Raw genomic sequence first — 72,089 nt, forward strand, 5'->3', positions numbered from 1 at the left:
CCCGGAAGCTAACGGTTGGTTTAGATGTGCAGTGTGATTAAATGATACGCTTAAACCAATGGAAACATTATTTTGTTTTCCTTTTTATAACCTTTCAACGTTTGCATTCCAAGAATCAAAAGCACCTTTTCATCGATTTGCTGGATACTGCATATCTGCATGTGACAGAAACTTCCCCGTGCAGCAGGAAGAGAACAGCTTTGTCCTTTGTATGTAGCTATATGGACGCCACCGCACAATGAGCGATGCTGAACATTCTATGGTCTGTACAGATGTAATATTTGATACATTCGTGATTGAGTTTACTTATTAAGTTATAAGCTCTATGTGAAGAACACTGTGGCATCGCTTACTGGAATAAATAAATAACGAGGTTGCACCAGCTAGGCTTGGATTCTGCCGGTGCCTGAATACGCTGAGTAAGGCAGGGGAGCTCTGAGCAACGGTTCGGTGCCCAGGAACTGCGCCTGAAAATGAGAGTCTCTTTCGCATTTGCCATCTCTCTGGTTTCCTGCCCGCAAGAAATAACTACCCGGAAGTCGTGAAACTGAATTAGGTGTACCCGGAAGTCCTGAAATAGATTTCTGTGTAAAATGACACGTATGACAAACAGATCCGGATCGAAAGAAGAACAGGCGTATTTGTTTTCAGATGTGACTCGATCTAAGTTGAACTGAATTTTAATTTAAAAAAATCACTCAAGCGAAAGCGAAAGTGGTCGATGATCAATAGTTAGCTTCCTACGGAAAAAAAATCTGTGATGGTTTTGTTTGTAAAGTTTAATTGATGGCTTTTGCTGTGTATGATAATGGCGAGAAAAATGCTAGCATGGGCTTCAAGCTTCCAGGGAACTCAGAAACTGAGTTACCAGCCAACAGGATTCGCTCCAATGGGACGTACTGGTCAAAGTAAGTAAGGTACTTACGTAGCTGAAAACTAAATGTTTATTTATTCGGAAAGTTATCGGTAAGTAGCAGGTAATGCCTATTCTGCTGATTGGCCAATGTGTTATAAGTCTCAAGAAGACGCCATTGCCTGAGTCTGATCCTCGTACAATGCGAAGGATTATAGGGTTATGAAATGTAAAATGAAAGGTTGGCGAGGTTTGTACCTGAACCAAGAATATACTATATACCCATCAGGAGAAGCTGAGCTGGTGAGACTGTGGCAAAAAGCGTCTTGAGGAGTGACTTGATAGAGATCTTCAGAATTAAAGGGTTCTGAAGGTCAGATGTGGACTGATATCCAGGTCATAAAAATGAATCAGATACCATCAAATCCATTGCCAAGTTCGGGAGAAACTATTAGATCAAGAGTGGTAAGAGTGTGGAACTCAGTAGACTAGGGAGCTGTTGGAAGTGAATACGTTTGAGCTACATAAAGGAGAAAGGGATCGATACAATGGAGTGGGAGATATTTGTGAAGAGCCATGTTTGTGGTGTGGATGTACAGTATTGATCTGAAAAGGCTGTTTCATTAATGAAAGTTCTGTTTGACTCAAATGGAAAACATGTCAAATCTAGGTTAACAGTTTTCTTGTTTGTTTATTGTTTCTGAATCTTGGCTTTGTCATTTACATAGAATAGTACAACACAGTACTGACCCTTTAGCCCACAATATTGTGACAACTTTTAACGTTTTCTAAGATCAATCTAACCCTTCCCTCCTATGGAGCCCGCCATCCTTCCATCCTTCATGTGTGAGTTTCTTAAATACTCCTAATGTATCTGCCTTTACCACCACTCCTGGCTGGGCATTCCACACACCCACACTCTCTGTATAAAAAAAACCTCCGACATCCCTCCCCCCCCCCCATGCTTTCCTCCAATCATCTTTAGATTATGCGTATTATATTTGCAATTTATGCCCCGGGAAAAAGGTCTTTACTATCTTTTTGTGCACCTCCACCAAGTCACCTTATCTTCCCTTGCTCCAAGGAGAAAAGTGCTAGCCCACTCAACCTATCCTCATAAGACTAAGTTTGTTCAATTTTTAATCCATAAAGTGGGGTTTAAACTCCATTTACTTTTCATGACTCAACTTACTAGAATGTCTATATTTTACTCAATTCCTTTAATAATTAAATTGAACTGTTTGTTCAGTCATGGATGAGGAATTTTAGCATCTGACAATAGTTACCTTTTTTAAGTAGTTGAAATAACATTTTAGAATTTTTGAAAATTAAACTAAACCATGATGATAATAAATAGTTATTTCCTTAAAATCTAGAGGACCAGATATAGATAGCAAATATTAGGGAATATTTTGGGAACGAGAGGACTCTTTAAGAAGGGAGGGAGGCAGAAGAAAGAAAATTATAGGTCTATTGTTAAGGCTCAGGTTTCGTGGTACTCGGAGGCACATGATAATGTAGGCCAAAGTCAACAAAGTTTCCTTAATGGGAAATCTTGCCTGACAAGTCTGTTGGAATTCTTCTAGGAAATAACAGTTGTTGTTTATTTGGATTTTCAGAAGGCTTTTGACAGGGTGCCACACATGAAGCTGCTTAACAAGATAAGAGCCTGTGGTATTACAAGAAACATACTAGAATGGATAGAGCATTGGCTGATTGGCAGGAGGCAAAGAGTGGGAATAAAGAGAGCCTTTTCTGGTTGACTGCCAGTGACTAGTGGTGTTCTGCAGACATTGGTGTTAGGACTGCTTCTTTTCATGTTATATGTCAATGATTTGGATGATGGAAGTGCTGGCTTTGTAACCAAGTTTGGTTGAAGAGCAGTTATTATTAAGGAAGCAGGTAATCTGCAGAAAGACATAGGTTGCGAGAATGAGGGAAGAAGTGGCAGATGGAATATTGTGTAGGGACTTGTATGATCATGCACTTTGGTAGAAGGACTAAAGGTGTAGACTTTTCTAAATGGGAGCAAACTCAGAAATTGGAGATGCAAAGGGAATCTTGCACAAGGGAGTCTTTCTGCAGGATTCGTGCAGGTTGAGTCAATGGTAAGGAAGGCAGCTGCAATGTTAACATTCATTTTGAGAGGACTAGAATGTAAGAGCAAGGATATAATGCAGAGGCTTTATATAGCTTTGGTCAGACTACACTTTGAGTGTTGTAAGCAGTTTTGAGCTCTTATCAAGGAAAGGATGTACTAGCGTTGAAGAGGGTCCAGAGGAAGTCACGAGAATGATTCTGGGAACAAAAGGGTTAATGTATGAAGAGCGTTGGATGGCTCTGGGGCTGTACTTGCTGGAGTTTATAAGAATAAGGGGTGATCCAATTGAAACCTATGGAATATTGAAAGGCCTCGATAGAGTGGATGTGTATGGGATGTTCCCTGTAATGGAGGAGTCTAGGACCAGAGGGAACAGACTCAGAATAGAGGGATTTAGAACAGAGATGATGAGGAACTTACTTAGCAGGAGGGTAGTGAATCTGTGGGAACAGATGATTTTGGAGGCCTGGTCATTGGGTATATTTAGTAGCGGCTGATAAGTTCTTGATTAGTCAGGCTGTCAAAGATTACTGGGAGAAGGTGGGAAAATGGGGTTGGGAGGGATAATAAATCAGCCATGATGGAGTGGTGGAGCAGACTCGATGGACTGAATGGCCTAATTCCACTTCTATGTCTTATGACCTAATGGTCTAAAACTCTGACCTTGGATTCTCTGTGAATTGGGATCGGAATGGAACTGTTTCAGAAGCTCACTTACCAAAACCTACTTTCACCAACAGTTCTAATCCAGAACTTTGATCATGCAAAGGCAGTAAGCTTACTCAGTGTCTCTACTACTTCTCACAAAGCAACATCTCCTAATCTTAACTTTGCAATAGATATTCTAAACTATTTTCTGAGTTCATATTTTAGAGAACCGCCAATACCCTTGAAAGGAAAATGGCCCAGTCCATTTTGGGTAAAGCCTTCCCCACCATTGAACACATCTACATGGAGCAGGCTCACAGGAAAGCAGCATCCATCATCAGGGACCCCCATAGTGCTGTCATCGGGAAGAAGGTACAGGCACCTCAGGACTCACACCACCAGGTTCAGGAACATAACTTTACTCAGCTTCACTTGCTCCAGCACTGAAATGTTCTCATAACCAATGGAGTCACTTTCAAGGACATCTCATGTTCTTAATATTTATTGCTTACTTGCTTGCTTATTTATTCATTCATTCATTCATTCATACATACATTCTTTCTCGTGTTCGTATCTGCACCTTGGCTTTTGTCCGCCCTGTTGGGTGCAGTCTTTCATTGATTCTATTATGCTTCCTGGATTAACCAAGTATGTCCACTTGAAAATGAATATCAGGTTTGTATATGGTGACATATATGTACTTTGATAATAAATTTACGTTGAACTTTGAGATACACAGCCACAGAAACTAGTGCTTTGGCCCACTGTGCCTATCAGTCATATTTTCATGAAATGAAAAATGGTGTAAATCACATTTCCTTCCTGGTGCACTCATTTGTAACCTGCCTTTCTCACCCTTCCTGTATAGCAACTTACCGAGATCCTTAAAAGTAAAGCCACCTTTATAGGCATTCTGTAAGAAGCATCCGATTAGTGTTTCAGTAAAGTCCTTTTTTTCTCTCCTTGTTTGTTTCACTAAGAATCTTCAGTGCGTGTGGTCTTTATTCGTTCATAAATTTTAGGCTTTAATCATCCCTTTATGAGCTGCTTCACTTCTGCTGCTGTTCACACTGCCCACATTGATGGTGTTTCAGTATAGAAAAAGTTCGCCTGTATCCTCAGTGCATTGCATAGTACCCTCCAACTACCCAATACGAGAACTCAGTGCTTCAACTAATAAAAGCAATCACCTTTACCACCTTATCAACCCCTGCAGTCACTTTCAAAGAGCTATGGAGTTGGACCCCTAGATTCCACTGTATATCAGTACTGGTAAGGATCTTGCCTTTAACAGTATACTGTACATTTACATTTGATTCCCCAAAGTGCAACAATTCACATTTGGCCAGACGAAGTTTCATTTGCCATTACTCCAACCATATTTGCAACTGATCTAAATCCTGCTGCTGTTTGGTTTACAATCTTCTACGTCATCCAGCCCACCACCAATCTTTGTATTGCCTGCAAACTTACCAACCCACCCATCCCCATATCCATCCAGGTCATTTACATATATCGGAAAAGCAGAGGTTCCAGTTCAGATCCCTGAAGAACAACTTCAGCAAGAATTAATCCCATTACTTCTGCCCTCTGTTTTAATTATAAATTGAAACAGCTAAGTCACCATGGATTGAATGCATCTTAATCTTCTTGATAAATTTGCCACATTCTTGTCAAACACCTTACTAAAATCTATGTAGACAACATCCACAGCTGTAACTTTATCAATCAAGTATACCACTGTCGCCAGGTCAAGATCCTGGTACTCTCTCCTTAACAGCATTGTGCCCACATCTCAAGGACTGCAGCATTTCATGAGGGCAGCTCACAATGATCTTCTCAAGGGCAGTGAGGGATGGTCCATTAAACTTGGACCAGGCTGCAAAGTGCAGATCGCTTGAAGGAATTTGAAATAAAAAGATGACATTGAATTGAACACCACCCTGTGGAAATTAAAGTGGGAGTAGGGAAAATGGAAGCAGTGTGACTGTTATGAGTACAGACTGGAAGGTTTTTCCCTTGAGATGTTACTGTATTTGCCACTCTATAGCATCAACAATGTCAGTTCTATTTTCAGAATAAATCCACTTAATTTCTCCTGATGAAGGGTTTCGGCCTGAAACGTCGTTATTACCTCCTCCCATAGATGTTGTCTGGCCTGCTGAGTTCTGCCAGCATTTTGTGTTTTTTAAAATTTATTTCCAGCATCTGCAGATTCACTCGTGTTCCACTTAATTTCTCACAAGTTAACTGTTCATGGTTGTGTTCTTTGCAACACAATTGATATAGCTTGCACAATTTTGCTCATTGCAGTTTGTGGGACCTCTGCCATAGAGAAATCACATGGTTTTTCTTAATTCCTACAGGTTAGATGCCAAGTCATGGATTCCCTTTCTGTTCTGTGGCACATGCCTCCTCTACTGTGCCAGAGTAACACTGCCCATCTGTGTATCTGCCATGGCGGAACAATTCGACTGGGACAAGAAACAGTCTGGAATTGTACTTGGAAGTTTCTTTTGGGGCTACTGTCTGACACAAATATTAGGTGGCTACATCAGTGACAGGTGAGATGGAAATTTTAAATAGCACATATTTGAATATTTACCACTATCTGTTGCTTAAGGTTTTGTTGAACCTTGTTTGAGCAGGTGTTACTCTTCATTGGAACTGCAGAGCCACAAGCAATTAAATTGCGGAAGGAAAAAATGGGTTGAACACAGTCAAGCAAGATCTGAGCATAGCATTTCATCCTGCTTTGGATCCCTGCATGCTTGGCTTTAGAGAATGAGACAAAGATGTACATACTATGGGTCATTAATTACAAAACTTTAATTTCTAAATGTAGTTGACAACAACTACATGGCTTGAACTTGTTGTTCTACATGTAGTGAAAAGTTTTAGAATTCAAACAGATATGATGAATAAGGTATTCTTTTCTGGTCTGGCCATCTGTTGGTACTTGTTTTTAATAGTCAGTCTATTTTTCTCTAAGTTCATAGACACTTTTTACACATATGTTTATTGATTCTATACATTTCATTTTGAATTTTAATGCAATTCCTTTATATTTATTAATAGAAGAAATCTAAGGATATTTATAAAAATGGTATTACATATATGTGAATAGTAGATATGTCATCTGCTGGGATTTGGTGGAGAAGGAATGAATGGGAAGCTTAATTAAATAATCAATAAGTACATATTAGAAAAGTATTTCATTTTAATTATGTGTTCTATAACTTTCTAAGATGTATTCAGTGCCTTTTTAATATGATTTTATTGCTTTCCTTCATCAAATATATATATTTACTTCCCTTTACACTACTGGTGCTTAGGTCAGCAATGAAAGTCCTCCCTCTCTGTCTGTCCATGCTGTCACACACAGATATAGAAGGATTCTTCATTGCTGTTTCTGTAATAATTTTTTGACCACTCAGGGTTGTAGGCCATGAGCTGAACAACTGAACCTGGAGGACCAGTGGACGTTAGTCTGGCCTCTACCCATGGATCTGTTTGGCATGAGTGACCCTACCAAAAGTTAAAGCACAAGGTCCTGACTCTATCCAACGTGGCTCACTTGGTCAGTGAGGCACACAATCCTCCATACCCTACGACAAGTTTGTGGCCCTCTTGGAGGGTGAAAAACACACACACACACACACACACACACACACACACACACACACACACACACACACACACACACACACACACACACACACACACACACACACACACACACACACACACACACACACACACACACACACCAGCTCTTTCTTAGTTGTATAGCACATTGCTAAACGATGCTCTACGCTGGAGCTATACAAGCTCTTATGATTGTAAAAGTAGAGGCACTGAGCAGAATGATGTCTTTGAACATAAACGTACTGCATATTTGCTTTCCAGAAATCCTATACAATCTACCACATCACAGAATGCATATTTCCTAGGCACCAGTGAAGTTTTTTCTAGTAATTATGGTGGTGTGTACATTGACATGTGGAAGCAGCTAGCACCAAACAATAAAAATTCATTGCATTCATTTAAAGCAGCTGATTGCAGAATTGGCTGTTTAACAACTTCCTCATTTTCATAATGCATTTTTAATGAGAAAGAACTTACTACTGTTACTGTAAGAGTTAAAGTTAAAGTTACTTTTATGTTACACATAATTATATCCCCTTTTATAATGTATTACATAAACAATAAAGATGACTAATAAAAGTGCAAATTGCTTTTTCAGTGAAACTCTGATATTTAAACATATTTAATGTGAATTTCTACTTAGACCTATCCATTTTTTAAAAACAGATTAGGTGGAGACAAAATTCTTATGCTTTCAACTTGTGCCTGGGGATCAGTAATCTTGTTGACTCCACTTCTCGTGTACAGGAGCTCTGCACCGATTGTTCTTTTGACAGCATCCAGATTCCTTATGGGCTTGTTACAGGGTGAGTTTCAACAGTGGTGGAAAGGGAGTGTCTTTCTTTTTGTTGTTGCAGAGTTTGTAGTAGCAGCAGCAGGTGATTGTTGACACTTCCCTGTAAAACTACCCCAGCAACTTCTATCTTTTATACATTTGAGGTTCATGAGTTGGTTTCATGACTCTCTGCTTATCCATACGTTAGGCTGGCTGACAGGGGATTGCACATTAGCATAGGAGGTAGTGTAATGCTATTAGAGTGCCAACGGCCGGGATTCAATTGCCTCTGCTCTCTGTAAAGAGTTCATATGCTCCCACCGTGATCATGTGGGTTTCCTTCCTTTCTCCCACATTCCAAAGACGCACAGGTTAGAAGGTTAATTGTTTACAAGAGTGTAATTATGTGGCATGGGCTTATTGGTCTGGAAGGGCCTGTTGCCGTGCTTCCTCTCTAAACAACATTAAACTTTATATAGATATGGTCTAGGATTTTGCAAACTCTTCTCACTCTAAATAAACATTGAAAGTGCTCGGTTGTGGAATGATGTGAACTTGAGCTTTTAATAGCAAAGTAACCCAGAATTATCGCTATGGGATGTGACAACTTAATTATTCCTTCCATTTTGTGATTAACTGTTACATAGTTTCTAATAGTTTATAAAATTTTATCTTATCAGCCACACCTGTGTGTTCGGTTTTTCTTTTGCTGGTTAAATAATACCTCTGTTATTTTTATTTCCTGATTTGCTCTCTCTGAGAATTCTTCAGCCAGGTTGATGGAACTTTTTGTTGAGTCCTGTAGATGTGGAGTGAGTGGTGCCTAATTGTAGATCACTTTGGAAAGTGGCAAATCAGCCTCTTGTCTTAACCTTTTCTATGCAGGTTCCTGGAGATGAGCAGATCATTCCTTTGCAATGATCACTTGATTTGGTCAAATTATTTAAAGCATATTGAAACAGACTACTGCTTGGTTTCTCTTCCTGAAACTTCAACTTTAATGTACTTATCTATGGACATACAATGTAACCATAAATTAGAAGTCGTAGTTACTGTTTTTCATCACAAAGAAGTCTTAGTTACTGTTTTTTATCACTCTTAAGATATTTTGTCTTCATACCCATTTATGTAAAAAAGATCTTCAAAGAAAGCTTTTAAAACAATATTGGTAAGTGTAGAAGTGGCAGTCCAATTCTCGGGATCTGACACTAGTAGTTCAGAGGAAGGAGCTGCAATGTTTGGATGAAATGTATGAACTAGACTGGTGGCAAAGTCTGAGTGAAGATATAGATAGAAATGTGAAACAGGTTTTAAACATCCACAGTTCCGGAGGTATGGGACAAACACAAAGGTACATTAAGAATAAGCAAAGAAAGCTGCTTTCACAGTGTAGAATACCAGAAGAGAGAGAAAGAATGTTTCTATAATTCCTTACTACATAGAAGGAGGCCATTCAGTTTACTTGTCCATGCTGGGTCTCACAGCAAACCCATCAATCCCATTCCCCCACTTCCTTCACAGAAACACTCTCTCACATTGCCATGCCATCAGCACTCATGATGCTTCTGATCATTTACAGCAGCCAGTTATCTTACCAACCGGCATGTCTGTGGGGTGTGAGTGGAAATTGAAACCCACAGGCAGATTCTACACAAATAGCTCCCAAGATCAGGAACTGTTAAATTAACAATAATTAAATACCTTCCAAAGATCAGGCAGGATTATTGAAGCATTATTGTCTATCAAATAACTTATAGAATTTTAGCAACAGAACATGGGAATTGAAGTCAATAATTAGAGATGAAGAAATGGGTGAAATGGGATTTGTAGAAATCCTAAAAATTCAGCCGCAAATCTACGCTGCCTCTTTTTTGTTGAACAGTTGCAGATCTTTTCCTTCAGTAGCCCATCAAAGTCCTACTCCAGGTAACTATTACATGCAGTATGAAACTTCTTAACAACAAACCTGAGCTTGTCTTTTACCAAGGCACTGCTGGTATTTTGCTCGTGATGGATCCTCCAATTTGAATTAAGCTCTCTTAAACTTACAACATTTAATGTGTGCAAAAATTATAAATAAATAAAACACTGATGTTAGTAAGGATTCTTTTCATTTAATTTTATTTGTTATGTGAGTGTCATAGTTACTTCAGTGTTAAACAACTCTCTTGTTACAGTGTCTGAAGATATATGGTAAGAATGAATGAAATTGACAATATGATCGCATGGTAAAATGTCTTAATGGAATGTTGTAAAAGATAGTAGAAGAGTAGATTCTGATAAGGATTGATGATTAACCTGGTTAGATATAGTCAAGGGTCTTACTGGACAGGGGAAATGTTTACTAGTTGCTAGATGATCCATTCTGATTTCAAATTGATTCTGTGTGACAGCACTTTTCTGAAGTGCAGTCAGGTTTATTCAAAGCCTTTGGCAAAAGCACACTTATTCGAGAGTATTAAATTAAAATTAGATACAATATTGCCAGATCCATTTAGAAGGTCCCATTCATATTCTTCTCATGCCACATCAGGAAAGGCAAACTGAAAGCATTTGTCTCTCAGAAGTATCAAGTTCATGTGTGTGTCCGTTAGGGTCACTTACTCATTTTGCTTGTTTGCTTAAATGCTATTCTTGTGTTTCCTGTCTTTCTGTCTGTCATCACAAAAGTATTAAGCCAATATTATTTTTTCTACAGGTCAGGAATTGATCGTGATTTGTGGAATGTCGATTCATTGTGCATGCTTCCAGTTAATTAACTACTTCATTTATCTTAAACTGATCTTTGGCAAACTTTGCTTGTTTGACCTTTCAACTTCACTTTTTCATTACACATTTCATTCTGCAAGCATGATTCCAAGCTTCTATTTGCTTATAACTTGAATCATTCATCTAACTTCCACTCTGACCTCTCTGTCCTTAGCCACACACGCCGTTCTAGTGAAGCTTGATGATCAGACCCGCATCTTCCATCTAGGCACATTGCAACCTTCTAGTCAACATGAATTCAACAGTTTCTGACAATTGGCATTCTAAACGCAAAATTCCAGCACACTCCACACACCTCTATAAATTTGAATAAATATTCTGTATTTATATATTATACAACAAACCTTGTATTCGCAAACAAAACCATGTATTATCATTGTGTGTCATTTAATCGGCTAGCTTTCGGCCTTTCACAGACTTCGCTTTTGTTCTTTCCTTTTGCATTTATTTGCATTTAAAAATTTGCCTTTTTTTCTGGTTCTGATCTATCAGACTATGAAACTTTAACTCCATTTCTTGTTTTCTCATATAGAAACAATGATAGAAGTAGGCCTCTAGCCCTTTGAGTCTTGCCATTCATCAAGATACTGACTTATCTTCAAACTCTGTGCCATTTTCCTGTCTTATTGCCATAACCTCTGATTCTAGTTAGAAATGCTTCAACATTAGTTTGAATGAACTGAGTCTACACAGCCACCTAAGGTAGAGATCTCCAGAAATTTGCCACACTTTTGAGTGAAGAATTGCTTTCTCATCTCAATACTAAATGGCCTATCCTGCACTCTCCAACTTTAAGTCCTTATCGTCTAATTTCTCAGTCGGGGAAACATCCTTCCTCCAGTGAACTTGGAAGATATAGTCAGCACTTTACAACTTTCAATGGGATCTCCTCCTCTTTATTTTTGATGATTACTTATTTCTTTCTCCATAGCTGCCTAACTGTCTTCATATTTCCAACATCCACAGTCCTTACTTAATATTTTCAGTATTCACGGTAATTTGCTATTGCAACCATATTTCACAACTAAGGATAGTGTCCTTTGTGGGAATTCTATTAGTTGCAGATTGCCTTGTTCAAAAGCTTGAAAATATCAGTGACTGTGTGAAGTAAAGGCTGCTTTTTAAAATACCATATGCTGGAGCTTTATTTTGTATAAATAGACTATGTAATATAAAACAAGATAGTAACTGTTCAGAAAATGCACCAACAAATAATTAGGTTTCATAGTTTAAATCTATTATGGTCTAATTAAAGGTGGAGTTTGATAGGTTTTGATAAGTTTATATTCTGTTCATTTTGAACAGAATATAAACTTACTTTTAAATTACATTATCCTAAGGTCTAGTAACATAATGCAAGGTGCATACTTCTACTGAGTAATTGGAGAACTGCTTGTGGTGAACTACATATACCTGTCTGGACTGCTCCTGTGGCTCCTCCCACAGACCCCTGTATAAAGGCGATTGAGGCCTGATGCCCGGCCTCATTCTCCAGGATGTAGTGTTGTTCATTCTTCCAGTCAATAAAAGCCGATATCTCACTTCTTACGTCTCAGAGTGAGTTATTGATGGTGCATCACTGCTTTTGCATCTAGCATTTATTTATTTTCTAATAATTAAAAAATCTGCATTTGTCAGTATTTTGCAAAGCTGCTGTTAGTATTGTACTAATGTCCTCCTTGTTTTGGTTCTATTTTTTATTCTCCATTTTAACATCTTGATGGCAGGCCCCTCCCATACTTCAGAACCCAGCTGTAGCTGCAACAGAGAACTAATGTGAATTATCACCTTATGGGGCATTTAATCACTTTCTATATGCACATTATTAAAATAAAATTTTGTTTTTTTCCCCAAAAAGAAAAAAACTTTTTCCAAAATGTGGAAAAAGAGCAGAGTAATGGAATGTTTAAAAGGACAAATAGATTATGACATGGTGTATATTTTGCTTGTGGATATTAACAAGATCCTGGTTTGCCACAGAAATGACAAATCTCAGATCACAGAAAGAACTTATTTTAAATGACAGCCACAGTATTCTTCGTGGGTGTAGTGTTTCACAATATCCTCTTGTCAAAATACCACAATTTGATATTTTAGAGCACAAAACTTTAAATCAAATTTGAAGTACCTTTAAAGCTGAGAACAGTTTTAACCCCTTCAAAGTGGTAATTGCTTTCAGGTAAATAAAATAACAATAGACAATAACATCTCTCTTTTTCTGTGTGGATTCTAGGTGTATATTATCCATCCCTTACAAGTTTATTCTCCAATAAAGTGCGAGAATGTGATCGAGCATTTACCTCCAGTACTGTCTGCACAGGTGCTCAAGTTGGGTGAGTTGCAACGTACAGGCGAACTGCAAGAAGTTGGGACCAAGATAAAAATACTTTGTCATACTAATTGTTGACAATACTATGTGTATTACCAGCAACTGAGAATACAAGGCATAAACTTAGCAGACATGTGTTCTAAACATTTGCAGGCTTGAAATTACTGTGGCTAACATTTATGAAAGTATTGTTTCATTTTTGTTTTGTTTGAGGAATCTTGACATTAGAATTGGTAATGAACAATAAATGCGGATGGGCTACATTTATTGTGCATTCTCAATTGTCTATTGAACTGAAAATTCTGTTTGGTGATTTCTCTTAATGACTTTGTTGTAAATGGAGATAAGTATGGTTCCTTACTAGATCTACCAACATAATAAATAAAGTAACAGGCAAATTCCCACTACTGTTCCCTTAACTGTGTTGTTGACGCAATTCAGTCTTAATTTCTACAACTTTTGATCGACAAACTTGAGTTTGCATCCTTAATTGTTGTGTTACATTTGTACTAAACCTATTTATTTTTAAGATATGGCCCAGGAAGGTTACATTTGATTTGTATTGAATATAGTTTAGAGTATTTCTGCTGGATAAAATTTTCAGGTTAATAGTGAGCTGCAAGGAAACCATATTTTTAACTGATTCAGCCTCAGGTTCATATTTATTCATTCATCACGTGTGCATCGAAACATATAGTCAAGTCAAGTCAAGTCAAGTCACTTTTTATTGTCATTTTGACCGTAACTGCTGGTATAGTACACAGTAAAAACGAGACAATGTTTTTCAGGACCATGGTGCTACATGAAACAGTACAAAAACTACAATGAACTATGTAAAAATAACACAGGAAAAAAACTACACTAGACTACAGACCTACCCAGGACTGCATAAAGTGCACAAAACAGTGCAGGCATTACAATAAATTATAAACAAGACAATAGGCACAGTAGAGGGCAGTAAGTTGGTGTCAGTCCAGGCTCTGGGTATTGAGAAGTCTGATGTCTTGGGGGAGGAAACTGTTACATAGTCTGGTCGTGAGAGCCCAAATGCTTCAGTGCCTTTTCCCAGATGGCAGGAGGGAGAAGAGTTTGTATGAGTGGTGTGTGGGGTCCTTCATAATGCTGTCTGCTTTGCGGATGCAGCGTGTAATGTAAATGTCTGTAATGGCAGGAAAGAGACCCCAATGATCTTCTCAGCTGACCTCACTATCTGCTGCAGGGTTTTGCGATCCGAGGTGGTGCAATTTCCGAACCAGGCAGTGATGCAGCTGCTCAGGATGCTCTCAATACAACCCCTGTAGAATGTGATGAGGATGGGGGGTGGGAGATGGACATTCCTCAGCCTTTGCTGAGAAAACCTCCAGTCCTCCCGGAGGGTTTTGGCCCAAAACGTCGACTGTATCTTTCTTCCATAGATGCTGCCTGGTTTGCTGAGTTCCTCCAGCATTTTCTGTCTGATGCTCAGATTTCCAACATTAACAGATTTTCTCTTGTTTGTGATAGAGTGAAATGTGCCATTTGTGTTAACAAAATTGTAAGAAATACATTGCTCAAGTGGGAAAAAAATCTATGATTGATAATTATTTACAAAGCATTACTTACTTATTATATTGCATGGTCTATTGAATAGGGTGCAGTGTTCAGACAGCAGATGAGATCTTTTTTGTATTATATGTGATTGATTGACGATGTAATCTAATGAACTCTGAAACGTTTTTATTTCTATAGAACATTATTAATCGGAGCTGCAGGATCGATATTATTACACAGATATAGCTGGGAGACTGTTTTCTACTTCGCTGGACTTCCTTCCATATTATGGGCCTATTGCATGTGGAAATATTTCCTTAAAGGGGAAGGTAAATATACATTAATTATTACTGTTCTCAATTTTTCTCCTCAGTGAGATTTACTATTCCTTTATGCAATTATATTTATTTCATTTAGACCAGATAATATAACAACAATTTATGTCATGTAGACCAGATAATATCTTTGGAAAGTTTGGGCAACAGACTAGTGAATTCAAAGAACAATAAAGTGCCATGGAGAAAATTACTTAGAAGTGCTCCTGTCTGGTAAGTAACTGCAGAAATCTTTATAGAGGTTTAAGAAAGAGAGAATTTTATGTTGCTCCTTTAATTACTTGAGAACATCAGAAGTTCTCCCCTGCTCTTCTTTAAGTAGTGTCTTGGATTCTTTTATGTCTGCCTAAAAGATTGGATGATATTAAAAGTCATAGTTCACCATCTGCAAAAGAACTCGCCCTCATTTCCTCACTGAGGTATCAACCTGGATTGTACGGTCTTCCCTTGGAATGGAGGTTGAACCCAAATTTGCCACATATATAACTTGTGCAACAAGAGCCGGAAGCACCTAAAATGCATTTTATAAAATATGATTTTCTTTTCTTATTAGGTTTTATCGTTTTGGAATTGTTTTAGGAAAAGTTAGTTTAGTGACAATGGTTGCTCTGTTGTCAGGGAAAATGTAATTGGTTTTAAACAGTGTAAAGACTTGCCTTGAGACATTTTTAGACATGAAAGTAACTTGTTTATAAAAATGAAAACTACTTAATGCATATCGATGATCCTTGCCCTGTGTCACAAGTGTTTTATTAATCAACTCTTTTGTGGCAGAGAGCAAAGCAAATGATAGAATTCAGAAATAAAATTAGAAAATGAAGGAAATAACCAGTCAGTAAGGCAGCAACCATAGAGAGATAAACAAAGTTAGCAGTTCAGGTAAACGATCTTGAGATGTGTTCAGAATCTCGAAATAGTGCTAATTTGGACTAATTCATATCAAGAGAATAATTAGAATAAGAATTAAATCTAACCATTACTTTCTAAGGATGGCAGCAATAAGTGGTGAAGCTTTGTGTTCAGCTCCGATGGGAATCATCAAATATTCCCCTTTAGGACCACTACAGCTGAAACCCAGTCGCAGTAGTGGGTTCTTAAGTTCAAAAATATTTATTGATACTCAAAGTCAGTGGATCCTGGTTAGCAGACTCGGTTTGGAAGTGCAGTTCCCCTTTAAAAAAGGGAAGCACTCTGGACTACAGATACGATTGAAACGCAGGGCCTTTAGACCTCCACTCCTAACTATCCTGTCAGGAAAGTAAAAGTGAAGGCCTCAGAACAAGATTGCAGTACCAAGAGGGACATCAAGGACTGCTGTGTACTTTGCTTCATGGAAACATGGCTCTTTGGTGCCATTTCCAGTGTAGCACTGCAGCCTGATGACTTCACCATTCACCATAAAGACAGGTCAGTTGTGTCTTTTAAAAGCAGAGGAGGTGGAGTATGCTTTATGATGAACTCTTTGTGGTGCACAGACATGGCATTTCTGTCTCAGTCCTGATCACCTGACCTGGAACATCTAGCAGTCAAATATTATCCTTTTTTTTATCTGCCAAGGGAGTATTTCACCATCACTCTGTTAGCAGTGTACATTCCACCTTGGGCCAGCATCAGGCAGGCACTGGAGGAGGGATGAGAAAGAGCATCCTGATACCTTCCCTATCATTGAGGGAGATTTCAACCAGGCCATTTGAACAAGTCTGAACAGCTGTTGACTATTCATAAACAGGTTTAGGTTAGGCAACTCACTACGCAACTCTTAATTCATCAAAGCTCACACTTTATTGTCCCTGTACGAACAAAAAAGTAACTATGTTGACTGCAGGCCAACAACTTAAAACGTGAATGCTACTGTTTCCTCTGTACCAATACTCACTCAGACCAATTCTCCAAACAAAAACACTGAAATAAAGTTCTCCCATTAGCAGGACTATTGATCTTTTCTTCTCTCAGTCCCTGTGTGGCTAATCTTCTGTTCTTCCTTGCAATAGTTAGTCTCTGTTGTTCTTTGCAAAAACGCACACAGAATGTTGGAGGAACTCAGCAGGCCAGGCAGCATCTGTGGAAAAGAGTACAGTGGACGTTTTGGGCCAAAACCCTTATTACACAGATATAGTTGGGAGAGTGTTTTCTACTTCTCCGGCCTTCCTTCCATATCATGGGCCTATTGCATGTAGAAATATTTTCTTAAAAGGGAAGGTAAATATTTATTAATTGTGATTGCTGCTGAAGGGTCTTGGCCTGAAATGTCAACTGTACTTTTTTCCATAGAAGGGGCCTGGCCTGCTGAGTTCCTCCAGCATTTTGTGTTGCTTGGATTTTCAGTATCAGCTGATTTTGTTTTGTTTGTGATTGTCTTCATTGCAATAGTTAGTCTCTGGGGTTATTGTCCATTTGCATTTGAAGCCCTTCATTCTTTTTTTTATCTATCTATCTATCTATTTATTTATTTATTAATTTTTTAGAAAATTACAAAGAATAAATGTAATGAAAAAAAGAGGCAAATAAGAAAAAGAAAAATAATATTGATCCCCCCCTCCCCTTAACCCTCCCCCCCTTAACCCTTATCTAAAGAAAGAAAAAAAAGAAAGAAAGAAAGAAGAAAAAGATTGCCTGGATATCAGAGGATCCCCACATGCTCCATGGAGTTCAAAATAATTTTAATACCGTAGATTTCGCACTACAGGGTGCACCTGATTAAAAGCCGCTGGCTCTAATTTTAGAAAGAAAATCAATTTTGTACTTGTACAAGCCGCACCGGATTTTAGGCCGCAGGTGTCCCACGTTGTAATATGAGATATTTACACAGAAAGATATTACACGTGAGGATTTTTTAACTTTTAATTAAATCCGTATGGTAACATAAACAAATACATATTGCAAATGCTTTTTTTCGAACCGTGCCTCTAACACGGCTACTTTTAAATATACATACGTATTGGTAACACACAAATTACATTGCATATACTTTTTTACTGAACAGTGCACGAACAACATTCCAATATCTCCTAATGACGTAAAAAAATATATACTGCAGCCTACCAGGAAAAGTTATTGATCGCCTTTAACTTAAAAGCAGCGTTTTCGCTCGGGTAATGTGCTCGGCTAATGTGCTCCTCCCCCACCTTCCCGTTTATCGCAAGACGTATTTCCCAAAAGACGCGGCGAAACCGGATGTGATGTCATAGTATCCCGGGATGTACAGAAAACAAATAGATAGATAGATACTTTATTCAACTAGAAAATACTAACAAATGAATTACTAAGCGAAAATATTATAAACTAAATAACTGCCATAAAGGCAGCACAATGCTTTTCTTCGAGTGTTTTCCATGTTGATGAGGGTGAGTACAAATGACTGATTTACAATAATTTAATTGTGAAAGTGCGCTTGATTTATCGTACAATTTCATTGGACCTCTGTGAACTACTCATCGATTTTATTGGTCTACTGTTACGAGGCAAAATGTTTTTGGCGGCATGAAAAAAAATCATGCATTAGCCGCACTGTAGTAAAGGCCGCAGTGTTCAAAGCTGTTCAAAGCGTGGGAAAAAAGTAGCGGCTTATAATCCGACATCTACGGTACTTATTTTTACTTTCCCCAATTACTTTATAATTTTATCTTCAAAGGACCTATATATTTAATCCCATCTTTTGTAGGGATTAAAGTCTTCATTCTTAAAGTCTTCCTCATCAGTTCAAATGTTGTGCTTCAATCTTGTTCGCTGTAGGTCAGCTGACCAATCTGTGTCAGATTCCCATTGGGTGCAGTCCAAGGGCAACACACCTTTGTGCTTTAGGTGATTTCTTTTGTTCTGTTTGACTCTGGTTCAAACCAGTCAAACAAGTTAACCTTGACTCTGGGCCAGGATAACGAGATTACTTCCGCAAACCTGCCATTGTACACAATAAACATTTTATCTGAGAACGATCCCAGGTTTATCAGATCAATAGCAGAATCTCCTTTGTCTGCATTCAACTGCTCTGATTAATTTATCCTAGAGCAAGAATCTGTTCTTCAAACAAAATGGATGTTACAGAGCAGTTTCATAAAATGGCAGCCTCCATTCCTTCAAGCACTTGGCAAGAAAAAGACGTCTGGTTTGTCTACATCTACTGTCCTTGTCCATTTGAGTTTGATGTTTCCTTCCATATTTTAATTCCTTCGTGGCCAATACAATTATCTCTAGCAATCACCCATGGAACCAGTGGAGCTAACCTACTTGACTACTGTCATACCATCTTCAAAGATGCCATCCCATGCCCACACTTGGAAAGTGTGATCTCATGGCTGTACTTCTACTTCCAGCATATAGGCAGAGATTAAAGACTGCAGCACCAGCAGGTATGGTCAAAGGAGGCAAATGAGTGCTTAGAAGACTGCTTTGAGTCAATGGACTGGGCAATATTCAGGAATTCATTTCAGATCTGAATGAATAAGCCACAGTTGTCACTGACTTCATCGAGACCTGTGTGGATGAGTGTGTGTCTTTGAGAACATACTGAACGTACCCAATCTAAAAGCCAAGGAAGAACTGGGAGATTCGTCAGTTGAGGGCTAGATCTGTGGGATTCAAGACTGGTGCTCCAGAGCTATACAAGAAGTCCAGGTATGACCTATGGAAGGCCATCTTAAGAGCAAAAAAATAATTGTGATTGAGGTTTGAGACAGAATTGGATATAGGTCATCTCTGGTAGGGTTTGCAGGCCATTACTTCCTGCAAAGTAAAACCTAATATTATGAATCACTCTGGTGATTTACTCCCAGATGAGCTCAATGCTTTTAAAGGGAGAATAAAACTACACCTGTGAGAATCCCTGTGGCACCTGTTGGCTTTGTTCTTGGAAGCCAACATCAGAACATCTTTCAAGAGAGTGAACCTTTACAAGGTGTCAGGTCCTGATGGTGTACCTGGTAGGGTGGTAGAAAACCTGTGCCAACCAACTGGCAGAGAAGTGTTTAAGGACATCTTCAATCTCTCACTGTTGCAGTTGGAGGTTACTAACTGATTCAAAAGGGTGATAATCATACGAGTGCCCAGGAAAAGCAGTGTGAGCTGCCTCAATGACTATTGCCTAGTGACACTCACATCTACTCCTGTTTATTGATTATGACTCAACACAATCATATCCTCAGTTCTAATCAACAAGCTCAAAAACCTGGGTCTCTGTATCTCCCTTTACAACTGGATCCTTGACATCCTCACTGGGAAACCATAGTCTGTTCAGATTGGAAATAACATCCCCTCCTCATTGACAATCAACACTTGCGCACCTCAATGGTGTGTGCTGAACCCACTGCTCTCCTCTCTCGACTCACATGACTGTGTGGCTAGGCACAGCTTAAATACCATCTATAAATTTGCCGACAATACAACAATTGTTGGCAGAATTTCAGATGGTGACAATGGGGTGTATAGGACTGAGATAGATTAGCAACCTTACACGCAACATCAGTAAGACCAAGGAGTTGATTGTGGACTTTAGGAAGGGGAGGTTAATGGAAAACACACCAGTCCTCATCGAGGGATCAGCAGTGGAAAGGGTGAGCAGTTTCAAGTTCCTGGCTGAAGTTATCTCTGAAGATCTATCCTGGGCCCAATATATTGGCGCAATTACAAAGAAGGATTGACAGTGGTGCTATTTCATTAGGAGTTTAAGGAAAGATGCTCACAAATTTCTACAGATTGACCATGGAAAGAATTCTAACTGGCTGCATCACCATCTGATAGGGAAGTGCCAATGCACAGGGTTTGAAAAAGTCACAGAAAGTTGTAAATTCAGCCAGCTCCATCATGGGCACTAACCTCCCCAGCATCAAGGACACTCTTCTCATTGCTACCGTCAAGGAGAAGGTACTGGAGACTGAAGAAACCCACTCGACTTTTCAGGAACAGATTCTTTCCCTCCGGCATCAGATTTCTGAATGAACAATGAATTCACAGACACCAATTCACTATTTTTCTCTCTCTTTTTGCACTACTTTTTTTTTAAACATATACAGTACTTTTTGTTATTGATAGTATTTTACTGTCATGTATTCCACTGCTGCAAAACAACAAATTTCATGACATTCGCCAGTGATAATAAACCTGATTCTGATTCATTACTAAGCAGCAATGAGTCTGAAAGATAGCTTTAGATTGAAACTCCTGTATGAAAAGTTTTATTAACAGTGGTAACTTAATTCTTACTTTAGTTTGCATTTAGAGATACAGCATGAAATAGGCCCTTCTGGCCCTCTGAGCCATTCTACCTCAGCAACCCATGATTTAACCCTAGCCTAATCTAACCAATGTAGAGTACTGTGCAAAAGTGTAACTACTGTACATGAGCTCTCCTAATTTTATTAAATTCCAAAGTGCTGACCAACAGTTCACAATTAGTAAGGTTAGGCAGCAATCCCCGCCCCATAGTTATTCTCAACACTGGTGCTCCTTGAGGCTGGATCCTCGGCACCCTATTGTACTCCCTGTGCACTCACAGCTGTGTGGCTAGATTCTTCTGTAACTCCATCTATAAGTTTGGAGATGATCACTGCTATGGACCTTAGGTCAAATAATGATGGGTCAGAGTACAGGAAGGATATGGAGAGCTCAGTGACAAGGTGTCATGGCAACAACCTTTCCCTTAATGTCAGCAGTACAAAAGAGATGGTTATTGACTTTGGGAAGGTGGGGGTGGTGATGCACATGCTCCTTATTACATTAATGGTGCTGAGGTCAAGTGGGTTGGGAGCTTCGAGTTCTTAGGAATCAATATCACCAAAACATTTCCGGATCCATCTGAGTAGATGTCACGAACAAGAAAGCTCACCAGCACCTCTGCTTCCTCAGGAGGCTGAAGGAATTTGCATGTCTCTGCCAACCCTCACCAATATTTAATCAATGCACCATCGAAAAGCATTGTATCTGGATTCATATGGTTCAGTGAGGCAAGCTGCACCCATGAACATAAGAAACTGCTGTGAGTTGTAGACACAGCTCAACACATCACAGAAAGCAGTCTCCCCTCCGTGTACTCTTTCTACATTTCTTGCTGCCCAGCTAAAGTAGCCAGCATAAGACTTCACCCACCATGGATATTCTCTCTTCCCTTTTCCATTGGATAACAGATGCAAAACCCTGAAAGCATGAGGCTCAAGAACAACTTCTATCTCATTGATATAAGAATGTTGTCTATTCTCTGTTATGATAGGATGGACTCCCGAGCTCACAGTCGACCCTATTATGATCTTGCACCTTATTGTCTATCTGTATTACACTCTCAGCTTTTGAATTGTTTGGATTACGAACAGGTCATGTGAATGGAATCCTGTCATGACAGGGAGAGGACCTGTATCTATCCATTGTAACTTCTAAATCTTTCATTCCCTGGCTAGTTAGTCTTCATAGATGGTTAGCCAGATAACATTGTACTATCAGATACCTATTTTATAGTCTTCCGATTTTTCTCAACTAGCTATTTATCCATCTTCAACGTTCATCAACATAGCAACTGGTTGCACCTTTCACGTATCTAGAATATTGAATCGGAGGTGTTTTACCCAATTCCTGACAGCACTTGTTTACATTATGCTTATGACTTGGAGCTCTCTATTTATTATAAAAAACAATCGGTCTACTTTGTCAAATCTTTAGTAACTTCAGTCATGACTTCAATCATCCTAATGCAATTAGAAAAGGTATCAGCAATTGAAAATAAACGTCTTTGACATTATCTTTCCTCTGCCATGCTAGGAAAATTATTCTTTCCTCACCACAACTAACTGGGAATGCCTGTTGTAACAAGATTGTCTGGAAAGATTCCTTAATATTATTTTTAGTAAGGCGTTTCCTACACAGTATCGGTTATCTAAACATCCTTGGCTTCTTCATTGCTCCTTTTTTTATTTCTATTAATCGGTCTACAATATGTAATCCTTTTGATATTTGTTTTCTTCTTCTACAGGGCTGTCATTGTAGCTCATGTTTGCTTGGGCGGGACTTTTTTCTGCCTTTTGTCATGGATGCCAACCTTCTTCCATGATTTATTTCCTGAATCTAAGGTATGTTGCCTCTACTCTGTGAATCTAAAGTACTTTATGAAATACAATTCATATTTATGTTAGCAAAATCTTTTTAGAACTTTCGTGTCTCCATCTGGCAACAAATGGAGATCTTCAAGATGCAATTTTTGAATGAATATCCAAGCAAAATCACATGTTGTGTTTCCATTGAATGACATATGTCAACTCTAAATCCGAGGCATGGTGATATGACTCCATTCTGAATTGTGACATCAAAAGGAAGTGGTCGCTAGAGCCTTGGCAGTTGACCCACAGAGAGGGTAAGACTCTGTGGGTTGCTCTTGGGAAGTGCTTTAGTGGAGTTATAGTGGCAAAAGCAATGATGTGTCTCAGTTGGAGAATATTAGACAGTTTGTAGAAAATAATAGTGAAACCTAGAGCAAAATAGAAAGGCATCAATGAATACAGACTTGTGCACGATCTAATATGCTCACTCATTTAAATAAAAATATTAATCTTTCAAGAGACAAAAGAAGCTGCAGATGTTAGAATTTAGGACAATTAACAATCTACTGGAGGTACTAATTGGGAGAGAAGTATTTGTCAGAATTTAGATTTTTGGATATTAACGCAAAGCAATCAGCCATGATTTTACCAAGTAATGTAATAAGCATGAGGGACAAAATAGCCTACTCTTGTTTCTATCTCTAATAAACTTTCCCATGTGATATTCCTGACATGGCATTAGATGCATCCTTTGTGCATGAGGGTACAGATATTTCATACAGAGTGCATTAAATTTGAAATGTACATCACCAATTGTCGAGGCTTCATCAGGAAAATTAACCCTGACTGTGCAGTAGAGATTTTCAGCTGCCAGATGCCTAATTAAGAATACGTTTGGAATACATTAAATTTATTTTTGATCCTGAGATGAACATTAATTTTATATAGTCTTTCCACTTATTTTACGATTGATAAAGAGAATATATTATAAACAATTGAGCTGGTGACAGTTCTACTTCAATAAATATTCTGAATAATCGTATGTTATGGTGAAGGCTCCAACTAAGCTTTGCGAGTTTAATTTGAAGAAGGATAGGATTTTGAAGGATTTGCGTGCTAAGAGTTGTCTTTCTTTTCTTTCATATAGGGTTGGGTTTTTAATGTAGTCCCATGGGCTGTTGCCATTCCTTTTTCCTTGTTTGGTGGCTTTCTGACTGATCATCTGATCAGCCTTGGTGAGGAACTAGCTTACGTTGATTTATAGTACTGTGTAAAACAAAGTGTAAAAGAAAGCCATCGTCTTCAGTTGCAGAAAACTGGAAGACCATACATATGAATTCTCATGGCATATTAGAATCTTCCAACTGGATATAAAAATAATCAGCAGGCTTAATTTTAAATCAATGTATTTAAAACCACATGGCATTTTGATAAATACAGCTGATTTCAAAATCATTGGATAATGTGCCTTTGGTGGCAGAGTACTGTGGTTTTAAATAATTTATCTCCTAATAACTTTCCCATCTTACAGTGCCAGTTGTCTCACATCACAAGTCTGAATCTGAACTTGCTAGGTACCCTTTCACTCTGCTCCTTAGCCACAGTACCTGTCCTCTCTGACCCACCACCTCAGACTGTGCACAATATCACCAGTAAAATTGTGATTTGGATCATTGCAGACAATATACATTTCTTAAGTTCTGAAGCGATTTGACAAGAGGGTGCAATTAGATACAAAACAAGGATTGCAAAATGTCACTTCTGTTGTATTTTGAAAATTCTCTTTATGTTTCAAATTATTGATAATGTATTTTAATAAAATGCAAGCATTTTAAGTTACCCTAAATTGCTTATTTCAAAAGCACAATTTGATAGGAAGGTATGTTACTTATTATTCTAATATAAATAATTATGATTCATTCTAACTTACCTTGGAAAGATGATAAAATGACTGTGTGTAAATCATTTTGTAGCTTAATTAACTACATTTGCAAATGTTGGAATTACTTATGGCAATGCTTGTTTTTGAAGTGCTTTAAGTTATTGGGAATGCAAATCACTGAATAAAAGTACAAATTCGCAAATCCAAAAAAAAACTGAAGTGAAAAATCAAAAGAAAACTGAAGTTGTAATGTAATCCTTTGTTAATGTTAGCTAAACAAGTACTTTGGACTAACAAATCATCTGTGCAAGTGAGAAATTTGTACAATAACTTGTCAATACTGATGCCTTAGTATTTCTTTTTATTTATATTTTTCAGGGTTTGACACTGCTAGGGTGCGTAAGTTAATGCAGGTATGATGACTGAAAACTTTTACGGTAAGTAATTTTGCAGAGTTCAGCTGCATAAGAGAGTGGAAGTAAAAGTAATTTGTTTCTTTTTGTGTAGGTGATTGCCATGGGGTTATCCAGTGTCTTTACCAAATTATTGAGTTACTCAGGCAACTATTACCAAGCCTTAATATTTCTGTCTGCTAGTTTAGGACTTCAGACCTTCAGTCACAGGTAAGCTGAGATTCATTGGGTTAAATTTGCAGGTCTTGGGTTGCCTATTATAGTATATATCCAGTTTTTGTAAAAATACTTTAAAACTTCTGAAGATCTAATAAAGCTGTGCATAAGCATAATTCACCATCTTTTGTATATCAATTTGTATTCACAGAAAATTTAAAATCTTAAATAATTTTTCTAACTTTGAAATGCTGACCAAATAAATAATTCTATGAAATCCCATTGCAAGCTGTGTTTATCTAATCTGTTTTGGTATTGTACAGAACTAATATTTATTCCAGATAAAAGTTAAACAATTTTCCTTTTGATTGTTTTAATAGTGGTGTTTCTGTAAATGTTCAAGATTTGGCACCATCATGTGCAGGCTCACTATTTGGTAAGTAGCGAGTGGAAATTTGTTTTCACAGGTAAAATAAATCCAAAAAGGTCGGCAGAAATCCAAGAGTTTACATATGACTATTATCAACAAATGATAAAGTACCTAAGCTTGATAAGCTTGAGTTACCAGAGGAAGTGGTAGAGGCAGGTACAACTACAACTTTTAAAAGATATTTGGACAGATATATGGATAGGAAAGGTTTCCCAAACTCTTAACCCAATGCCCCCCTAAGTACCTTCATACTTGCCATGCCCCTCTTAGGCACAATATACTTTCTGGCATCCCCATAGTATAACGACATGTCTTTATACTCATTTAAAGACATACTGCTTTAAATTTTTATTTGTCTTTAAACTGAGCTTACACAGTACCTGTGCACTGTACAGCAGCTTTGATATCAGTGTGATTGTTGAGGTTGATGGTTTTTAGCAAGAGTTGAAATATCTCTTCAAGCTGTGACAGCAAAAGCTTTAAGTCCCCCCCAACGTTACAATGTCCAAGCAGCTTCTGTTTTTGTGAGTGTGTAGTTCGCTGATGTGAAGCCTCCTTCAACAAGGTAGGAGGATGGAAATGCAAAGAAGATCAGTTTAGCTCATCTTCAAAGATCAGGAAAGTTTGTATGACAATTTAGCCACATACCACAAAAGCTGACATTTTGGAAAAGCATTGTTGCTTCGTCATGCTGAATTTCGATAATCTCTTTTCGTTCTTCCATCTTGCAAAGAAATAGATTAATTACCTATTCTTGAATTTCCAGATCATTCAAATCCTTGAATTGATTCTGAAAATCCTTATTCTGTGACTGCAGGTGTAAGCAGTACTCTTACAAATCACCATCTGTGAAAGAGAGTGTCATACTTTCCATGCAGGAGAACTTTGAGAATATTTTTCTCCCAGTGTTTTGCTTATATATTTATAATTTTCCAATTAAAGTGGACTGCATGTTTTGCCTGGATTACATTGAAATTCTCACCCTGCAGTTTCATATTTAGAGTGTTTATTTTGCCATATGTATTGGCTAGGTATGCCACATCTCCACATAAAAGTTCAATCTTGTTTCCCAAACTCATGTTGATTTTGAGCAATAATTCAACCACAGTTTCAAAAAGATCAAAGAAATGTTTTAAACAGCAGCCTTTTGATAGCAATGCATTTCAGTGAGAAGAAGCAAGTGTTCAAACTCTTCACCATTATCTTGGCATAACTGGCAAAATACCATGCTAATTAATGGATGAGGTTTTATTTTGTTGATGCTTGCAAAAATTCACTGGCTGAAGTTTCTGGCTGCATGATGTTGACAATGAATTATGCAATGGATTGCAAACAGACCTGGAATTTCTTTTTTCATAAATGCCACTAAACCAGCATGGTGACCTGTCATATATGGTGCCTGTTGTACAAGAAATCATGTTCCTAATCATAATACTTTTATCCTTAATTTTGAGCTTATCATAGATCGATTCTCCTTGATATTTGTTTTTAACATCTTACAAAAAAAACTCTTCATAAACTTTTCCATTTTTGATAAAGCGTACATATGCCATGAGCAATGCCTCATTGTCTTGCACAGTTGACTCATCCAGTTATATCCCAGATTCTCTTTATGTAGCTCTGTGCATAGTTGATACTCAGTGTTTTCACTCATTTCGTCAATACGACGAGCTATAGAGTTACCGTAAATTCCGGTGTATAAACCGGGAATTTGGCCCTAAATTTTGGTCCTAAAATTAGGGGGTCGGCTTATGCAGAGGGTGCCAACTTTGGTAAAACAAATACACGGATGACAGGTCGTATTTATTGGCTGTTATTGAGTCAAATGTGTTCCCCTGTCGACACATGTATTCTTTGAATGGTTTGCTTAAACTCACGTCTAATGGCTGGAGCATGGACATCACTGCAATGTCCGTATTTTCAGCTTTCAATGCTGCTTTTGTCTCACCTGACAAGTGCGCTTTGAACATGTCCCAGACAAGTAGTGACTTTTCCTTCCTGAAACCTTTGGGACGTCAATGCCGCACATCTTTAACCCACTTCAAGCAACCCGCTTCGTCCATCCAGCAGCATTATTGAACGTGAACAACAACACCCTGTGGGAATTTTCTGAGCAATCTTTGTTTTTTGTCTCAACACAAGATCACGTCTCTTTGTAAATCGGGTGCACCAACTTCGTGTAGCTTTGAAATTTTCGCTGACCTCACGGTGTTTTTCCTCCCATTTCAATGCTTGAACTCGAATCATTTCTCTGGTAACAATGTATCCTGACAATCGCTGGTGATTCACCCACTCTAAAACTTTTTCTTCCAGTTCTGGCCACTGGCATGTTTTCCCGCAGTTTGAATATTTCGTCTATGGCATTTCCCTCAGCGTGTCCTCTGCCTTTCTCCACTCTCTCACTTGTATCTCGTTTACACTAAACTTCTTAGCAGCTGCAGAATTATTCGTTCCTTTAGCAAAATCAACAACCTTCAGCTTGAAGCCAGCATCATATTACAATTGTTTTAATCTTTTGTACATGGCGGTTGCAAACTCCAAACTGAGTACACGTACTGACCCCGCCACCCCGTGTTATGTTTTAACGAGATTACGATGGGTGCTAAATGGTTTCACGGGGATTACATTTCTCAGAGTTCTTTTCCTTTGGAAACCTAATCCAAAATTTCCCTCCCCGATTTATTTATTAAGAATTCGCTTATAACACTCTACTATGTGTAGGCCTGTTTTCTTAGCAGGTACTGGTTCACAAAATTTCCAGGTTCTGGATCCGGCAAAGCTGAGTACCGGCATATGAGATCTTGTGATCTTTTCTGGTTAAATCAGAAACCTCTACAAAAGGGGTCGGCTTATAAAAAGGTAACATGAAAAAGTCACTTTTTTAGCCTTGAAAATGGGGGATCGTCTTATACTCCTGGTCGACTTTCAGCGTCGGCACTGTACGTATTTATCCATCATTAACAGGGAATCATTGGTTTAGAAGGATCTGGGCCAAACACAGTCAAGCGGGACTACCTCAGCATCAACGTATGTGTTGGCTGAAGGGTTTGACTGTGTACTGTACGTTTGTAACTATGGTGAGGCAGATCCTGCAGCCAGCATTGCAAATGCACTGCTTTATTTGCCTTGAACACCTGGTATGGTTCCAGACTGTGAACTATTGAAAGAAATATTGGGTGGTGAGTTTGCATTCAGCCACACTGACACAAAAGTGTTGTAGACAGACACACGGCATCACTTTGTTCAGACACAATACATGAATCTGATTGCCTGCATCTGGTAGTGGGATCTTTCAAAGGAACAACAGCCATTCTTTTAACACCTTTTAATATTACAGAAGCAGTACCAAGCTATTCACAGAAGTGTTATCAACCAAAATAAAGGGCTTTTAACATCTTTCTTCCTCCACCAGGTGAACTTGGGTCTGGATTTTTGCCTTCTGTTGGCACCAAAACTTGATGTGTCTAGCTTGGACATTTATTCAATCCAGTTTACACTTCTATACAGTGTAAAACCTTTACAGATACCAAATGGTGGTAATACTGATGTGAAATTATTTAAATTACATCTTACATGGCAGTCTCCAACGTGTACCAGAAATTATGAACTTTTACTAATATTGTGATATCCTGTTAAGAGTCATAGTCATAGGAAAAAAAAACAGGCCCTTCGGCCCATCTGGTCTGCGCCAAACCATTTAAGCTGCCCACTCCCATCGATCTGCACCGGGACCATCCATGTAGCCATCCAAACTTCACTTAAACATTGAAATTGAGCTCACATGCACCACTTGCGCTGGTTGCTCATTCCACACTCACTACCCTCTGAGTGAAGAAGTTTCCCCTCATGTTCTCCTTAAACATTTCACCTTTCACCCTTAACCCATGACCTCTAGTTGTAGTCCCGCCCAACTTCAGTGGAAAACCCTCCTTGCATTTACTCTATCTATACCCCTAATGTCAAATCTGCCTTCAATCTTCTATATTCCAAGGAATAAAGTCCTAACCTATTCAATCGTTTTTTATAATTCAGGCCCTCCAGTCCTGACAACATTCTTGTAAATTTTCTCTGTATTTTTTCAACCTTACATCTTTCCAGTAAGTAGGTGACCAAAACTGTACAGAATAATCCAAGTTAGACCTCACCAATGTTTTATACAACATCAACATGACATGCCATCTCCAGTACTCAGTACTTTGATTTATCATGGCCAGTGAGCCAAAAGCTTTCTCTGCGACACTATTTGTCTTCCTCTTGAATGAGCAAAATGATTGCATAGTGGTTAGTTAATTAGTGAATCATTGTTGATTGCACTTCTCATGAAATAAGTTTAATAATGTGAATTTTTGTTTTTTCTATTACTTAGGTATTATGAACACTGGTGGAGCCTTGTTTGGTTAGTATGAATTTTTATTTTGCCGTTTGCTCGACACAGCATGCTTCACACAAACTTTCTTTCTTTTTAAATCTTTTTATTAATTTTTAAGCAAACATAAATGAAACATGAATACAAAGAGTTTGAGAGTACATAGTTAATAGTTTAAGTAGACATTCAAATATATAATAATCAATATATATAACCTCCCAAACTCATAGTATTTATGAACAAAATAAATAAAAAGAAAAGAAAAACCCAAAAAAAAAGAGAAGAAAAAAAAACACTAACCAACATGGGCCATTGCATAATGTCAGATATATACAGTAGTGCCAATAACTCCGAACCTCCATCCAAATAATTAAGGATAATAAAAGTGAGGTTTAGGAAAAGACAATTTAACTCGTATGAAAATGTTGAATAAATGGTCTCCAAGTTTCTTCAAATTTAACTGAAGGATCAAAAACAACACTTCTAATTTTTTCTAAGCTCAAACAAGAGATAGTTTGAGAAAACCACTGAAATATAGTTGGAAGATTAATTTCTTTCCAATTCAATAAAATAGATCTTCTAGCCATTAATGTAACAAATGCAATCATTCGTCGAGATGAGGAGGATAAACGACTATTATCCACCATTGGTAAACTAAAAATTGCAGTAATAGGATGCGGTTGGAAATTGATATTCAGAACTATTGAAATAATACTGAAAATATCTTTCCAATAATTTTGCAAACAAGGGCAAGACCAAAACATATGGGTCAATGAAGCAACATCAGAATGACATCTGTCACAGGTTGGATTAACATAAGAATAAAATCGAGCAAGTTTATCCTTAGACATATGAGCTCTATGTACAACCTTAAATTGTATCAGGGCACGTTTAGCACAAGTAGAAGATGAAATGACTAATAGTAAAATTTTCTCCCACTGCTCAGTGGATATAAGACAATGAAGTTCTTTTTCCTATTCCTTCTTAATTTTTTCTGATACTTCTGGCTGTATTTTCATGATCATATTATAAATGACAGCTATTAAACCCTTTTGACAAGGATTCAGAGCTAAAATTCTTTCCGTAATGTTCAATGGACATAGTTTCGGAAAAGACTGTAACTCATTATACAAAAAATTTCTAACTTGCAAATATCTAAAAAAATGAGTTTTAGGTAAATTATATTTATTAGATAGCTGTTCAAAGGACATAAAGCTATCATCCAAACACAAATCACGAAAACATGTTATACCTTTTGTTTTCCATAAAAGAAAAGCTTGATCCATAAAAGAGGGCCGAAAAATGCTTCACACAAACTCAGTAGTTTTGTTGAAACTACTTGTTTTTTTTCTTGCTCAGTTTAAGAACAAAGAAACATTGTAAGTAGCAAATATATTCAGACAGGAGATGTAATATGTATTATCTTGATTCACCTATCATTATGGTTTTGGAATTTCTCAGCAAACAAGCACAGTTTTGTCTTTTATTAGATAGAATTCATCGTGCTGCAAGTGGAATGCTTGGCAGTTTGCCGTTGGCACAATTTCTAGTCCATATAGCTTCACTTACCTGTCTCAATATCACTCTGAGTCATGTACGATTTCATCCAACATTTTATAATTGACAGAACTATTGAAGGGCCTCAAGGTTTACAACATCACTGCTTTATGGATTTTTTAAAAATGCCCCTCAGATGCTATTTTTCATTCCTTCTCATATGTATAACTCCTTCTCTGGTCACTTGTGGGCAGTAGATATTTCTCACAACTTGCACTAAATATTTCCTCGAAACTTCAGCTAATAGTTGCATCTGCTTAATTGGGCCAAAATGTACTGGTCCCAATTAACTATAATCCACTGTAGTTAAAAAGGATTAAGAAAGACAAACTACCATTTAACTGAGTGACAAGTTATGCATTTCAATGAAACAGAACAAATTAAAATACTATCAATGCTACTACAGTACTATAAAACTGCATTATTTCCTAATCATTATTGACAGAAATTCATCCCATGTATGTTACCATGTTCTTTGATTGACCATATGTTCTTTCAGTCTGTTGTCACCAGTGTCTTCTATTTGGTGAAGTGCTGGGGCAATGGCATCAACACAGGTGATGCCAACAGGCTCAATTCAAATAACAGAAATTTCATAGATATGAAAATCCAATCAATGGCTACACAATTATAACACATAGATAATTACACAAGGATGTTGCTTGGATTGGAGGACTTACCTTACGAGAATAGGTTGAGTGAACTTGGCCTTTTCTCCTTGGAGCAATAGAGGGTGAGAGGTGACCTGTTAGAGGCATTTAAGATGATGAGGGACATTGATAGTGTAGGTAGCCAGGTTTATTTTTCCCAGGGCTGAAATGGCTAACACAAAGGGCCATGGTTTTAAGGAGCTTGGAAATGTGTACTGAGGGGTAAGTTTTTCACACAGAGTGTTGGAATGCACTGCAGGTGGCAGTGGTGGAAGTGGATACAATAGTTCCTTTTAAGAGCCTCTTGGATAGGTATATGGAGCTTAGAAAAATAGAGGGCTATGCATTAGGGAAATTCTAGGCAGTTTCTAGAGTAGGTTATGGCACAACATTGTGGGCTGAAGGGCCTGTTATATGCTATAGATTTCTATATTCTGTGTTCTAATTAACTGATTAGAAAGGCTGGCTCTGTTATAGGAGTCAAACTGGACACACTAGAGACTGTGGTAGAACAAACGACCTTACAGAAATTTCTTGACCATTCTGGACAATGTTTCTCACCCTGTGCATGCCACCTTGGCTGAACAGAGGAGCACCTTTAGCAAAAGACTGAGATAACCGAGCTGTTCCAAAGAGCACTATATGAGGTCACTCTTATTGTCGGCCATTAGGCTCTATAACGAGTCAGCCTGTAGCTGGGGAAGTGATTACCCCTCCTTTTAGATTGTTTGAGGCAACGTTTTTTATTCTTTCTTACTTCTAATATTTGTATATCTGTGCACTTGTAACGCTACTGTGACACTGTTATTTCCTTTGATATCAATAAAGTATCTATCGATCTACTCAAATGAACACAACCTTAAATGGCCTGGCTTCCTACAATGCTTTCAAAAATTATATTGTCCAAATATTCATTTTCATTATGATATTCAAAACACATTTCACAATGTATGCCGGTGTTAATAAACCTGATTCTGATTCGATTCTGAATGCTGATACTTACAAATTCTTCATAGTTCCAAACTTGTTAAAGTAGTAAAATTGTTTCATTTTCACTGCTGGCTGTTTCTGGTATCACCAAGCCTGAATGATTGAAACCACGGTGAGCAAAACAGTTCTGAATTATTTTACTGCTTGTCTCTCACCAGCATCAGTGACAAAATCACTGTTTTTTGAATGCAACACACACAATTGATGCCACTTAAAAACTGCTCACTCTCAGCACAGTGTAGTGTCTCACTGCCACACAGTTGCACGTGACTGAGGCTAGTTGTAAACTGTTCAGCAACACTCTCCAGTCCCAATTACATGGCGTAGTGTCCCAAATAAACAACAGGAGTATCAGCTATGTTCTCGATCAATTTTTGTTCTTTTTCTCGATTAATTTTTGTTCTTTAAGAGTTTCCACAAATAAACAGCTGCCCCAATTAACCGATGGTCCAATTAACTGTATATTAATGATCTGGAGGAGAGGATAGGGGGGCAAGGAATCAAAGTCTGGCAATTATGGTAAAATAGGTGGAAAGGCATGGTATGGCAAAGACATTTTGATTCTCCATCAGAATATAGATAGAGTGAGTGGGAAAGTGTGGGACTATGCACTTCAGGAGGAGGAATTAAAAAGGAGACTATAAACTAAATGGAAAGAGATTTGCAATGAGTGAAGTACAGACATGTTTTTCTCACATCTCACAAGCAGTTGTAGCAAATCGTTAGGAAAGCAATTGACATTTTTTGCCTTGGAATTTGGGATCTCTTGTGACAATTATACAAGATAGATATGGGGATTAAAATGTGACTAAAGAAGTTAGTTCAATACCCCTTGTTTAGAAGCATGAGGGGCAATCTTATTGAAATATTTAAGATTCTAAGTGGGGAGCATAATAGGACAAATATTGAAATTTTTTCACTATTGGAGGAGATTTGAATGAGGAACCACAATTACAAGATAAGGGGGCAATTATTTGTAACTGAGGTGCATCAGAATTTCTTCACAGTGTTGAATTTATGGAATTTTATATTATGGGGGGGTGGTGGAGGCTAGATTACTAGAAGTATTTAAAAAGTAAGTGGACAATTTTGTTTTGAAAAATCAACAAATTGAGAGCTGTGGCAGTCTGTCAAGAAGAAGAGGAAAGCCCTGGGGTAGATCAGCAGTTATTATTTTGACAAGGTTTAAGATTAGCTTTACTTGTCACATGTACATCAAAACATACAGCGAAATGTGTTATTTGTGTCAACGACCAGCAGCCCACAAGTGTCATCATACTTTGGCTGCCGAAGCGTTCTCACAACTCACTAACGCTAACCCTAACCGCACATCTATGGAATGTGGGAGGAAACCAGGGCACACGGAGGAAACCCACAGTCACGGGAAGAATCTACATTCTCCTTACAGACAGTGGTGGGAATTGAACCCGGATTGGTGGTTTCTGGTGCTGCAAAGCATTGTGCTTACCACTGCACTACCATGCTGCCCCACTCTTGATGAGGGTGAAGCAGTCTTGAGAAACCAGGAAACCACCTGCTTCTATTTTCTTTTCAAGTTGATGATGAATCTTGTAAGAGTGCATCATCCTATTGATGCAAAGAATGTAGAGCAAACTGTTAAAGAGTCTTGGATTGAGTAGGTGACAGTGTACTTTGACAGACCTAAGGAGTGTTAATTTTACTTTCCCTTCTTTGCAGGCGTTGCTTTTGTGTACCTCGCAGGTTACATCATAGAGACCTCAGGATCTTGGCCGTCTGTGTTCACTGTCATCAGTGTTGTGAATACATTTGGCCTTTCTATCTTTCTCTGGTTTGGTCAGGCAACACGGGTAGACATTTAAACAATGACTTCACATAATATTGAATTCCAAAGCAATGAACAAACTCTTCGAGGGAACAATGGAAGAAAGTACTGTTAAGATGTTAATTTTCTAATTATTGTATACCCAGAAATGGCGACCAGTTAATCCTATCATTATAATCCATTGTTTATAAAAAATTTGCTGCTGAAATGCTACTTCAACTGATAAGCAGTCCTTTATTTGCCCAGAACTGTTTACGCTTTTTTAGTGATTTTATTTTGTTAGACAGATTTTTACATGAATATTTATCTGAATGTAAGAATATAAATGTACGACAATAATAAAATGACTTTTCAGTAAGTTAAGATACATATCATGCTTTCCAAAAGGGTTAAAGAGGATTCAAACTTGCAGGGAATCAAGGTTAAGTACAGGAAAAGGATAGCAGGCCTAACCTTTACCCTTTTCACATTATCAGCTGCTTTGTCATTGACCAAAGACTTGCTCTGTGCATTTTTTCCCATTTAGCACACAACATTTAATCTAATATTAGAACAAGAGTTTACTAGGAAGATAGATACCTTAATGTTCATTTCTCTCCGATAATAGCAGCATAGCTATTATTTCATTGTTTATCTTTTTAATCTTGTTAGCTTAGCTTTACAGCTCAGACAAAATTTGTAAGCACAATGTCCAAAGTCTATTTATGTAGTTTATTTTCACTGAGGGCCTCTACATTGCTGCATATCTTCATGCAATGTGTCACATGTGTGTATATCAGTTTATTAGTTCTGATGTTAAGAATGACTGGCTTAAACTAAGCTGCATTCAAATATTCAGCCAAATTTTTCCTGGCCATTTTGCATGTGTTATGTTGACACTGCAAGCTTACAACTACAGTGGAATCCAATTTATTTATTGTTTTTGTGGTATATGAACGGTACATTGTTGTAAACTTACACATGAGTTTTGTGAAGTACAACACTTTCAAACAGTGTCCAGCTATTTGGACTTATTTTGCCATGCATCATTTTTCTGCCATCTCTGGTTGGCTTCTGTATTGTGAGTTACAAATACAAACATTGAGATGTTACGTTTAAATATCATTAAATCACTTAATGAATTACTGCATAAAATTAATTTGTTTAAATGAGAAAACTTATATTCATAAATTCTATATTCAGAATCTAAAATATTTAATATTTTACATAAATGTATTATTCAATTTTAAAATTGTCTTGCAATTATAAGATGTTTAGATATTGATGCTTACTTTCAAAAACATAATGTATGCAAAATGAAAAAACTCCCTTTGAGGTGAGTTGAAAAACTTTGAACCAGCTTTATAGCAATAAATTTTGTACTTAAATACTTTTGGTGTGTGCAACACTCTCATTCCATTGAAGTGTATGTTAAAATTTATAAGTGTAGCTGATGTTTTGCTTAATTCAGATGGACATATCTATTATTTACAGACGTGGACTATGTTTCACCTTTGAAATTTGGATTTGAATCTCATTTGAAACCCTAAAAATGAGATAAATATTTAAATAATAGCAATGTGATATTAAAATGCAGCTCAGAAACATCCATAAGACCATTAGGCACAGGAGCAGAATTGGGCCATTCAGCCCATCGAGTCTGTTCCACCATTCCTTCATGGCTGATTTATTATCCTCTTCAACCCCATTCTCCTGTCTCCCTGTAACCTTTGACACCCTTATTAATCAAGAACCTATCAACCTCTGCTTTAAGTATACCCATCTTGAATCAATGGGAAAGTATGTAATATGCAATTGTAAACAACTTTTCAAAGACTGAGTGGAGTAAAACACTCACCTGTAAACTATACATAGATGATAAATCAATCCTTGTCTGGTATGAGAATGTGGGGATATTTGCTAATAGTTGCATCAACATCAAATACACAGAAACAACCAGAAGTAAACTCACGGATCCTGCACAAAAGCATTATGTCACAAAATATACTATAATGGTGTTGTCATATGTATTGTAACATTCCAGATAAGGATTGATTTCACATTTTGTCTTAAATCATTTTATTTTTGCAAACTTGTAAACTACTGTAAGCTTTCCTGTTCCATTTCAATTTTTCTTCAAACTTACAAACTTTAATTCTTATTAAGCTAAGAAATGCCATTTTGATATCTTAATATCCTTCCTAAAATGGGGAGGATACAGGTATCCAATTGTAGTTGATGAATATTTTGCACAAATTCAACATTTTCTTGAGTTTTTAAGCACTGATTCATATCCATTTACCTGCTCTGTCTTTCAACTTGATCCCGATTCTTCAAACAGACTTTGTAGCGGCTCTCTTCGATCTCTTTTCTTCAGTCAGAATTTAACTTACTTCTTTTATGTGCCTTTTCCCAAAATCAACATCGGTTTTCCGCACCTAACACTGATACTCAAGCAGAGGAATCATCAATTATATTGAAATGCAAACTCACTTACATTTTGCAATACTCCATAATGCAAACAAAAAAACCCTTGGTATCAACGAGACTAAGGCCAGAGCCACATAAGTGCTGCTGAGGGTCTGAAAGTATTGTTATAAAAAGGCAACACTAATCTGGTGGATTTTCAGCTCATTCATCTTAATGTTAGATAAGGACTTAAAGTATTACAAATACCCTTGGATCAATGAGCATGACAACAAGGTGAATCTACAAGAAAGGTATGTTCCTGTTAGAAGGAAGGACAGTTATAGAAAGAAAGGAGAAGCTTGGATGTCCAGAGAGGTGGTGAATTTAGTCAGGAAGAAAAAGGTAAAGTATGCAAAACTTTGGTAGTTAGGATCAAACATCACATGAGGATTATAAAGAAGTCAGTAAAGAACGAAAGAAGGAAATTAGGAAAGCCAGGAGGGGCCATGAAAAGTCCTTGGCAAGTTGGATTAAGGTGAAATCCAATGCATTCTATACATGCGTCAAGAGCAAGAGGTTAACTGGGGAGGGGGTGGGACTACTCAGGAATAAAGATAGGAACATTTGCTTGGATGCGGAGAATGTGAGTGAGGTCCTTATTGAGTATTTTACTTCAGTATTTCCCAAGGAAAAGGACATGAAAGATCAGGAGACGAGTGCTGAGTGCATAAATATGTTAGGTCATTTAGAGATCAAGGATGAGGATGTGTTGAGTCTCGTAATGAGTCTTAAGGTGGATGTCCCCAGGTCATATGGGATTTATCCCAGGTTATTACGGGAGGCAAGCATGAGATTGCAGGGGCTTTGACCAGTATCTTTGTGCCCTTTCTAGGCACGGGCGAGGTCCCGGGGTCCCGGAGGACAGGTGAGTAGCTAATGTTGTACCTCTATTTAAGAAAGGAAGAAGGGACGATCCTGGAAACTATACACCGGTTAGTCTTAGGTTAGTTGTAGGGAAATTGCTGGAGAATAGGGATAGGATATATGTGCATTTGGAAACCCATGGCCTAAATGGGGAGATCCAGCATGATTTTGTGTGGTGCAAGCCATGTCTTACCAACTTGATTGAATTTTTTGACAAAATGACAAGAATGATGAGGGTGGAGCAGTGGATGTTGTTTACATGGGTTTTTGTAAGACATTTGACAAAGTCTCTCATGGGAGGTTAGTCCAGAAGATTAGGATGCATGGGGTTTACGATGAATTTGACTTGCACAAAGAAGACAGGGTAATGGTTGAAGAAACTTACTCAAGCTGGAGGTCAGTAGTTAGTGGAGTTCTTCAGGGATCTGTTCTGGGACCTCTGCTGCTTGTGATGCATATGAATGACCTGGATGAAAATGTTAGATGGGCGGGATAGTAAGTTTGCCGATGATACCAAGATTGGTGGAGTTGTGGATAGTGTAGAAGACTGGAAAAGAATACAGTGCGATTTAGATCAGTTGCAGATATGGGCAGATAAATAACAGCTAGAGTTTAACCCAGATAAATGTGAGGTGTTGCACCTTGGTAGGGGAAATGCAAGGAGAGAATACATTGTTAAGGGCAAGATCCTAAATAGTGTTGCTGAGCAGAGAGATCTTGGGGTCCAGGTTCATAGCTCCTTGAAAGTAGCTTCACAGCTTGTTAGGGTGGTTAATAAGGCGTGTGCCTTATTAGCTGAGGCATTGAGTTCAAATGTCAAGAGGTTGTGGTGCAGACTTTTATAACTCTGGCTAGGCCACATCTGGAATATTGCATACCGTTCTGGTCACCCCTCTATCAGATGGATGTTGATGCTTTGGAGAGGGTGCAGAAATGAGCGGCTGGACAAATTTGGGTTTATTTCTCTGGAGTGGTGGTGGCTGAGGGGAGGTCTTATAGATGTTTGTAAGATTATGAGAGGCATAGACAGAGTATACAGGAGGTATCATTTTCCCAGGGTCTAAATGTCTAATGCCAGAAGGCATGTAATGAAGGTGAGAGGGGTTAGGTTCAAAGGAGATGTGAGGGGTAAGTTATTTACTCAGAGAGTGGAGAATTGAGTGGCTGGAATGAGCTGCCTGGTATGGTGGTAGAGGTAAATACATTAGAGACTTTTAATCAAAATCAAATCAAATCACGTTTAATTGTCATTCGTAGATGCAGATAAATGAGACAGCGTTCCACTGGGTGCAAAGAGATACACGCACATTCAAAATAGTGAAAAAGGGAAAAAAGAGAACAGAGTCACGTAAGAAAACACATTTTTAGTCCAAGACCCTGAGCAACAAGATTTGCAAATTGATAGGTTGTGGCAGCCCAGCCTATAATTTTACTGAATCACCACTGGAGGGCAGCACTGATCGGAGTGGCCAGCCCTAATTGAGCCCGCACTCCACGGTACAGTGCAAGCCAGTGGCTTGAGGCCTAGTTCTTGCTACAACAGAAGTGACACTCCTATCTTGCCACCAAACAAGGGAAGCAGGCCTGCAGCAAACAATGCCGAACAGGATCTTACAATCGCAAAAAAAATGTCCAAGATAGTCACTCACGATTTCACTACACACTGCCTCCATGCCCACTCGAAGGCACCAACTCCAGGCAGCAGCATGGTCTGCATCCAGATTAGTTCTTCTGAATGCAATCTGGCGAACCCCTTGGCCCGGTTTAAATCGCTTGGCCAGATAGCCTGACTCAAATCCCTCGGCCCAACAGCCCGACTCGCCTTCTCTGAACCACTAGCTGGCTACTCCAGACAATGACCAACTCACTGACGTGATAGGCTTGCTGAACATGTAGTTGTTGGAGTCAAGAATTGTTGTAATGTATTATTAGAAGTAAGTTAATACTAATCGGGGAGCTGTTGGTAGCAAGAGGCAGGATCCGGGTTTGGCGGGGTCTTTATTTCCGCTCTTTTTACTCCCAGTATGCATTGTATATAGTTCCTCCATCCATGCCGTACGAGGTATCGGGAAGCCTCTGTATTGTAAATATCATTTGCCGTCCCAGATAAAGATGCTCTTTTGGCCATCAAGTTGTCGAGTGGTCATTTTGTAAAGTAGAAGTTACCACATATTTTTGGCGACGAGGTAAACTGGTTTTGCGGACAGGTCGGCCCCGTTTTCAATTCGGAGCTGTGAGCGGGCGAGGAGTCTCGTGTTCGGATGGCTACGTTCGGAATGGTTGGTGTGTTCAATGAGCAAATCAAGGAGTGGCCGGAGTACGAGGAAAGGTTGGGCCACTTTTTCTGTGCTAATGGAATTACTGAGGAGGCTAAGAAGGGCTCTATTCTCCTGAGTGTGTGTGGGGCAAGGATGTACAAGCTGATATGGAACTTAGCTACACCGCGGAAACCAAGAGAAATTCCATACGACGAACTGGTCAAGCTCGTGGGGAACCACCACAATCCGAAGCCTTCGGTGATAGTTCAACGGTTCAAGTTTCACAGCCAGGTCAGTCTGTGGGCAGTTTTGTGGCCGAGCTTCGGCAGCTGTCGGAGCATTGCGACTTCGGAACCATGTTGGATGACGTGCTCCGTGACAGATTAGTATGCGGCATTAATAATGACGCCGTTCAACGCCGCTTGTTGGGGGAAACCCCACCGTTGACTTAGAGATTGCTCAAGGCATGGAGTTGGCTGCTAATAATGCCAAGGATATACAGAAAGGATATGGGGGGGTCGCAGTCGATGGCAGTGCTCCAAGTCAGGAGGGAGACTGGTAGGCAGGAAAAGTTGGTGGAATGTTTTCGGTGTGGAGGGACGCACTATGTAAATGTTTGTAAATTCAAAGATACTGTCTGCCATGCTTGTGGCAAGAAGGGACATTTAGTTAAAAGTGCAGGAGCATAAAGGGTAAGGTTAAACCTGGGCAGGGGAAAGCTCAACAGACTCAGGCAGCCACACACCACCTAGGAGAAGCAGATGAAGAGGCAGCGTGTGCCTACAACCTGTTTGAGGTGGAAACGGATGAGGGACCACCTGAACCATATTATGCCACAGTCACTGTCAAGGAAAAGGACATTAAGTTTGAGATTGATTCAGGGGCTACTGCATCGGTCATTAGTAAGGAGACCTACAGGAGGACATGGGGATCCAACCTGCCTCCCATCAGACCATCTAAGCTCCAACTCAGGACCTATACGGGGCAGCCCATATTTCATTTAGGGGTGTTATATGTGGATATTTCAGCCAGGGGCCAGAAGGCTGAAGCCAGGCTGGTGATCGCTAAGGGCAGTGGGCCCAGTCTTTTGGGCCATGATCGGCTTCGCAAAATCTGGCTCAACTGGCATGAAATTAAGTATACATGCATGATGGAGGACATTCTGCAGCGGTATAGTGATGTTTTCAGGGACAAGCTGGACACACTGAAGGGTGTGACTGTGAAACTCTATGTTGAGCCTGAGGCCACACCACTTTTTTTAAGCCCTGGTTGGTGCCCTTTGCCATGAAAGGCAAAGTCGAGGCGAAGCTGGTACGTTTACAGGGGCTGGGCATCATTGAGCCTGTCCAGTTTTCAAGGTGGGCGGCTCCTATTGTTCCAGTTTTGAAGTCAGATAAAACGGTGAGGAGATGTGGGACTACAGTCTTATGGTGAATCAGGTCTCTAAGCTGGAGGAGTACCCATTGCCATGGGTGGATGACCTGTTTGCGACCCTGTCAGGGGGTAAGCTGTTCACAAAGCTGGACATGAGCCACGCCTATCAACAGCTGCTGCTCGACAAGGATTCAAAGGAGTACGTCACCATCAATACGCACAAGGGATTATTCAATTACAATCGCCTGGTGTTTGGAGTGGCGTCTAGCCCCGCCATTTTCCAAAGGACGAAGGACTCTTTGCTGCAGGAGATTCTGCATGTAGCAGTGTATCTTGGTGATATTTTGATGACAGGAGCCATGGAGGGGGAGCATCTGGCTAATTTAGAACAGGTGCTGAAGAGACTCTCAGATGCAGGGCTGCAGTTGAAATGCGGAAAATGTGTGTTCCTGGCTCCGAGTGTGACCTACCTGGGACACAAGATTACAGCTGAGGGGCTTTGCCCAGTGGAGGAAAAAGTGAGAGCTATTAAGGAGGCCCCAAGCCCCAGGAGCGTCACTGAATTCAGATCATTTTTGGGCATGGTAAATTATTATGGCAAGTTTCTTCCGGACCTCTCAAAGATTTTGGCCCCACTGTATAAGCTGCTTCACAATGACACTAAGTGGTGGTGGGGTGAAGAGCAGGAGGAAGCTTTCAAGGAAGTGAAAGAACTCCTCCACTCAGCGAAGCTGCTTGTTCACTATGACCCAGACAAGGAGATCACCCTTTCACACATCGCTTCACCCTATGGAGTCGGGGCAGTTCTCTCACACGTAATGGAGGACCGTTCAGAGAAGCCTATTGGTTTTGCTTCACGTACCCTGATGGCTGCTGAGAAGGGATATCCACAGCTAGACAAAGAAGGTCTGGCCATGGTTTTTGCGGTCAAACGCTTTCATCAGTACCTCTATGGACGTGCATTCACAATTTATACGGACCATGAACCACTGATGAGCCTTTTTAGGGAGACCAGATGCATCCCACTGCTAGTCTCAGCCAGGATACAGCGTTGGGCTCTCACATTGTCAGGCTACCAGTATACTATCGTGTACAGAGCGGGTGGGGATAATGCAAACGCCAATGCGCTGAGTTGACTCCCTTTATCTGAGACGCCTGTTACTACATGTGTGCCTCCAGAGACTGTTTTCATTGGAGAGGCTGTCCACGACACCTGTAAAGGCGACCCAGATCAAGCAATGGACAGAGAGGGACCCAGTCCTGTCTCAAGTCAAGACTTTCCTTTTACAAGGTTGGCCCAGAGTTGTGGAAGGAGAGGAACTGAGGCCTTATGCCAAACGCAAGACCGAACTGAGTCTGCAGGATGGCTGCATTTTCTGGGGGGGGGGGGGGGGGCGAGGGTCATCGTGCCTCCCCCTGGCCATTCACAGATTGTGGAGGAAATTCATGAGACTCACCCAGGGGTGTCTCAAATGAAAAGCCTTGCAAGATCCTACGTCTGGTGGCCAAGAATGGATCAGGATCTGGAGAACAAGGTAAAATCATGCACGCAATGTCAGACCAATCAGAACATGCCACCACCAGCTCCTTTGCACCCATGGGAGTGGCCAGTCTACCCCTGGTCCAGGCTACATTTTGGCCCCTTTTGGGACAGATGTTTCTTGTAATGGTAGATGCACATTCCAAATGGATCGAAGCTCACATCATGAGCAACATCACAGCCCTCTCAACCATAGCCAAACTCAGGCAAGTGTTTGCAGTCCACGGGTTGCCGGACACTCTGGTCACTGATAATGTCCCGACGTTCACCAGTGAGCTGTTCGGTGAGTTCGTGCGGCAGAATGGCATTCGTCACATTCGGACGGCCCCTTTCCACCCAGCCTCAAATGGTTTAGCTGAGCGGGCTGTTCAGACAGTGAAGGAAGGCCTGAAGCGGATGACAGGGGACTGTCTTAGTACCCGGCTTTCACGTTTCCTGTTTAAATACCGCCTCACTCCACAGACTACGACTGCACGCTCTCCAGCAGAGATGCTGATGGTGCGTAGGCCTAAGTCAAGATTGGACCTGCTGCACCTGGATATGAAGGCAAAAGGGAGAGAAAGCAGGAAAAGCAGAAGGACGGACATGATCAACATGCGCGAGACAGACAATTAGAACCGGATGGCAATGTCTATGTGAGGAACAATCAGCAATGGCTACCTGGTGTTATTCTTAAGCAGGGTGGTCCAGTCTCCTATGTTGTTAAGCTGACTGATGGGCGTGTTTTCCGCAGACATCAGGACCACATGCGCCTGCGACATGATTCCGGCTCAGAGGTAGACAGTTCCATGGAGTTTCAAATGGTGAGACAGACTACTGGGAAAGCATGCCCACCAGTGACTTTGCTAGAGGGAGACACACTGGCAGATGGGGCAGAGTCCCCTGAAGAGGATGGACATTCTCACGCGGGCACACAGACCCCTCTTATGTCCCTAACACAAGATCCACTGAAAACATCCTCACAAGCGGTGCCTGCTGGGTCACTGGGGGTAGTGCATAGATCGCAGCGCCCTCGCAAACCTCCCGACAGACTGAATCTTTGATTGGATAGTTGCTTTTGTTGCTAGATTGAATGTTGAATTTGCCATGTTTTTCTTTAGGTGTTTTTGTATTGGTAACCTGTTGCTAATGATACCACTGTTTTTATTTCCTAGTTCTATATTTGGGGAATGTTGGATTTTAAAGGGGGAGAAGTGTTGTAATGTGAGTATTATTAAACGTAAGTTAGTACTAATTGGGAAGCTGTGGTAGCAAGAGGCGGGATCCGGGGTTGGCGGGGTCTTTACTTCCGCTCTTTCTACTCCCAGTATGCATTGTATATAGTTCCTCCACCCAGGCCGCATGAGGTACCTGGAAGCCTCTGTATTGTAAATATCATTTGCCGTCCCAGATAAAGATGCTCTTTTGGCCACAAAGTGGTCGAGTGGTCATTTTGTAAAGTAGAAGTTACCACAAGAATAGACTTACAATGTATAAAAACTCAATTAATAATGAAAAAAGGACATTTGATTGGCCTCCAAGAAGCCGCTGTGTGTATATGCACTGCCATCTTACCAGAAGCGTAAGAGACATTTAGAAAGGCACATGAATATGAGGAGAATAGAGGTATATGGACATTGTGTAGGAGGAGGGATTAGCTTTTAGGGTTTTTTGACTTACTTTTTAACTGGTTCGCCATGACATAGTGGACCAAGGGGCCTCTTTCAGGCTGTACTGTTCTATGTTCCAGCTGATAAAAACATTAATATCCTTCTGCAGGATTTGACTGAGGGAGAGCATATTGCTGAGAGAGAGAGAGAGAGAGAGAGAGCTAAGCTAGAATAATGCAGTTATATAACCATTTGATTTATTGAAGCATATATTGAAAAAAACGTGATGAATTTGGTTGTGATAGCATGAATTAAGAGAGAGCAGTATCATGAAGGGAAATAATATATAAATGTACTTGGAAGTATGTTGAAAGATTCAAAGTATATTTATTATCAAAGTATATATACAGAATACAATGCTGAGATCGGAATCTTCTGCAAGCAGACACGAAACAAAGAAACACCATGGAAACCGTTCAAGAAAACATCAAACACCTAACGTGTGGAGAAAAAGAACAAATTGCACAAATGGCAAAAAGTGAGCGAACAACACGTAGAATATCGAACATCAAACCAGAAGTAGTCAGTGTAGTTTAGTTCAGTGCCGCGCCACAGTAGGCTGCAAGGCTGTTCTTCACCGAAGCGTCCCAGTTCTCATTGATTGCCCTGATCGAACTGCTCAAAAACAGCAATAAAAAGAGTAACCAGAATCCAGGAACACATGCACCATCAACTGCAAACTCCCCCAAACAAGTCCCCCAAAATATAAAGCACAAGTTCTAATTGCACACAGCTTAGTAGTAGAAGATAGCACTGAAGAGAGATACAACATATACTGTGGTAAACTATGTATACCTGTCTGGACACGCCCCTTTGCTGACTGCTCCTGTGGCTCCTCCCACAGACCCGTGTATAAAGGCGATTGGAGGCACTGCTCCTCCCTCAGTCTCCGAGATGCCTTGCTCCGTTTTGCTGCTAATAAAAGCCTATTGTTCACCTCCTGTCTCCGAGAGTTATTGACGGTGCATCATATACTCAGTTACAAAGATTTTTATTCATGATTATAATAGGTAATGTAGTCTTACACTACTGGACCAACAATGCAAGATTTTAGATTTGGACTTGAGCCTTCCCCCTTCCCTATATGTTTACAATTGGTAACAACAGTTTTCCCTTATAGGAATTCAGAAATAACTGCCAAAAATCTGAGATACAGAATAAAAATTTCCTATCTGGGTTCTGTGTCAACTCATCAATACAAGTTCAATAATTGCAATGTGAGAAATTTTTAAATGAAAGAAGTTTTCAAACATTCCAGCATTTGGCTTCAGTTCTTGAGCCAAACCATGTATGCAAACAACTTTTGGATTTTAGTATTTCTAAAAGTTACTGAAAACAAAATTTGGATAAAAGTATTTTAGAATGGTGTTGCAAAAGCTGGCTCTTTGACATACAGCACACACATCCAAGGTTATCATGTATGTTACGCTCCGTGCAGTTATTCAGATTTGCATATTTAAGTTCTGAAAAGTAAAGTAATTGTGTTAATGAAAAGCGACTAAACATCAGGAAGACTTTGAGAAACGCATTTACAGAGTCGTTCATTTGCTGAATGCGCTATCTATAGGCATGGTCAATCAATTCAAAGTAGCCAGTTCAAATCTCAGCTCGGAAGTTGCAAATTGAAATTTGGTGACTCTAAATCAGGAATAGAAAAAGATCTATCTGAATAATAAACTACAGATTTCTTCTTCAAATCCATTTGGCTTATTAACATATTTTACCAAAGGAAATCTACCATCCTTACTTGATTTTTCCTATATTTTGACCTCAGGCCCAAAACAAGGTGATTGATAGAATTGCCTCTGAAGTTGCTTTTCAAACTATTGTAGAGCATTTAGAGTAATATACTTGCCTCGCAGCAGTAGAAGTACATTGTGAATAAAAATGTTTGTGACTTCGAAAAGCATTTCCAGCTTCTGTTGCTACAGTGCAGTTTCAGGAAGGAACCAAAGTAATTGTCTTTCCTAATCAACCATCATAAGTCACCAATTAAATGAGTTCCGTTGACTGGAGGGAAATATATTTGTCCTCTAACTTAATAATGCCAGATTTTAACTAAGTGCTCCACACAGAGAATCTATATCATTTTCATTTGGCTGTCAGGGAGTGACGAGTCTAACCAGAAGGAAATTGCTTTGACTGCAATGCTTCCAATTAATTCTTTACACTCAATGCTCCCCTAGCTGTAGTTAACTCAGAATCAACTCCGTATTAATTAATGGAAAATTATTTCTTTCGGTGATTATTTTATCTTTTTAACTGCATTCTATTCTATAAAGTTTGTAATTTGGAGCAAGAATTTATACTTAGCATTTGGTAACAATACAGACAGTAACAGGTATTAACTCAAGTTAATAAAATAAATAAACATTGCAAATGGAGTTAATTTTTTAATCAACGTTGATCAAAGATATGACTTGTACAACAGAATAATATTAGTAATGGGCAATATACATTCTGTTGATGGGATCTGACCTAATTTTAATGGGTAGGGGAACCTGATTCATGAGAAATCAATGAAAACTGTTCATAAGACATACGAGAGGTGATTGATAAGTTCATGGCCTAAGGTAGAATGAGTCAATTTTAGAAAACCTAGCACATTTATTTTTCAACATAGTCCCCTCCTACATTTACACACTTAGTCCAGCGGTCGTGGAGCATACAGATCTTGAACCTCCAGAAAGTGTCCATAGATGGGGTGATTGATAAGTTTGTGGCCTAAGGTAGAAGGAGATGAGTTATTAACTTCAAACTTTTGGCATAACCACTCAAAGAGTTGAACTGCATGTGCATGTAACAAGAGCTGTATAACTCATCTCCTACTACTGTAGGCCATGAACTTATCAATCGCCTATCTGTGGACACTTTCTGCAGGCCCAAGATCCATATGCTCACAAACACTGGACTAAGTGTGTAAATGTAGGAGGGGACTATGTTGAAAAATAAATGTGCTATGTTTTCTAAAATTGACTCCTTCTACCTTAGGCCACAAATTTATCAATCACCCCTTGTAGGAGCAGAGTTAGGCCATTCAGCCCATCCAGTCTGTTCTGCCATGGGCCGATTTATTTTCCCTCGCCCCCCCGTTTTCCGTCATTCCCTTGTAATTTTGACACCCTTACTAATCAAGAACCTATCAACCTTTGCTTCCCAAGTCTCTGCATTTCCAATTTCTGAATTCACTCCGTTTAGAGAATTGTCCACAGCTTTATTCCTTCTACCAAAGTACATGATAAGTCCCCGGGGCCTGATGGGATATTCCCCAGGCTGCTCCACGAGGCAAGGGAAGCGATTGCTGAATCTCTAGCTGGGATCTTTATGTCCTCGTTGTCCACGGGAATGGTACCGGAGGATTGGAGGGAGGCGAATGTCACCCCCTTGTTCAAAAAAGGTAGTAGGGATAGTCCAGGTAGTTATAGACCAGTGAGCCTTACGTCTGTGGTGGGAAAGCTGTTGGAAAAGATTCTTACAGATAGGATCTATGGGCATTTAGAGAATTATGGTCTGATCAGGGACAGTCAGCATGGTTTTGAGAAGGGCAGATCGTGCCTAACAAGCCTGATAGAGTTCTTTGAGGAGGTGACCAGGCATATAGATGAGGGTAGTGCAGTGGATGTGATCTACATGGATTTTAGTAAGGCATTTGACAAGGTTCCACACGGTAGGCTTATTCAGAAAGTCAGAAGGCATGGGATCCAGGGAAGTTTGGCCAGGTGGATTCAGAATTGGCTTGCCTGCAGAAGGCAGAGGGTCGTGGTGGAGGGAGTACATTCAGATTGGAGGGTTGTGACTATGGTGTCCCTCAAGGATCTGTTCTGGGACCTCTACTTTTTGTGATTTTTATTAACGACCTGGATGTGGGGTTAGAAGGGTGGGTTGGCAAGTTTGCAGACGACACAAATGTTGGTGGTGTTGTAGATAGTGTAGAGAATTGTCAAAGATTGCAGAGAGACATTGATAGGATGCAGAAGTGGGCTGAGAAGTGGCAGATGGAGTTCAACCCGGAGAAGTGTGAGGTGGTACACTTTGGAAGGACAAACTCCAAGGCAGAGTATAAAGTAAAAGGCAGGATACTTGGTAGTGTGGGTGAGCAGAGGGATCTGGGGGTACATGTTCACAGATCCCTGAAAGTTGCCTCACAGGTAGATAGGGTAGTTAAGAAAGCTTATGGGGTGTTAGCTTTCATAAGCCGAGGGATAGAGTTTAAGAGACGCGATGTAATTATGCAGCTCTATAAAACTCTAGTTAGGCCACATTTGGAGTACTGTGTCCAGTTCTGGTTGCCTCAGTATAGGAAGGATGTAGAAGCATTGAAAAGGGTACAGAGGAGATTTACCAGGATGCTGCCTGGTTTAGAGAGTATGGATTATGATCAGAGATTAAGGGAGCTAGGGCTTTATTCTTTGGAGAGAAGGAGGATGAGAAGAGACATGATAGAGGTGTACAAGATATTAAGAGGAATAGACAGAGTGGACAGCCAGCGCATCTTCCCCAGGGCACCACTGCTCAGTATAAGAGGACATGACTTTAAGGTAAGGTGAGGGAAGTTCAAGGGGGATATTAGAGGAAGATTTTTCACTCAGAGAGTGGTTGGTGTGTGGAATGCACTGCCTGAGTCAGTGGTGGAGGCAGATACACTAGTGAAGTTTAAGAGACTACTAGACAGGTATATGGAGGAATTTAAGGTAGGGGGTTATATGGGAGGCAGGGTTTGAGGGTCGGCACACAACATTGTGGGCTGAAGGGCCTGTACTGTGCTGTACTGTTCTATGTTCTATGTCCTATGACCATACACTTCCCTACACTGTATTCCATCTGCCACTTCTTTGCCCATTGCCCTAATCTGTCCAAGTCCTACAAATACCCTGCTTCTTTAGTACTACCAGCCCCTCAACCATAGAATCTCCCTCTATACCATCGTATCATTCACTTCCGGGGTCAGACACAGAGTGAAACTCCCTCTACAACTATCACCCACAAACTTAGCCTCAGTTACAGATTCATGTGAATGTCTTCAGCATTACACATGAATGTGAATTTTGTTCTGCTAAAATAAATCTATGGTAAAGAAGACATTTTAGAAGTTCCATTACGGCTTTGTCCAGACACCGGTCATAAATACAAGAGTACGAAACTTAACATTAGTATTCCAATTTACCCTGTCCTATTCTTTTTTCTTTAACAGTTGGACCTGTTATCATTATCTTTAAAAGTATGAGCTCAAAACAGGGTTGATAGATTTCGTCCACCATCAACTCTGCTCTCAGACGCATCTCTCCCATTTCCCACACATCTGCCCTCACCCCATCCACCCGCCACCCCACTCGGGATAGGGTTCCCCTTGTCCTTACCTACCACCCCACCAGCCTCCAGGTACAACGTATAATTCTCCGTAACTTCCGCCACCTCCAACGGGATCCCACTACCAAACACATTTTTCCCTTCCCCCCCTCTTTCTGCTTTTCGTTCCCTACGCGACTCCGTTGTCCACTCATCCCCCCCCAATCCCTTCCCACCGATCTCCCTCCTGGCACTTATCCTTGTAAACGGAAAAAGTGCTAAAAACTGCCCTTACACTTCCTCCCTCACCACCATTCAGGGCCCCAGACAGTCCTTCCAGGTGAGGTGACACTTCACCTGTGAGTCGGCTGGTGTGGTATACTGCGTCCGGTGCTCCCGGTGTGGTCTTTTATATATTGGTGAGACCCGACGCAGACTGGGAGACCGTTTCGCTGAACACCTATGCTCGGTCCGCCAGAAAAAGCAGGATCTCCCAGTGGCCACACATTTTAATTCCACGTCCCATTCCCATTCTGATATGTCTATCCATGGCCTCCTCTATTGTTAAAATGAATCCAAACTCAGGTTGGAGGAACAACACCTTATATACCGGCTGGGTAGCCTCCCACCTGATGGCATGAACATTGACTTCTCTAACTTCTGTTAATGCCCCTCCTCCCCTTCTTACCCCATCCCTGACATATTTAGTTGTTTGCCTGTTCTCCATCTCCCTCTGGTGTTCTCCCCCCCTTTCTTTCTCCCAAGGCCTCCCGTCCCATGATCCTTTCCCTTCTCCAGCTCTGTATCACTTTCCCCAATCACCTTTCCAGCTCTTAGCTTCATCCCACCCCCTCCGGTCTTCTCCTATCATTTCACATTTCCCCTTCCCTCCACTACTTTCAAATCTCTTAGTATCTCTCCTTTCAGTTAGTCCTGAGGAAGGGTCTCGGCCCGAAACGTCGACAGTGCTTCTCCTTATAGATGCTGCCTGGCCTGCTGTGTTCCACCAGCATTTTGTGTGTGTTGTTGTTTGATAGATTTCTAGTCTTGCTTTTGCTGGAATTCCAATTATAATATAAAGGTATCGTTCTGTGGGTAGTCAATAAAAAGCAAGGTTTATTCCTGCTGGCTGCATATAAATACCAAGGACATTGAAAGCAACCAGCAGCACCTGTGTCAGCAGTGGAGAGAAAGAGTCGACAATCAGAATTGAAAAGATAATAGTACAAACGTGGTTTAAATTGCAGAGAGGAGATGGTGGACAGCATGGAGTGAGTGCTTGCTGCGTAGCACAGAACAAAACAATCAAGGTTACAATTACTTTTAAATCATGTTGCAAATACTGAGCATTCCTAGAATCTTTTGTTTTTGTTCTGGAACTTCAATAACTGGTGATTTTTACAGCAAAGGGTCATTATGACAAAGGTTCTCTACCACCACACTGTCCCCTTGCTCAGCTCCCTGAGAATGCCTGCATTTAGCTGACCTCGGTACCCTTAATGCCAGAAGCTCTCGCTACAACAACAACTACTTCTATTACTCTAGGCCCCACAACAATTTGGCCCAGCCCGGTGAGTTTACATACTAGGCCAGACAAACCTCTCACATGTGTTTTTTTTTCCACACTGGAAGCAAGGATTTCATGATTCTGCACAAAATCATGTATCTTTTCACTCAGAAAATGTACTTAATGCACTGGAAACTTTACAGTCAATAATGGAAGTGATTTGTCTTTGAATGGTGATGCTCAGCTTACATAGGTGTATTGCCTGCCATTTGTACTCACCACTGCAATTTCAGTCCCATCGAAATTGATGAATATAAGAATTAATGTATTGTGAGTTGAATTCACCTTATACTAAATACAAATTAAGTCATATATTAAATGATTTCATATTACTATTAATAGTTTAAGTACAATTATTCAGACACAACCAAAACATGACATAAATGTACAGACTATATAATAAAAGGTCTTAAAATGACACCAGATACATGGGAACAGTAAAAGTGAGATCTTACCTCCCAGTTCTCAAATGCATGGCATCCGTAGTGTTTCATTGGCACTTCTTATTCTGTGACAGAAGTCAGAGAAATCTAGATTTATTCTGGGCTGAGAGCCAACCATGTAATCTCCAAGTCCAATAATTTCCTCAAATCTCTGGAGCTTAACAGTGAAATCTGAAGAATTTCCAGGTATGTCCTTTCACAGATGAACCATGTGTCAGTGCACTACTTAGGCTGTGCAATGTTGCTAAAGCCCAGAACCAGCGGGCTGCTGCTGAAACCATTCATTCTGAGAAGTCCAGAGTATAAAAACAAGGATGTAATACTGAGGCTTTATAAGGCATTAGTCAAATACATTTGGAGTAGTGTGAGCAGTTTTGGGCCCCCATCTGTAAAAAGATGTGCTGACATTGGAAAGGGTCCAGAGCAGGTTTACGAGAATGATTCTGGGAATGAAAAGGTTAACATATGAAGAGCGTTGGATGGTTCTGGGCCTGTACTTGCTGGAGTTTAGGAAATTGAGGGGTGATTTCATTGAACCCTGTCAAATATTGAAAGGCCTAGATAGAGTGAATGAGCATAGGCTGTTTCCCGTAATGGAGGAGTCGAGGACCACAGAGTACAGACTCAGAATAGAGGGACGTCCATTTAGAACTGAGATGAGGAGGAAATTCTTTATCTAGAGGGTGGTGAATCTATGGAATTTATTGCCACAGTAGGTGGTGAAGGCCAAGTCATTGAGTATACTTAAAGAGGGGGTTGAGAGGTTCATCGTCAACAGTTACAGGGAGAAGGCAGGAGAATGGAGTTGACCTCTAGCCATGATGAAATGGCTGAGTAGACCCGTTGAGCTGAATAGCAAAAGGTCATTTGCATCAGTCAGCTTGCTGGTGAATTTATAAGTTCTTAAGTCAATGTGGTTAGTTGCCTCCCTACCCACCAGCCAGTGAAGAAGTGAATGTCGTGCTCTCGGAAGTAAAAGCAGGCTCCAATGCCTGGCATTGTAATTCTGAGTGTGGTAAGTGACACCAATGTATTAATTCTCACGTACTTTGCATCTTACACAATTATTTAATTTGCAGAATGCTTGCAAGTCATTAGTATCAATTTCTTTTAAATCTGATCATTTTTCAGAAAGGCGGTGATTAGTTTTAAATCAATAGGGGTGTGGAGAAGTAGTTGTTGCAGTTAGTTTGATTACACTAAAGGAAAAATCAGATGAAACTGGTGAGTGTGCAATAAAAGTAATTGCTACAAATACTTAGAATTTAGAATCACAAACATGAGAAAGTCTTCAGATGCTGGAAATCCAAAGCAACACACACAAAATGCTGGAGGAACTGAACAGGTCAGGCAGCACCTATGGAAAAAAGTGAACCATTGATGTTTTGGGCCGAGACCCTTCATCAGGACTGGAAAGGAAGATGAGAAGTCAGAGTAAGAAGATAGGGGAAGGAGGGGAGGAAGAAGGTCAAGGTGGTGGGTGATAGGTGAAACTGGGAGAGGGGAAGGGGTGAAGTAAAGCGCTGAAAATTGATTGGTGAAAGAAATAAAGGGCTAGAGGAGGGGGGAGTCTGATAGGAGAGGATAGAAGACCATAGACGAAAGGGAAGGAGGAGGAGTACCAGACAGAGGTGGTTGGCAGGTAAGGAGATAAGGTGAGTGTCACAACCACGGATTCAGCAGTGCAGTAGATACGGCAATTACGCTCGTGAATTTGCATGTATCAGCTAATTATTATTTAATCATGATAATATTTAACTCCATAGTTTTCGTTGCAGTGCTTGTTGAGATTTGGACAGAGCACAGCAACACTTCGCTGCCTGTTTGCTTTCGGCCATGCCTGAGAAATTGGACTGTCGAGTCAACTGACTCTGAAGACCAGCAGTATCTATTTAATGTTGAGATGTTCTTTTCAGCCGCAGTGTAGGCTTTGTTTCCCATTTGAGAGTTTTAGTTAACGGCCCTATTTGGCCTAGCGTTTATTGTTTTATTTTCCCTTTAACACTGTTCACATTAAAGTTTGTGAACTATTGACCTGCTTCAGTATCTCTCAATCTGCACTTGGATACAGGAATGGCAAATGGTGAAGCGGGTGGGTGGGGGGGCACAATTACCGGAAATTTGAGAAATTGATGTTCATACCATCACCATAGAATTTAGAAGATGTTTATATTGAACTGTTTTCCAATAGATTACCGTGCATAATTATTTCAAACATCATCCACCAATATTGTCATTCCTTGTCTAAAACCTAGAAAAAGTTCTTTAATAAAATTATATTGTGTCTAGTCTGATAGAAATGTTTTAAATTATTCATGATTATCCCCACTCACTGCTCCTTCTTAACAAACATTAGTTCAGATGAATATTTTAGTTCAACCAGATTTACCAGCTGAATTGTTCTCAGATTTCTCCATTGAAATGTTGCCTTGTTTACCGGTTGTCCTCTGGTCTCCATATTTAAGGCATTTGTTCTGAAGGGAATAGAGAAAAGGTTCACTCTGTTGATTTCGAGGATGAAGGGCTGATGTAAACTCAATGGCCACTTTATTAGATAGCTCCTGTACTGAATAAACTGGCCACTGAGAGTATGGACATGGTCTGCTGCTGTAGTCCATCCACTTCAAGGTGCAATGTGATGTGAGTTCAGAGATGCTCTTCTACACACCACTGTTGTAATTCATGGTCATATGAGTTACTGCTGCCTTTCTGTCAGCTTGAACCAGTCCGGCTATTCTCCTCTCACCTCTCTCATTAACAAGGCATTTTCACTCACAGAACTGCTACTCACTGGATTTTTTTCTGTTTATTGCTCCATTCTCTATAAACTTTTGCGACTGTTGTGCGTGAAAATCCCAGGAGGCCTGTACATTCTGAGATACTCAATCAACCCCATCTGGCACCAACAATGATTCCAAGGTCAAAGTCGCTTAGATCACTTTTCTACCCCCATTCTGATGTTTGATCTGAACATCAGCTGAACTCCTTGACCTTGTCTGCATGCCTTTATGCATTGAGTTGCTACCACAAGATTAGATGATTATACACAGTATTTGCATTAGCAAGCAGATGTACAGGTATAATAATGTGGCCATTATTAGGCTAGAAGGTTGAGCTGATCAAAGGTCCAAGTTCATTAGAGGAGAGAAGAAGAGGAGATGTTGCCTAATCATACAGGATTCTAAGTGGAATTGACAGGGTGGAGGTTGAACGTATTTCCTCTAATGGAATATTTCAAACCAGAGGGTATAGTTTCTGAATAAGAATCACCTATTAAAGATTGGTACGAGGAAGAATTCACCCTCTGTGAATCTCAGGAACTCTCTATGCCAGAGAGTTGTGGAGGTGGTCATTGAATATATTGAAGGTGGAGATAGACAGCCATGTATGTCAAGGCTAATGGGGAGAGACCAAAGAGTTTTATTGAGGCCAAGACTGTACTTTATTGTACAGCATAGCAGGCTCAAAATGTCAATTGGCATGCTCCTGCTTGTAACGTTCTTCAGTCAAAATATCTTGTCCAACCTGTTCAAATTAAATCATACTTAGTGAGAATGTAGCTATTAATCCAGCAATTACTGTGATACTATTATCTAAAGCCATAACAGAATTTTTCTCTGGTATATTAGTGAATGAATTTGTAAAAATCAATACCTAAGAAATTAATTTATTCAGTTACTTTTAATAGCTTTTATCACTAGAGGGCGCCTTCTGTTCAGAACCCAGAATCAAGAAAGCATGTTAATACAGCACGTTAGTCCAGAAGGTACATTACACAATAAATTTGGATGAGAATCTACTGTGAGAATTCCTGAAGGCCCTACTTTGTGGGATATCATTACTTCCTTAAATAACTCCTTGCCCTACACTAGTTGCTCCTTCCCCTCCACCTTCAGAATTCTAAATATACAGTGAACTAACCCATGAACACTGCCTCACTATTTCTGGTCTCTATTTGCACCACTCATTTAATTTATATATATTTCACAACATGTTAGTGAAGTTAAACCTGACTCTGACTGTGATTCTGGAAGTTTACAATTGCTGTATGATGAATTTCCTGATATCAATCTTACCTTTTACTTATATGAACTTATGTCTTTTATTTCTGCACAGTTAACAATATTGTACATTATGATCTCTGGTAATTCTAATAATTTGGATATTAATTGACCATTAAATAGGCCACACAAAGAGTTAGATTTAATAAAATGGTGAAGTAACCAGTTAATGACACAAAACTGTTAAAACAAAGCCACTTATTTTCTCTGGGAAAAGAAATTTAAAGTGCGGGGTCATATTCATCAATGCAGAAAAATGTATTGAATTGTATTGAACCCCTAAGGCTACAATGTGCTTCGACAGAAGATGAGCCCCTATTCCTTTGACTTATGTTAGGCATTGTTGGAACAATATAGGAAACCAAAGGCCAACATGTCGGAATGGGAGGGACATGTAGAATTAAAGTGACAGTTGAATGGAAGTACTCTGCAAAGCAGTCATCCAATCTGAATTTGGAAACCACATTGTGAGAACTGTGGATGCAACCCACTATATCAAAAAAAAAGTGTTTCATCTAGGAAAATTGTTGTGACTGACTTGATTTACCAGCAAGTATAAGACATATTCTTCTCCAAGTTGAGGTGTATCTGTGTACCTTTGCTTCCCCGTTGATTGTTGTCTTATAATCTTCACAGATCTTGATGGTCCCACCTATCATCACTTAAGAAAAAATTGAAACAGCCAAATTAGAAAGCTTATTTCAATAGCACTTCAGTTCCCACTGATCTCCTGACCTTTTCTTTCAAACTGTAAAGTAGAGGTTGTGTTTGAAGAACTAAAATGCCGTATTCTCATTCAGGTGAACCCCACATCCTATTGAAAGCTACCAAGTTCATCACAAGATACTTGAGAGACTCTGAAAAGGGAAAATTATACAAATAAAGTAGTTTGTGCATGTACTTGACATCTGCAAAATTTAATAACTTCAATATCTAGTTCTAAGCTCTCAAATAGAGTCCTTAACTGTGTAATTCAATGAGGGAGGTCTGCTTTACTTTCACTGTTTCTATTGTAACCACCACTTAGATCCTTCTCCCATGTAATTATGAAAGAAGTCGGATAACTCCCTCAATCTTACTGTAGTTTATGGTCAATGTGGCTTAAAATCCAGTTCACAGACAGCAAAACTTCAGGACCAGAATCAATTTCCATTGACACTCTCTTACCATCAAAGTATACTGATATGTATAAGGAGAGGTTCAAAAGACTTTTGACTTATCACATACAGTCTATATGACCCATCCCAGTCCTCACTTCTGCAGTTTATTGATACATGCAATCCCCTACACCCAATCCTTCTCAATAGGCTTAACACTGCTTGGTTAGTTGAGTTTGTCAATGTTTTGATTTGCTTTAGCTAATATCCCCCAATGTCACAGTTCGAGACAGCAAATTCTTCATCTCTGTACTCATTAATTTCATGTTGTGCTCCGTCACATCTCCTTCTATTTGTTGTTGTTCTCTCTTTACTTGTAGGGATTATGCCCCGTGATGAGCCTTCACTGGGTGATATTTGCAAATCCTGTGTTTGCTTGACTGATGCCGCCTTCTCAATATCAAATGTCTGCTTGAAGTTCAGTTTCTTCTCACTGAGCAGCCTCCTATGAGCACATATCTTTGATTCAACAGTTACGTGTTCCAGCAACTTGATTTGAAACACTGTGAACCATACTTGCAGTGTTCAGCAATCTGTCTTAAATCTGCCACAAACTGCATGATCATTTCATCTGGATGCTAATTCCTTGCTGACATCTTGAAGGGTGGGTGCTATTTGAAAACTGCAAGTCTCCTTGGCAGTGAGTTACTGAAGCAGCGAGTGAGAGAGTGACGTCTTGAAGGGTGGAAGTCGTTTGAAAACTGCAAGTCTCATTGGAATTGAGTCTTATTTGAGGCAATAAAAAGAAAGGAGGTGTAAGTGGACTGGTCATTGTGGGATTGGCCATTGTGTGAGTGGTCTGACTGGTTCAACAGGCTTGAGCAGGCACAGGCAGAGGTTCTAATTAAGTTTCTAGTAAGTTCTTTTTCTCTCTGTTAGTACATAGCTAGAGTGCTGAGAATGGGTCTAGAGTTAGTGGTATGTCCCTTGTGTGAGATGTAGGACCTTTGGGAGACCTCCAACACCCTGATAACTATATCTGCACAATTAGGCCTTTCTGCAGTTTAGAATCTCAACATAAGGACTAGACCTATCCTTTTCCATAATTACCTTGAAACCAATGGCATTATGATCACTAGATACAAAGTGTTCCCCTACACAAATTGCTGTCACCTGCCTTGTGTCATTCCCTAATAGGAGAAAAGGATCGCACTCTCTCTATTTGGGACATCTATGTACAGCTTAAGGAAACTTTTTGAACACATTTGGCAATCTCTTTCTCATCTAGTCCTTTTACAGTGTGGGAGTCCCAGTCAATATATGGGAAAGCAAAATCACCTACTATCACAACTTTATGTTTCTTGTAACAGTCTTTGATCTCTCTACAAATTATCTCCTCTAAATCCCATGGATCTTTGGGTGGTTTACAATATAATCCCATTAATGTAATCATACCTTTCTAATTCCTCAGCTCTATCCATACTCACTAGAATTCAGAAGAATGAGAGGTGGCCTCATTGAAATCTATCAAATAGTTAAAGATCTTGACAGAGTGGATATGGAGAGGACGGTTCCTATGGTGGGAGAGTCTTAGACCAAAGGACACAGCCTCAGAATAGAGAGGCATCTTTTTATGGCAGAGCAGACTCAATGGGCTAAATGACACAATTCTGCTCCTATATCTTATGGTATTATGATAGTATAAAGCCCCACTGGACGAGCTCTCCAGTCTGTCCTGACTGAGAATGGCCTTAACATTTCCCCTGGCTAATAGTGGCACCCTCCACTTCAATCTCTCCCACTCTGTCACATGTAAAATAATGAAATCCCAGAGCACTGAACTACCATTCCTGCCCCTCCAGCAAGCAAATCTCACTAATGGTTATAATATCATAATTCCACATCCTGATCCATGCCCTAAGATCATTGACTTTTCCTACAATACACATTGCATTGAAATATATGCAGCTCAGAACATTAGTCCCACCATGCTCAAACTTTTGATTCTTGACCTTCAATAGTTCAATAGTTCCATTTAACATCAGGGAAATGTATACAATATCCAACCTGAAATTCTTGTTCTTTGCAGACATTCACAAAAACAGAAGAGTGCACCAAAGAATGAGTGATGGTAAAAGCTTTAGAATCCCAAAGCCCCCACTCCTCCCACGCATGTAGCAGCAAAGCAACAATCCTCCCCTCCCCACTTACATCAGCAAAAACACATCTGGACCCTCTACCCACCAAGCAAACAATAGTAAAGCTCCCAAGAAAGACCATGATCTGCAGTACAACAAAAACAAATCATTCACCAGACAATTTGACATACCACAGGCTCGCTCTCTCCCCAATAAATGGACAGCAAGAGGGGAGACATAACATAACAGCTTGCTAATTTGCGATGATAAAGTCAGCTGTGTCTCTTTTTCCTCCGAGCTCTCTGACTCGAGAATCAGCAACAAGCTCTGTCCCCATTAATGATAGAGAGAAAGAGCGCATGATTTGCCGAGTACCGAGTCCCTGATAGCCAATCCACTCTTCCTAAGTAGAGAGAGTGAGATACTAGATACCCTATAAGTGAATGATACAAGGCAGGCAACCAGACATTTGTGTAGGGGAAGACTTTGCATCTAATGATCATAATGCCATTGGTTTCAAGGTAATTATGGAAAAGGAAGGTATCAAAAGGTTCTAGCAAATGTGGGGAGGGAGAGAGAAAGAGAGAGAGACCTTCCCTCCTCCTTCACTTTCTCCCATGGTCCACTCTCTTCTCCTATCAGGTTCCTTCTTCACTCCTCTCTTCAACTCGATGCCCACCCACCTACCTTCCCTTTCACCTGGCTTCACTTATCACCCTCCATCTTAAGTTCCCCCAACAATCTTTTTCTGGTTTCTTCCCCTTTCCTTTCCAGTCCTGATCAAATCAAAATCAAATTTAAGTTTAATTATCATTCAACCATACATGAATACAGCCGAGCAAAACAGCGTTCCTCTGGGGCCAAGATGCAAAACATACACAGCACATTGAAAATAGCGAGCAAAAAAAAGAGGCACACAAATGATGAAGGGTCTTGGCCTGAAACGTTGACTGTTTATTCCTTTCCATGGATGCTGCCGGTTCAGCTGTGTTCCTCCAGCAATTTGTGCATGTTGATCAGTAAACGATATTGCTTTACAGCTACAGAGATAGAAAGTCAAAAATCCATGAGAGGAATGCATCACCTTTGCCTGAAAACATTCTCATCAGTTGGTGTTTTTATTGACAGGGTAAAGTTGGTAACAATAGGAATAAACAGAAGGATTTAGGAAGGTCTTGTCTCTGCTCTAACACATGGGCTATTACACACTCATGCAGGACCAGTGCTGGCAGACTCAAGTGTGCACGACCCCTGAATGAACACAAATCGTAACATATACATTCTCTAACTTGCTGTCTGTTGAGAATTAGTGATACTGGCTTATTGGGCAATATCATGAAAGTAAAGCGAGAGAGAGGCTGGCCGGTGGTCTAGCGGCATCAGCACGAACTTCATGGCGGAAGGTCTTGAGTTCAAATCTGGCCGTGTCCCAACCTGGGCAGTAGCAGTAACTGTGTGGCAGAAAGGCCTGGAAACCTACTTCTGTATCTTGACATGAAAACACAATAGGGTTGATAACAACTTGATGACACTCAAAAACAACAAAGTTAGATAACGTCTTTTGTACCCCAGTGTATTTTAGATGTTAAGATCTTCTACAATATGTATAAAATGAATTGATACTAACTACCGAAAACAGTGAAAAAATAATAGTTTAATTTTTTGTATTAAAGTCTTTTATCAGCTGTGTACAGTTGCTATCTTAAATTTAAAGAAATTAATTTGCAATATTTAATCACACTTTTTGAATACCTGTGCATTTTCTAAGTGTGGACTTATGAAAAAACATGTAAATGGCTGTGAAAAAAACAATTTACTGTAAGCTGCATCAGCTTAAGTTTGTGCACGATGTACAAATGTGTGATTATCTAATACATATTTTGAACTTGCACTGAATTATGGATTGACTTATTTTGCTTTTTAAAAGATCCAATTTTAATCAAACTGAGAGTCTAGATTTCAATGTGTTTTCAGACTAATGCTAGAAATTAGCTTTATTTTCCAGTCTTAAACTGCACATTTTCCCAACCGAATGGTTGTAAAGAATGAGAGCGGCAATGTCACCATTTGTATTGTTTTTAATCTTTGCAGTGAAAGATGAAATAAGCTTCTTATCCCATGGTAAACACCGAGGCTGCTTAACTCATCGTGACACTTTCTGACCTCAGTGTTACAGTGCAAGAGCGAGGAAGGGCCAGTACACCTGGCACCATGGCCAATCTAATTTTGTTTCATTCTGCTTGCTTCTTCCAAAAAGTAAAACATCAGTTTCCCATCAATCCTTCACCACTGATTGTATCCTTCAAATCACAACATACTGCAGTTTGAGACCAAGTAGCATGTGGATGATATAAAAATGTGACTAAAGGGGAACCAATGGTCTTTAATTTGATAGAATCAATTGGGATGAAGTTAGTAGAATGCAACAATTGCACATGTGGATTTTGGACATGTTATGAACATTGCTTAGGAAAGTCAGCCTTTAAAATTTTAATTTAAAAATATTGTGGCAAGTGATCGGATTATTTATTTTATGTTTACATTTGTTGTCACTCTCTTTAATGGAAGATAAATAGGATTTTTGAGCTAACTAAACTTGGATAACTTTTAGCAAATCTTATAAGATTCCTTTAGCTTCTTGGAATGTAAATACAATATTAATTTCTTCAATAATACTGTTTTCATTATACTAATAATACATGGTATGAAATTAAAATGGTCAAAATGTGTCTTAACCTAATTTATGAAGATTAATTATGCAGAATTTACCCTCATGTAAATTTACCTGTTGAAAAATTTAAAACTGTATTAATTGACAAAATGAATAATTTCCTTACAATTGTATTATTTTTTTTCCTATGAATTATTTATTCATTCTCTACTGCAACAGTTAATGAATCAGGTAATGCCAGCAAGTGTTGAGCTAACAGGGAACTCTGATTTTTCCAACTGAGAACTCTAATGGCTTCTACATTCCCTGCACGGAGATAAAGACCCATAATGTGTGCATGCATTTGCCATCTGGTTCTGTACTTGTGAGCCGTATGGAGATGCAGGCTGTACAATCTGTAAGCGGTCAGGAGCCAGCGGGCTCTTCCCAGAGGACACTGCATATAGTCAAGGTGACAGATGGCATGAACGTTGCTCTGGCCTTATAGACAAGATCACTATCACCTTCAATAAATCTAGATTGTTATACAAAAATACTTAAAAAGATTCAATGTGCTTCAAGTGTTTATAAAATGTTGTGTTTTCCCCCACTTCAGTAACTGACTGCACGCTTTCTACAAATTTGCAAATGTAATGTCGGAGTGTTTGCCAAAATGTTTAATGCATAGTGTTACTGAGACATATTGGCAACAAGGTCTCCTTAATGTGGAACATGCTGGCAGGCGTATGAGCATTCAGGAACACAGGGTGAGGAGTTATTGTGGGAAGGACTGTATGTTTATACTTCTATTGCAGTATGGAGAAGTGACAGTTTATGTTTCAAGCAAGTTCTGTATAAATTTCGAACAAATCTTGTTGAATTTAGCGAACCTCACAGTAAAGAATGAGGCCATTTGATTATGTTGCTTGGAAGTTTGAATGTAGCTTGACACTACAACTTTTTCTCCGTAATCCTGCAGATAAATGTTCAGTGGTCTTTTAAGTGCTGCTCTAGCCTCTCATTTCAACTCAGTTTCAAATTTCCACAAAAGTCTTTGTGAAGAATTGCCATATTTGCCCCCCTCTGGTTCTTTTGTCTTGTTTAAATTTCTATTTCTAGTTCACTGAGATGTAATTTCTATCCTGTTCACAATTCTAAAACCTTTCATAACATCTTTCCCTTTTGAAGATGGAGATTTATTATTCTGACTTTCCTCCCCTGGATCGATGCACACAGCTAAACTCAACTACCTTTGTTGTCAGTCTCACTTGTTGTATTTTAGTGACCTCGGCGTGACCAAGCTAAGTGTAACATCACTTGGAAATATCGAACAATACAGCATTGCTACAGACCCTTCGGCTCAAGAAGTCCACGCCCACAATGCCTACCAGCTAGTCCCAAATCCTGTGTTCAGTCCATATCACTACAAACCCTCCCCTCCATGTGCCTATCAAAGTGCTTCTTAAATGGTACTCAAATCACAAACAAGAGAAAATCTCCAGATGCTGGAAAACCAAGCTACACACAGAAAATGCTGGATGAACTCAGCTGGCCAGGCAGCATCTATAGGAAAGAGAACAGTTGACATTTAGGTCCGAGAACCTTCAGCAGGGTTCAGCCTGGCTTGCTGAGTTCCTCCAGCATTTTGTGTGTATTTCTTAAATGATACTATTGTATCTGCCTCAGCCATTTCCTCCGGAAGCTTGATCCACGGTCTGAGTGAAAAAGTTGCCCCTCATGTCCCCTTGAAGCCTTTCTCCTCTTACCCTAAACCAATGCTTCCTAGTTTTGTACTTTGACTCCTGGGGAAAAGGCCGTTACCATCTACCTTATCTATGATTCCATAATTTTAAACACTTCTATAAGATCACTGCCAATTCCCATTCATGAGATCTTCAGAACTTCTAGATTGCCTCTTGAGCACAAGACAATCTTCCCTCAAGGCTTTTGGCAGGTTATGTGATTACATTGTGAACAGCCAAAATATTGTGGGCACCATGTTCTTTCTCCAGTCTCATGAGGTATCTGTTAAGAAATTAGCAAGCTATAACCAGAAGATATGGAAATATATAGAAAAAAGAACCAGCTTTCAGACTACTTCCAGATTTGTGAAGATTCGGAATGACATCCCAAGCTTTGGCAAAGTTCTATAGATGTGTGGAGCAGAGTGCATTTGCTGGTTGCATTTCAGCCTGGTATGAAAATACCATTGCCCTTGAATGGAAAGTCCTACAAAAATTAGTGGATATAGCCCAGTCCATCAAGGGTAAAGCCCTCCCCACCATTGAGCACATCTACACAGAGCGCTATCACAGGGAAGCAGCATCTATCATCAAGGACCCCCCCCCCCCCACCCCCAACTAAACTATGCTCTCTTCTCTCTGCTGCCATCATATTGAAGGTACAGGAGCCTCAGGATCCACAACATCAGGCTCAGGAGCAGTAACTATCCCCAACTATCAAAATTCTTGAACCAGTGGAGATTACTTCAACCTCAACTGCCCCATTACTGAACTGTTACCACAATCTATGAACTCACTTTCAAGGACTGTTCATCTCATGAACTTGGTATTTATTCTTTACTTTTCTTTTGTATTTCTACTGTTTGCTGTTTTTCGCACATTAGTTGTTTGTTCATTCTGCTGGGTGTATTCTTTCATTGATCCAAATTTTTTTATATTTACTGAGTATGCCCACAAGGAAATGAATCTGAGGGATCTTTGCATTGATATGCAAAAAAATATAGAAAATGCTGGAAGCACCTAGCAGTTCAAGCAGCATCTGTGGAAAGAGGAAAGGAGTTAATGTTTCGTGTCTCAGATGCTTCAGTAGAACTGGTAAGAAAGTGAAAAAAATATATTGCAGCAGAGAAGATGAGTGAGGAACAGGTAGAACAAAGTGACTAGCTCTGGCAGGGTGAGAACCAATGAGATAAAGTGGCTGTTTGATTAGATTAAGCTACATCTCAGTTTCACGTGTTGCTAATGGTATGGCTGGGACATGACCAGTAGGGTCTTCCTATCATAGCGAAACAAAATCAATCAAGTGTAGGATTGTTCATTTACTGATGGAGAACGTGAGCCTGGTTTAGACCATCGTCAGATGGGTTAGTTTTACCCTACTGATAATGTGTAGCAGCAGTAATGCTGCTCAGTACCAGAGGAGCCACAGGTCCGGACAGCTGGTGTATGTGGGCCAGACTTTGGTAATTGAAAGAGAAAAGTTGAGAAAAATCACAGAAGTATGACTGACACAAAAGACTAGTTCTTATACAGTACGAAGAGAAAGGAAGAGCAAAGTGCCTAAAGTTAGAGAACTGAATGTTGAGTTCAAAATGCTGAGATGGAATAATAGATGTTGTTCCACAAGCTCATTTGGCCTCATTCTAATGTCATATCAGGCCACAATGGAAAGGTCAGAGTGAGACTAATCCTGAGTTTTACATGATTTATTGCATCTGAATTTATTTTAATTTCCCTTCCCTTCACTGTTGCTACACATACTGATCATTGCATCCAAAATGTTGCAATGACTAGCGTGTGTCTAACCAGTGAAGTCTGGAGCTGTAAATGTAACAAGCAACCAAGAATATACTGGCATAATTCTCCTTTTGGAGAATTGTTTGCTACATTTAGAGGTGTGCAATTCATTGCACTCAGTGGTTACTTACTATTCTAATCAGACCTCTGTGCAGCGATGGTCCAGAACCCTAGCATTAGGCTACATCACACCATGGTGTATCACCCACAGTCCAATGGTCTATGCAAGTAGTTTTACAGTTCCTTAAAGACTGCTCAGATGGATTCGCTGACAGATGTGTGTTGGCATGATCATCTCCTGTACGTCCTGCTACAGCTCAGAACAGCTCCAAAAGAGGACCCGTAGCTGTCCATGGCTGAATTGTTATATGGACAGCCATGACGAATGCCAGGTGATTTTACTCCTGATGCCACAATTACCTAGTCAACAACATTCCACCTTCCTCAATAAATTCAATTCCTCAGCACCTATTCCTACCTCCTACCTCCCATCATGGCCTAGAGCACTCTTGAGTTCCTGTTGGCCTACGTTCCACCCCATTTGTTTTCATCCGCCATGATGCACACCAACATCCCCTTAGGCCCCCTAATGATGGCCTGTTTTGCATTTTGGAATGGAGAGAAAATAACTTTATCATAGGTAAGAGGGGTAAATATGAAGGCATTTCGGTAGATTACCTTAAACCGGCCCACCAAAACTTGAAGGATTCCGCTACCATGCCCTTGCTTTCACAACATTACCGTGTGTGTCAACATACCTCTGAATGAGCTAGAGGCCTCTGCTGTTCCTCCACCCATGGAGCATAGGACCCAAGCCGAGCTACTTGTCCAAGATCTGGATAGGTTCACAATGCTGGATTTAGTGAATTCTGGGTGGGGGTGTGCGGGGAGGCCTATGTAGGGTATTGTAATTGATGGAAATGTACACAATTCACAGCCACTGACAATGAGTTGGGGTTCACTTTAAGAGGCTGATCTGACATGATGATGTAATTACTAAAGTACTTTTACCACACTTTATGTTTGGTGTTTGGAGTACAATAAATGATTTGTTATGGTTTTTCTTAAACATAAAGCGCTCCACCATTTTATTTTCAAAAACCTACAATACCTCCTTGGCTAGTATTGTGTTTAACTTTAAATATTTCTTATCGTTTACCTGTATGTTTACTCATTCATCTGTCAGCCAACTTTACTTTGGCCAGTTCATATCCCACGTTCAATTCAATCATAGTTTGAGGTTAATTTAAGGAACTTTCTATTTCTTGAAAGGAGAGTTGAAGAGGATCCTACTCCCAATATTTTTACCTTCTCACCATTTAGTTGGGAAAGGTGGACTAATAATAACCTACCCAATTATACCTACCACAAGGTCGTCACACCGTAGTAATTAAAACTAGTATTTTATACTAGAATCTTAAATAAAATTAAAACAAAAATGTCAGATTGAAGATATTTCACTATTTCTGCTTTAAATGTGATCATGAAAATTATTACATTAATTTAGCTAACCTCCAAATCAAAGTTCTGACCAATGAAATCTCTCAGCTGAAACCAAGCTAATTAATACCAGTGAAAGGACAATAGCAGCTATTTTGCTTCAATAAATGTCCTTCATTAATTTTGTGCCTTTCTGATGTGCTAATATGCATGTTAATTGAAGTTACAGCATCCCTTTTGGCCACCTTAATTCATGTACTTCATAATGGAGGAAATTTCTTTAAATCAAGTCTGATTAATGAGATGTCTATATCCATATAATGGTATGGAAAATCAGCGAGACAGACAAAAGGATTAAACTCAATGCTTCAAGCTGATACATCTTTTTCTTAATCTATGCATTTTATTGTGCTTGTTATTAGTGAAGAATGCTACAAGAGCCAATAAATACAAATAACATCGAATATTGGAATAAAGAAAATCTGGTGAAATTTGCATTCCTGTAGCGATCCCGGTGGTGTAGTTTATAAACTGATAGATCACAGGAAGCATGGCCTTTTAATAACTGGAAAGGGATTATGTAGCTGCAGTCATACGTGAAGAAGCTGCGAAAAAACTTTCATAAATGGAAGAATCCCAGTTGGCAAACACCTTTAAGGTACATAGAATAGCTGTAAAACTTCTGATAACATTATCACTAATTTCAATTTTGCCTGTTGTGGTATAACAGTAACACTTTAAATGAAGTATTCCAGTCTTCAGTTCTCTGGCCCCTACACAGTGCAATCACAGTTTCCTACTGGAATCTAGGGATTTTTGGTCATCTTTGAAAAGCTTTGAATATATTACCTATTTCCCATCAGTGCAACAATTGTACTCATGTCATATTTTTCTGATTATGCTGCTAACTCTACTTAATCAAGGTAGGTGATGGTGTTCCCCTCATCCTCCCTTTGCGATACCTCTCAATGCCCTTCTGACTGCTTATTCTCTCTTCTCCTCAAACATGGCAAATCAACAAGTTCATCTGAAATGGGCTGCAGTTGGGGGCGGAAGAAAACCAATTTTCAGATGATGCCATAGGAAAAGAAAAAGGCTTAAATAACATGGGAAGTGAATATCCTGAGGTCTTGCTAGACTGTGATGTTGCAGTTAACTTGGACAAGTACAAGAAAACTAAATTAGGAGAAGGATATAAAAGTGAAAGTATGAACCCAATCATATTAATCTCCATGGGATGCAATACTAAAGAGAAATAGAGGTAGTAATGGGTGGGATTGAATAACACTGGCGAAAACTCACTGGACCCAACTGGACTAAGTAAAGATAATAATGTTCCTTCATTAAAAGTCATTATTGAGAGAGCTGGGTTTTTGCAACAAAACTGGCAGACTGAGCATTTTTTTCATCTTGATCACAATCTGAAAGTTTGAAAAAAAAAAGAATATTTGGAATAGAGGTAGGGAGATTTCCATTCATCCCAAGTAATTTCAGGCTGTAGTCCACCAATCAAACTTGAATTGTGATAATCACGTTATTGTGGGGGCCTGGAAGGTGGAATGAGAATAATTATGAATTAATAATTTTTATATTTTTCATAGAAAAACAACAGTGTAACACAGAAGAGAGCTGGCCGTTGGTGTAATTCCATCCGCACCGGACATTGAGACAAGTGGTCCTGGGTTCGAACCCGGCTCACTCCTTGCACACTTTCTATCCGTGCTGGACTGGGCGTCAAGCTAGCAACTCGATCTTGTAAAAATAAACCAGACAAAAATGCTCAAGGAACGCCAAGTTTGCTGCCTGATGCACAACAAGGCGCGGAAAGAAACAACAATAGCTTAAGTCATAGAAGGAGAGATGTCTGAAGGGTGTCTCAGATCCTTCCATGTTCTGTGGAGAGTGGCAATGAGGTAAGTTATGGAATCTTTGCTCAGGGAAGGAATGGAATACCAGAGATAGGTAATTATGGTCAACTTGAAATTCAGGTTCATTAAACCATTATTATAAGTAAGGGAAATGGGAGAAATTACTTCAACAAAGCAGGCTTTGATTGCTTAAGACCTACTTCAGTTTTATTTTCGGGACGTGCAGTCAGGACTGTGCTAGCATTGGGGAGGGTCCAGAGAAGGGGCACAAGAATGATCCCGGGAATGAAAGGGTTAATGTATGAGGACCATTTCATGACTCTGGGCCTGTACCTGTTGGAGTTTAGAAGAATCAGGGGGCAATGCATTCAGGCCTATTGACTATTGAAAGGCCTAGATAGAGTGGATGTTTTCTGTAGCGGGGTAGTTCAGGGTCAGAGAGCACAGCCTTAGAATTCAAGGACGTCCCTTTAGAGTAGAGGAGGAACTTCTTTAGCCAGAGAGTGGTAAATCTGCAGATTTCATTGCCATGAACAGCTGTGGAGGTTTCATCACTGGTTATGTTTAAAGCTGAGGTTGATAGGTTCTTAGTAAGTGCATCAAAGGCAATGGGAGAAGGCAGGAGAATGGTGGTGAGAGGGACAATAAATCAGCCATGATGGATTGGAGAAGCAGACTGAATGGGTCAAGTGGCCTAATGCTGCTCAAATGTCTTATGGTCCTTTGGTCTTATGGACTTGAACTTGGTAGAATTTTGTTCAGGCTAATTTAAAAGGAGATTATGCATTTGATATCATCGGTGTACCAGCACATCATGTGCGTGGAAATGTAAACATGCATTTCTCATGACTGAGCCTCCAAGTACAAATGTTTTGGCCATTTGATATATAGAAAGTTTCCAAACAGTTGTTGCAATAAATTAGCACAATACTTTTCTTCTCATATAACAGTCCACCTGTTTTAATTTCCATATTTTCAATGTATGGTTAAGAAATTCAAAGTAAAACTATAGACAGCTTCCAAATGTAGGTGCACATAATCAGCAATAGGCTGACTTTGCTAAATAAACAAATCTGACCAAATACTATATTATATTTTGAATGCTCCTGAGTTAGTATTGGATGGTTTTGAAAACCTTTTAATACGCAGTATTAAACTATTTAATACACAGTATTAGATTGCCAATACATACAATCACATTTTGCTGACATCAGCTGAAAACTCAGATCAAACATGTAAGTGAGCAACCAATCTTTGAAATTCTTTTTCTGAAATTATGCTAAAGATTAGGTGTCTGCAGTATTTGGGAAATCACAAATATTTTGTTTATATTGTAAAACTGCTGTTATATAAAGGAGATCTTACTTCCTCCAATTCCCCAACTCATAATGATAGGTTCCTGAATTTACAAAACTCCTGAACATTTATCTACATCCCACTGCCAATCAATGTCATGTAGAAAAATAATTATATTATTTACCAAATCAGAACATTGCCAACAGTAAATTTGAATGATTTAAAATCCCATTGGAGTGGACCAATCTCACTTTGTTTTGTGATCATTAAAAGTCATTTTAATTTGCCTAAAGGGATGAAAATATTTCGCCACCAATGATGGCTTTCAGGAAGTTGAAGCATTGCTTCACTGGTGCTTGGAATCTTATTAACACCAATCTATATTATAGCTGCAACCATTTTAATTTGTCACATTTGAGTTAAATTGATACTACATTGATTGGCCTAATTTCAAATAATAATGAGGCACCATACAGAGAAAAAGTCATCACCCTGATATAGTGGTGTTAAGAAAACAATCTCTCCCTCAATGTCACAAAAACAAAGGAGCTGGTTGTGGACTACAGGAGGAATGGAGACCGGCTAACATCTAATGCCATCAATGTATCTGGGATTGAGAGGGTGAAAAGATCCTCGGCATACACGTCACTGAGGATCTCACGTGATCTGTACGTACTGGGTGTGTGGTGAAAAAAGCACAATAGCAGCTCTTTAACCTCAGATGGTTGAAGAAGTTTGATATGGGCCCCCAGATCGCAAGAACTTTATATAGGGGCACAATTAAGAGCAACCTGACAGGCTGCATCACTGCCTGGTATGGGAGCTGTACTTCCCTCAATCACAGGTCTCTGCAGAGAGTGGTGCGGACAGCCCAGCGCACCCATCGATCTGAACTTCCCACTATTCAGGACATTTACAAAGACAGGTGTGTAAAAAGGGACCTGCGTCACCCCAACCACAAATTGGTCCAGCTGCTACCATCCAGGAAATGATACCCCAGCATAAAAGTCAGGACCAACAGGCTCTGGGACAGCTTCTTCCACCAGGCCATCAGACTACTTAACTCATGCTGACGCAACTATCCTGTTGTATGTTATATTGACTATCCTGTTGTACATTCTACTTACAACCCTCAGACTCGCCCAGCTCGCATTCGTCTAAGGGAATTAGTCTTCGGCCCCGCCAAACTGGGTAATCACGTTTGTGTGGATGCTGTGTAATGTTCCCCCAGTTACAAACCCACAAAGCAAAATATCAGACAGTACACCATATGCAATTAAATGATAGAACTTTATGAATCTTAATCTGAATATAGGGTTA

At 39.6% G+C, this 72,089-nt stretch overlaps 1 protein-coding gene across 1 annotated transcript; it reads left to right on the plus strand.

The window, feature by feature from the left end:
* Positions 1-230: 230 nt before the first annotated feature.
* On the plus strand, positions 231-36,620 carry slc17a9b (solute carrier family 17 member 9b). The gene is made up of 13 exons (XM_073061812.1): positions 231-908; positions 5,969-6,166; positions 7,917-8,056; positions 13,028-13,127; positions 14,852-14,982; positions 15,105-15,201; positions 22,940-23,036; positions 24,151-24,238; positions 25,264-25,298; positions 25,393-25,508; positions 25,835-25,890; positions 30,251-30,280; positions 35,146-36,620. The coding sequence occupies exons 1-13, from the start codon at positions 787-789 to the stop codon at positions 35,286-35,288; spliced, it is 1,353 nt and encodes a 450-aa protein (XP_072917913.1). The 5' UTR covers positions 231-786; the 3' UTR covers positions 35,289-36,620.
* Positions 36,621-72,089: the final 35,469 nt, after the last annotated feature.

This window comes from Hemitrygon akajei, chromosome 11 (genome assembly GCF_048418815.1).
Source record: "Hemitrygon akajei chromosome 11, sHemAka1.3, whole genome shotgun sequence".
Lineage (NCBI taxonomy): Eukaryota > Metazoa > Chordata > Chondrichthyes > Myliobatiformes > Dasyatidae > Hemitrygon > Hemitrygon akajei.

Coding starts and splice junctions, on each gene's coding strand:
- slc17a9b (XM_073061812.1), top strand. CDS start 787: ATGGCTTTTGCTGTGTATGATAATGGCGAGAAAAATGCTAGCATGGGC. Junction 6,167..7,916: donor GGTGGCTACATCAGTGACAG/GTGAGATGGAAA, acceptor TTTTAAAAACAG/ATTAGGTGGAGACAAAATTC. Junction 13,128..14,851: donor TGCACAGGTGCTCAAGTTGG/GTGAGTTGCAAC, acceptor TTATTTCTATAG/AACATTATTAATCGGAGCTG.